At 32.9% G+C, this 72089-nt stretch overlaps 4 protein-coding genes and 3 long non-coding RNA genes across 10 annotated transcripts; 4 read left to right on the top strand and 3 right to left on the bottom strand.

The window, feature by feature from the left end:
* The first annotated feature begins 3153 nt into the window (after positions 1 to 3153).
* On the top strand, positions 3154 to 8553 carry LOC107900661 (uncharacterized). Its single transcript, XR_001684993.2, has 3 exons — positions 3154 to 3390; positions 5242 to 5323; positions 7532 to 8553. It is a non-coding gene; the product is annotated as an uncharacterized lncRNA (long non-coding RNA).
* A 1389-nt stretch (positions 8554 to 9942) lies between these two features.
* LOC107900663 (bifunctional pinoresinol-lariciresinol reductase 2) lies at positions 9943 to 11444 on the top strand. The gene is made up of 4 exons (XM_016826331.2): positions 9943 to 10434; positions 10521 to 10761; positions 10881 to 11084; positions 11159 to 11444. The coding sequence occupies exons 1-4, from the start codon at positions 10102 to 10104 to the stop codon at positions 11320 to 11322; spliced, it is 942 nt and encodes a 313-aa protein (XP_016681820.1). The 5' UTR covers positions 9943 to 10101; the 3' UTR covers positions 11323 to 11444.
* A 21113-nt stretch (positions 11445 to 32557) lies between these two features.
* On the top strand, positions 32558 to 39593 carry LOC107900665 (protein LOW PSII ACCUMULATION 3, chloroplastic). 2 transcript variants are annotated; one of them, XM_041098439.1, is made up of 9 exons: positions 32558 to 32726; positions 32957 to 33151; positions 33294 to 33341; positions 33441 to 33480; positions 33561 to 33661; positions 33778 to 33967; positions 34048 to 34146; positions 39026 to 39143; positions 39237 to 39593. In XM_041098439.1, exons 1-9 carry the CDS (start codon positions 32676 to 32678, stop codon positions 39355 to 39357), a joined length of 963 nt encoding a protein of 320 aa, XP_040954373.1. In that variant the 5' UTR covers positions 32558 to 32675; the 3' UTR covers positions 39358 to 39593. The 2 variants fall into 2 exon arrangements, with proteins under 2 accessions (XP_040954373.1, XP_040954374.1); XM_041098440.1 differs by lacking the exon at positions 33294 to 33341.
* LOC107900664 (protein ENHANCED DISEASE RESISTANCE 2) lies at positions 39483 to 50489 on the bottom strand. Of its 2 annotated transcripts, XM_016826333.2 has the most exons (22): positions 49553 to 50489; positions 49057 to 49131; positions 48510 to 48563; positions 47838 to 47903; positions 47533 to 47636; positions 46405 to 46475; positions 46204 to 46320; positions 46001 to 46041; positions 45803 to 45903; positions 45587 to 45682; positions 44706 to 44770; positions 44537 to 44608; positions 44306 to 44461; positions 43709 to 43941; positions 43587 to 43626; positions 43294 to 43448; positions 43082 to 43183; positions 42288 to 42332; positions 42069 to 42209; positions 40692 to 40787; positions 40430 to 40531; positions 39483 to 40113 (listed from the first exon to the last, which is right to left on the bottom strand). In XM_016826333.2, exons 1-22 carry the CDS (start codon positions 49688 to 49690, stop codon positions 40006 to 40008), a joined length of 2178 nt encoding a protein of 725 aa, XP_016681822.2. In that variant the 5' UTR covers positions 49691 to 50489; the 3' UTR covers positions 39483 to 40005. The 2 variants fall into 2 exon arrangements, 1 of the variants encoding a protein (XP_016681822.2); XR_001684995.2 differs by lacking the exon at positions 39483 to 40113 and having other exon boundaries at positions 40427 to 40531; positions 42069 to 42186.
* Positions 50490 to 51935: 1446 nt separating this feature from the next.
* Positions 51936 to 56045, top strand: LOC107900667 (uncharacterized). The gene is made up of 3 exons (XR_001684997.2): positions 51936 to 52908; positions 53141 to 53513; positions 53614 to 56045. It is a non-coding gene; the product is annotated as an uncharacterized lncRNA (long non-coding RNA).
* Positions 53448 to 58518, bottom strand: LOC107900666 (uncharacterized). Its single transcript, XR_001684996.2, has 5 exons — positions 58431 to 58518; positions 57874 to 57959; positions 54082 to 57530; positions 53833 to 53953; positions 53448 to 53747 (listed from the first exon to the last, which is right to left on the bottom strand). It is a non-coding gene; the product is annotated as an uncharacterized lncRNA (long non-coding RNA).
* Positions 58519 to 60436: 1918 nt separating this feature from the next.
* Positions 60437 to 63718, bottom strand: LOC107900669 (uncharacterized). Of its 2 annotated transcripts, XR_001684999.2 has the most exons (5): positions 63004 to 63718; positions 61835 to 61887; positions 61590 to 61760; positions 61163 to 61509; positions 60437 to 60804 (listed from the first exon to the last, which is right to left on the bottom strand). XR_001684999.2 is itself a non-coding variant. In XM_016826336.2 (4 exons), the coding sequence occupies exons 1-4, from the start codon at positions 63421 to 63423 to the stop codon at positions 61260 to 61262; spliced, it is 894 nt and encodes a 297-aa protein (XP_016681825.1). In that variant the 5' UTR covers positions 63424 to 63718; the 3' UTR covers positions 61151 to 61259. The 2 variants fall into 2 exon arrangements, 1 of the variants encoding a protein (XP_016681825.1); XM_016826336.2 differs by lacking the exon at positions 60437 to 60804 and having other exon boundaries at positions 61151 to 61509.
* Between the last annotated feature and the right edge of the window lie 8371 nt (positions 63719 to 72089).

Raw genomic sequence — 72089 nt, 5'->3', positions numbered from 1 at the left:
ACGTCATGACGACAAGTTCGCCATGTCACGACGTGACAACCCCAACATCACGACAACAATTCAAAATTTTTTATAAACTTTACAATTTGGTCTTTAATCAATTGCGGATGTTTTAATGAGCTCTTTAACTCATAATTAGTTATGTCGTAAATTCAATTATTACTAAAATGAGTTAATGATCTACATTAATTAATAATATGATAAATTGATCTGAAATTTCCAATAGTTGCTCTGGCAACAAATGTGACATCTTGGTGTCTTAACCCGGTGATTGGGTCGGGTATGGAGGTGTTACATTCAATTAGACTAAGGACATGTTTAGGTTTATCTACTAATAAAAGTTGTCTTTATCTCCAGGTTTTAGCATTTTTATCCGGGACAAACTTGGGTAAAATTTTATGCTTATTTTTCGGGTCGGGTTGGGCTTGGGCTTAGTAAACGAGCGTAAAATTTTGGTTCGGTCTGACCCGACTCATGGACACCTCTAGCTACAATATCATCAGAATCGAATGGCCACAATTTGTTACGAGGCTTATAGGACCCATCATTGTCAAATCCTAGCTCAAAATTGGCACTGCAAAACCATTTGACCCCTCTTCAAATAGACAATACTTAAAAACCTTCCAAAGGGTAATATCTTAAGGTTAACTACAAAGTACCCCTTTTGCAGATCGTTAAATTGCGTCTCAACATCCTTGTAACCTTCCAACAGAGGCCTGAAATTGCATGGTTTGAAGTGAGGAAAAGTTCATTTAATTGGGAAGTCAAAACTATCCCCAAAGTTTAATTTCGTTAATATGTACTTGAAACAATCTAAGCTTATGTAGCTAACCCTCCCATACAACAAGTTCTCCATGTAAAGTTCAAATAAAAATATGATATGGTTAACCTGATTTAGTTGGGCCATTGAAAGAGATTCTGGAAGACTCTCAGTTGGGGCTACTCCTCTTGTTTAGTACAGTGGAACCCTATGATGATCCACCAGAAAACTCCGGCTAGAGTTACCTTAGTACAACACCATAATAGTTTAAAACTTCACCAATGAAAGGATGGATGGGGAAGTGGAACCTTGCCTCCAATACATAAAGAGGCAGGGAAAAGCTTGGCCTTTTGTCGTGATACTTGGTTCCACTCACAATGCTTAGAGAGTTAGCTTCTGTGGGGATGCTAAACTTGAACTTATAATGATCCACCGACAACATACAGAAATGGAATAACCACTTAATCTCTATATTGGCGGCGATGCAGTCAAAAGTGCCACCCATCACGGGGTTTCTCTCCTATATTGGAGGCTTCCTAATTCTCTTGGAAATGACTTTGGAGGTGCTGACCTCCCTACCTCGGTTGTCCTCAACCATCAAAATCGAGAGAACAAAAAAGAAATTAGAATTGAAACTGAAAAGGTTTTAAAGATAGGATCTTACCCTTAAAAGCTCTAAGCTTGAACAGATGAAGACAAAGAAAGAATAATGAAGGAAGGTAGTAGAAAAGAAGAGAAAATTTGAAGAAAATGAACACTTGGGAAATTCTAGGAATGTAAAGAAATTGAAAAATTGAAAATACTTAGAAGATTTTGAAGCAAATAACTTGCAACAGTTTAAGAAAGGGACTATTCAAAGAGTCCTCTATAGAATAGTGTGTTTGAAAACCCAAAAGCCCTAATGATTCACGGTTATTCCTAATAGGACATGTGTACCACGAAAGGACACAAAGTCTACCCAACCATTGTCTTTGTTTCTGAAATCATAGATATAACACTTTATCATTAATGAAAGCATTCCAGAACCTTCAGTCCTTTCCTTGAAGTATTCTCAACATGTACAAACCAGACAACTCTTCATCCGCCACTCCATCCGTCATCCATCTTACATAGGTGACCCTTTATTGGTATAGTTATTTGGAAGGTCTCGAACCTACCTCTTGACAAGGACACATGGTAGAACAAAAGGCGGCCTATAAATGACCCTCTGCTAGGAACGACTTGTGAGAGTAACCCTCCACTTGGCACCCTTTGTAGTGGTCCTCTGTCCAAAACTGTCACTAAGTGACCTTTGCAAATCCTATTTGAGATACCTCAAAGACAGCTAGCTATATACCCTTCATGAGGACCACTGAGACACAACAACCTCTTATAGCCTTAGCAAGGAAAATGTTAAAGCAGGACCATGCAGTATCACATATCGCGAACTGACCTGTAATGACTTTGTGGCCTACCCTCCATATTTTTGATTACATGACACAATATGACAAGGAGATACCCCTATATATATTCTAGAGCACAAGATATAAAGTATCTCTCATTCTTCCACAAGTATAACCTAAGTAGTTTCCTTTAGTCTTCTTTTAGTTCTTCTTATTTCCTCCTTTCCGCCTCTTATTTCGACACTCTGCCTATTACAAGAAAACTAGCCATCCTATCTCCACAATCATCTCTTCCTTTGTTGAAATCTTGTATCAAAAAGTTTTATGGTATTGATTGAACATGTTGAGCTATCAATTCTTAGTTCAATTGGTCAATCCAAACATCTTCTGACAATCATGCTTTCAGTATGTTTGTTCCAAAAAAAAATTCTTTTAGCATATGATAATCATATTGATTTTGGCTATTCTAAAGTTCAAATAGATTCCAAATGAGAAAAACTCTATAATTTAAAAAAAAATCAAACTCGTTATGATACAATTCAATCCTTATTTGCTTTACTTTTCTGATCCACATTCTGTGCATTGAAGTTAAATGAAGTATGGGCGTCCTTTGCTTTACTTTTTTGATACATTTTGTGCATTGAAATTAAATGAATGATGGGTTTCTAGACAGAGTGACACCTCCAACTATAATGGCTACGTGCATAATTCAAACCCCATTAAATGATTTTGTGGAAGGTTCTAAATTTATCATTATATTTTTTTCATACATATAAATTGTTCTTATAGTTGGAACAACAAACATAATCTCCATATATATGATGCTGGAAATTAATTTTGACCTTATTTCACAAAACTCACTACTCTTTCAATAGTAACACCATGTTTGCTTCAATGGAATTGCTATGCAGTTATGTCCAAATTCTGAGGGGACCACCATTCCATTGTTTGGTTCAAATCATCCCACATAATTGTTAAAAATGCTGAATGGTTATTCCTGCTCCATTCGTTAAAAACACTGAATGGGTATTCAGCACTCAGCCCTTGTAATGGTTATTCAGTAGATATAAGGAATCACTTAAAAAAAATTTGTTCCCAGTGTACCCTTCAAAAAATAACAAATTTAAAAGCTTATAATTGACAAAAACCTGGGAGGTTATTCTTTCACCATTTTCTTCCCAATGTTCACTTTTCATCTTCCTATCAAATTGAGAGAAAGAAAGCTCAGAACATCGAATTTGTCTCCAAGTAAGCATCAATTTTCTTGGGTGAGATTCAAGCTTCTTGAAAACTAAACAATATGAGTATTTGATACTCGAGTTTGTTTTGAATTTTTGAGTTGTTTTTTTTAAAGCTATTTAAAAACTTGAAAACTGAAAATTATCAATCTTTGATGTTTGCATTTGATCTGGATTTCTGAAATTTCTTTCTCAATTGAAATTTTAACTTTCTTTTACTATTTTTTGGTTTTGTTTTTCCTTTGTTCTTTTTTAGTTTTTACCCGCAAAATGTCTTTCTTTGCTTTTATAACAACAAAGAAGATAGAAAACAAAAAGAGGAAAAAAATCTGTATATTTAAATTTCTTGTTTTTTTTCCTTTACATTTTATGCAATTTCTGCACAAAACAATCTGTAAGTTTAAATTTCTTATGCAAAGTTTTCCCTTTTCTTTAATTAGAAAGTTTACTAATTGGCTAGTAATAGTATCCTCTTTTTTATGAATTACTTATTTATTTGGTTGCTTGTGTGGGATTTTTTAGGCATTCACAAAAGGTTTTTCTTGTTTTGTTTTTTTGTTTTTTGTTCTTCAAGTGTGGGGATGATGTTGGGTTTCATTTCAAGTGGTTAATTATCTTTTTCTCTTTTGATGGATAATAGATTAAGGCCAGCCAAATTTTCCTTCTTGATGGTTGTTTACAGCTTTGATTGGTTTCTTGATTTCAATGAAACTAAAATTTGAAGCTAATTTTATATTGTTTAGCATCATATTATTTTAGCTTTTTTAAGGAGGAAGATAAAGGGGGTAAGGTCATTTTTAGATATAAAGAGAGACAAAAGATGGCAAAAGAGATTCATGGATTAGAAGAACCAATTTTTCTCATACAGTTTATCATAGGTTGGATCTGAGGGACTTGTGATAATGGTTATTTATGTTAAAATGAAAATGATACAGATTCATGTGTTGGAAGAGTGGAGGGATTTTGGCTTTGTAAGGATTGTCTGGTTGCTAGAATGACATTTCTCATTTTGGATGTCCTTTTAATAAGATCTTTCATTTTTATTTATATAATAAGATCTATTTTAACTTTATAATCATTTGCTCTTTCCATTCATTTAATTATTTACTTCAACTTTCAAAACAAACATTGCATTTATAGCATGCCTTTATGAAGTGATATTAACCTTTTCTATGTTTCTTTGCCAATTTCATATAGTGGAATCACACATCCCACATTATCAGAGAACTGATATCATTTGCTTAAAAAATCAGCCCACACCAAGAAAATATCTACATGATCCAAGTACACCAACAAAAGAACCACTTTAATAATTAGGGTTTTAATTCTGCTATCGTTTTTAGTTTGTTGTGCTTTCTGCACCTCCAAATGTATATGACTTCTGTTATTAAATTATTCTTTCTTTCAGTGACCAACTTGGTTATGGCTTCATAATAGGCTTAAGACTTTATCCTTTGCAGTCTGGAGGGATTAATAACTTGTGTAGTTTTTCTCTCAATATATTTAGCCTTCGTGTCAATGTCGTATTTTGTATTGCTTTTTTAGTTGTTCTTTCTGTGTTATGTTTGTGTCATACAATCGTATTGTATCAAACATTACCAAGTATAGCATCTAATAGTTGCATAAGCAGTGTCTGTGTATGTTTATTATACAAAATTGGCCTTAAGTTGTTGATTATTTGTTAATTATTCATGCCAATTTAAAGTTGATTTGGCAAAGGCAATCTTGATGGCTCGTTGCTATGCACAAGCTAATAATGTTTCTTATTTTTATCCATCTAATGTATGTAAAAAGAATCAATTCTTCTTTTTAATCTTTTTAATGGTGCAAGATTCTAGTTGAAACTCACATAACTAAACAGGCTGTTGCAGATACAGAGTTTGAATGGAGATGCGTGGAAGAACAAGTATCTACTTCAACAAGCAGTTGCCCGCTCGATAATTGTTAGTATATTTAAAGTTGATATAAGCTTTCACAATTACTTTCCCTTCTGATTAGAATTCATTACTAATTTCCCTGAAGTTAAAAAACAACAAGACAATAAGTTTCCAACAAAAGGTTGTTCTGGTCTAAGCTAATAAAGGAGGACTCAATATTGTCAGCTTGGCTTTTGAATTTACTTCTTCAAGACAGACCAGAAAAATTGAGGTGTGTAGGATTCAAACAACTTAAAGTGCCTCACTGGTCTACTTCTTCCTGGTTATCATTGTAACGACCCGATAGTCACAGGTGTCGAAAAATGCATTTCTGAGACTTTATTACCGTAAATCAGACTCATAAATATTTATTAAAAATATTTATTAAAAATATTTAAGAAGTTAGTTGTGTAGTTAATTAGGTTTTGGTTAGGTGAATTTGCATGAATTAAGAGTAATTAGGTATAACGACTAAATTGCATGAAGGGTGAAAGTTGAATTATAGATTAAAGAAAAAATTAAAAGTAATAAAGAAGCAATTTTGCCATGGTTTATAAATGAGGCGACACAAGGGTGAAATTATTATAAAATTTTAAGTTAAAATATATATTATAATATGTTGCTTAATATTTAAGTATATATATTATATTATAATAATAAAACAAATAAATAAAAGAAAAAACAAAGAAATAGAAATAGAAAACCAAAACGAAGCAGAAGGAAAAAGAAAGGAAAAAAGAAAGAAAGAAAAGGGAGAAAGAAGGAGACGAAGGGTTTTAGGGTTTTAAAGTTTCCAAGTTTAATTGGTTAGTCAAATTAGTCCCTTTTTCTTGTAATTTTTATGTTTTTGGAATTTCAGTGTTAAATACTATCCGACTCATATCGAAATTTTAAAAATTATTGAGTTTTTAAGTGTTGTCGATGTTGAATAATTTTAGTATTAGGAATTAAATTGATAGATTTAAAAGTTAGAAATGAGAAAAGATTAAATTGTAGAATAAATTGTAAATTTTGAGTAATAGGAATTAAATTGTGAAAATATTGAAATTTAGGAATTTAAGTGAAAATAGTGAGTTAAATTTAGTTTAAATTGAAATTTGTATGAAAATATAGGATTAATTGTAAAGAAATAAAGTTAGTCTCGGTTTAGGGACTAAATTGAAAATTAGGCAAATATTATGAAAAAAATTGAAATATGCAATATGGAATTGAATTGTGTTGTATTGATAAATTTTAATTATTTTAATGTCGAAGCTAACGTCGTACTGAAATCCTCGACTAAAAAGGGGAAAGATAAAGTCGACGGGGAATAGCTCAGAATTTCTAGTTTGTATTTCTATAATCCGAACTTAGTTGTTAATTTGTTATAATTCAATTTAATGCATACGATAAGTGTTGAGGTGAGTATTTGATACTTTGATATTGAATTGAATTAAAGTTGATTGAATGAATTGAAGTGATATATTATGAATGTATTGATTATTTGAATTGAAATGAATATATATATGAGTAAATGTGCTAATGTGAAATTTGGATATTTGTTTTATATGGAAAGTGAATTGAAACCCTATTAAATGTATCAGGCTGAGTCGAATATAGATGGCATGCGATAGGATTAGAAGAGTTTAGGGATTTCTTCGACTTCGAGTCGATGAAGCACTGGGTGCCAATTTACTTTGGTTTAACGATGAGACACTGGGTGTCAATTTACTACTTCGGATTTATTCAATGAAATACTGAGTGTCAATTTACTACTTCGAATTATCCGATGAAGTACTGGGTGCCAAATTGGTGTGTTGGTTGGATCCGTGTATCTATCCGAGTCCGAGTCGTGTTAATAGGGGTAATTAATTGAAATGGAACTATGGTTGATATCAGATGATATTGCATGTGAAATGAAAATGGGATAATGAATTGAAATATGGATTGAGACACATGAATTATGTATTCATGAATTGGATATAGAATGAACAATGTTGTTGTTTAAATGATATGTGTATTATATTGTGAAAAGCTATTATATAGCAAATGATGAAAATTGAGTATGGTATAAATGATGTATTTATGAATTGAATACTGAATGACTAATGTCATTGTATGAATAAATGTGGTTTTTAATATTCAATTGTACTTATAATTAAGATGTGCATATTATATTATCTTGTCTTTAAATATTCAGATTATAGAAATACCACTGAGTTTTACTCAGTGTACGGTTTTGTTTTCCGTGCGCAGGTTAATTTCTTAATTTTGATCGGCGATTTAGCATCCAACAACGATCCCGAACTCAAATGTGGTGATGTTTATCTTTTGTGTCGGTATGTACCTAGGGTGTTTAAATGTTAGTTATTTTGTGGATGAAATGTATATGAGGTTATAAGTATAATGTTGGCTTAGTATATATATAACATGTGCTTGTGTTTGAAGCCATAGTATAGCATAGTAAATGGAATAAAAGCTTGGTATGTGCTTGTGAATTTAAGTTAATGTTTTAAGTATATATATGAGATAGGCCAAATTGATGAATTTTGGCATTTTTATAATTTGAATTTGAATGATGTTTTAATAATATATATTGATGATATAAATTTGGTACCAATTAGGGTACATTAGTTTGACACCTAAGATGATTATTTTGACATGATTTGAATGTGTTTGATTGGTTTTTGACATGAATATTATATGATACGAAATGCTTGAAATTTTTGTCTGTTTGATCGGTAAACTCCAGTAATGCTCAATAACCCGGTTCCGGTAAGGGATACGAGTTGGGGGTGTTACAAGCATCCATGTCAAAGAGAGTTTTGCAACAAACAAAACAGCTTCTCTTTGAATTGTGTTAGGGAGTTGGTGGAAAATAACCATGAAAAGGAACAGAAAAGGCAAAGATTTAAAGGATCTGGTGAGGAGATGTTAGATGTGAAAATATGAAGGGATGGGGAAAACAATGTGGAGATGAATCCAACATTAAGCAATTGTTGGAGCTGGATATAATTAATTCAACCCAGGAGTGGAAGAATGCTTTTTGAATCCCAGAAGAGGGATATGGGGATAGTAATTTGAAATGTCATTGTAGAAGAGATTACAAGTGAAGTTTGGGATTGGACAATGTTTGTTTAAATGTCACAATAAATATGACATTTCATTTCTAGTTCTGTTACTATTTCACTTTGAAAAGTTTTAGTATGATCATGAAATCATTACAAACATGTATATAGGGTTGGACATTGCTTAATGCTAGTTGGATATTTGGTGTATAGATGTTTTAATGTTACTGCTAAGTTTGTTTGGTGTATAGATGTTTGATATTTTTCATATATATAAACATGTGAATAATTATTGTTTTTGGATCAATATTTTGTAATTTTGGTAACTATGATTCCATGAGATTATGCTTTGTCCTTCATATTAGACATGTAGTGAGATGATGTAGTAGATTTGATAAAAGAATTTGTGTCAAATTTGATGGCTGGAATCACCCATATGACAAAATGTGTGTGGAATGAGAAGGTAGCATTTTTCGGGGACTGATTTGCATAGATTCCCCCTGCAAAATGTCAAAAGTACAATCTTCCGCTATAGATGAACCAAATTATATTAAGAATATTATTAAATTATATATTATTGTTTTTATTAAATTTTATTTAATAATAATTATATTAAAATATGATTAAATTATGTATTATTAAATATTAAATAATTCTATTAAATTTTAATAACAATAATCATCTATCTACAAAAATTCTGCTAAGTGTGTTCTGGTCATTTAAGTTTTTTTTCTTATGCTATTACAACTTCTATTTCATTTAACTAAACACAAGAATATTATTACAACTCTATTCCATTCCATTCAACCAAATAACTGAATTGTTGATTATATCTTTATTCCATTACAACTCTATTCCATTCCCTCAACTAAACATGATGTAAATATATAGATCTCTAATCAACCGAATAATCCAATAATATGTTTCATCATTCACCCATGCATTTTTATTTTAAATTTTAACTTTTTTTTTTCTCGACAATAGGTTAATATTATAAAATATAAAGAGGTAAAAATCATGTGGTATCAAAATAAATTTCATATCCCAACATGGAACAAGGTCATAAACATAAAAAAAAAAAACCATCATATTTTAAACAAGGAACATTGTCATTAATAGGCACCTAACCTGCAATAATTCTTCAAAACATGACAAAAAGATATCTGAAAATATTGATAGACTTTGTAGCTGACGTAGAAGGAAAAACATTACAGCTGATTTCAGCACAGATAGGACATATAAGAACGTCCAAGAATTATTGTGTTTTGTAGTTAAACTAATCTTGGATTTATTACGTAGGTCTTTATTAATGTTCTTCCATATGTAGTTCAACCTTCATGGCAAATGCAAATAAGAAATACTAATTTTCCTTATTCTTTTTCAGTCCCTCACAAAGAGATAACTTAATTTAGAAGAAAAGCGAGCCGTATCTTCTTAAAAGTTTCCAGTCTGATATAGTCCTCATCGGCTTACCAGCTGAAAACAGTCGATTCAACTATTTTATTCGAAAATGAAAAGGTTACCTCTTACCTGCTACGCCAAACTACAGCCTCATATATTTAGAGTATATTAATAAAACGAAGACATGAATGGATTGAAGCAAAAGCATAAATGTGAGAACCCAAAGTTAAAGGAAATTTAAAAGAAACAAAAACAAAAGAGTTTCACTATTGTATAAAAACCGTAAAGCAGATATCAGAGGAGTCATGCAAGAGATCAATAATTAGTGAGAAAAAGGAGAGAAGAAAGATCATAATCATGGCAATGAAAAGCAAAGTGCTCATCGTTGGGGGAACCGGTTACTTGGGGAAGAGGCTAGTTAAGGCAAGTTTAGCACAAGGCCATGAAACTTTCGTGCTGCACAGGGAGGAGATAGGTGTGGATATTGAGAAGGTGCAAATGCTGCTATCGTTTAAGCAGCAAGGGGCTCATCTTGTGATTGGTTCGTTTAACGACCACCAAAGCCTCGTGAAAGTGGTGAAATTAGTAGACGTGGTTATTTGTGCAATATCCGGTGTTCATATCCGTAGCCACCAAATACTGCTTCAACTCAAGCTTGTTGATGCCATCAAGGAGGCTGGGAATGTTAAGGTATTATACTATTATTAGCTAATTTTGATGTAATGAATGTGAACATTGATTCCTGACGTTTGGATTTGATGTAATGAATGTGACAGAGATTCCTGCCATCGGAATTTGGAACTGATCCTGCAAGGATGGAGAATGCAATGGAACCTGGAAGGGTTACATTTGACGACAAAATGGTGGTGAGAAGAGCAACTGAAGAAGCCGGAATTCCTTTCACATATATCTCTGCAAATTGCTTCGCTGGTTACTTCCTTGGTGGGCTGTGCCAACCAGGTTTTATCCTTCCTTCAAGGGAACAAGTTCGTTTGCTTGGAGATGGCAATCAAAAGGGTAAGCCAGTCCATGCATTTACAACTAATTTCTTCCTTTCTCGGTTTGGAGAATATTATAATTAAAGGCTGAAATTCACCATACAAACAATTCTTTTAACACATTGGGCATATATGCAGCAATTTATGTTGATGAAGATGATATAGCAACGTATAGCATCAAAACAATAGACGACCCTCGAACCCTAAACAAAACAGTGTATATAAGGCCACCCCAAAACATACTATCTCAAAGGGAAGTGGTCCAAATATGGGAGAAACTCATCGGGAAAGAGCTGCTTAAGTCTTCCATTTCAGAGCAAGAGTTTCTAGCAATTATGAAAGGTGATTATTGTGGGTATTGTTTAAACAATTAATTAATTAATAGTGAATATATAGTAATGAAATTTAATATGCAGAACAAGATTATGCAGAGCAAGTTGGATTAACACATTACTATCATGTGTGTTACGAGGGATGCCTTGCCAATTTTGAAATAGGTGATGGAGCCGAAGAAGCCACCAAGCTTTACCCTGAAGTCAAGTACACAACGGTTGAGGAGTATATGACCCGTTATTTATAAACTATAACCCTGCCCCTTCTTTATTTCTCATCCATAATAATAATGATATAAATTTCTGTATTTATATGTGTGTGTAAAATATTCCAATTTGGAGTGATATTTAAGCTGGAATATTGCTATCATGGCTCCTTTTTTATGATTTAATTTTTTTATCTTAAATTAAATCAGATTGTGCTTATAGGCCATCAACATTTTAATACATTATGTTTGCCAAAGGTAACTTAAAAAAAAAGAAAAAGAAAAAAGAAAAAATGCAGTAAGCTATATATATAAAAGAAAAACAAACCAAGAGTGCAGTAAGCTTGTCTATAATCTGTAGACCGATAATAAAAGTTATCCCAAACAATGAGATTTCTCAACTTCAATTGTTAGTGGACGAGTAAGCTTAGAAATAAATAAAGATGTGAAGGGTAATTGGGTCATTTAATTTTGATATATACAATATAAAGAGAAGAAAACTAAGGGCAAAATACCAAAAAACCCTATTTTTTTAAAATTTACCGAAATGGGCTCGGTATTTTATTATTTACCGGAATGGGCCATTTTTCCCAAAATTGCGTTCACGTCAGCGCGATGTCAAGGGACGTGTCAGCAAATTTCGTCCACGTCAGCACGCTTTGCTTACGTGGACACAAATCGCGCCTACGAGGACGTGATTTTCTAACACATCAGCAAAACGCGCTGACGTGGACGCGATTTGCTGACACGTCCCCTGACATCGCGCTGACGTGGACGCGATTTTGGGAAAAATGGCCCATTCCGGTAAATAATAAAATACCGGGCCCATTTCAATAAATTTTAAAAAAATAGGACTTTTATGTGTAATTTGCCCCTTTTTTGGTATTTTGCCCCTAATAATACATATTAATGTATTACTGTAATATGTAGCTCAAATTATGTATTGAAGTTAATATTCATAATATTGTAGCTCAAATTGTCAATCCATCTATACTATTGTACTAATAATATATATTAATGTAATATTGAAGAGTTAATTGATTAAAAAAATAAATGCAACAAGTACAAAAAAGATTCAAAATTATTACCAACAAGATTTGAACCAAGTAACTAAGGGAAAAGAGCAAGCATCTTAACTAACTAAGCTAAACTAATTAATTGACATATTATAAAAATACTGTTATTATCTTAATTATATTACTTACATTCTAATAATTTATCGGACCTATTTCATACACGTGTCAAATCAGAAAAATAATACAACAATTCTGTAAAAAAAATCCAGTGTTTACTTCAAATAAATAAGGAAAATAATGATTTGAATGTTTCAAAATTTAATTTTAAATCAAAAAAATCAAAATTTAGAGGCAAAAAAGGATCTTTTTCGATGAAAACTGAGCAAACTGCCTTCGGCTATTTGTCAACGCGTAGATCTCGAAAAGTTATTCGAAATAAAAAAAATCGTCTCAATCGGACAACCGAGCCAAAAGTTATGGCCTTTCAAAGTTTTCCAAGTTAAAAAACATAAACTGTTCATGAATTATTGCTTCCACGTCAGCAAATCGCGCTTTCGTGGACGCGATTTGTTGCCACGTAAGTAATCGCGCTGACGTGGAAGCGATTTGCTGACACATCCCCTGACATCGCGCTGACGTGAACGCGATTTTGGGGAAAATGGCCCATTCCGATAAATAATAAAATACCGGGCCTATTTCGATAAATTTTAAAAAAAATAGGGTTTTTATGTGTAATTTGCCCTCAAACAAAGTCGAAAAAAATGAAAACATGAGAAATATATGTAAATTTATGTCGTGTTTTATATAATAATTTCATAATATCTCATTTAGATTACGTTTCTTGCTAAGTTGATATAATCAGCCCAACAATTTCTGATTTTTAGTAGGCCTTTTAGTAAGGTTGGAATTCAGATAAAGTTTTAATAATCTATTAGAAAAGAAAAGAATAAATGAATCTTATAGGATTCTCAATAAATTCTTCGCTTTCTTCTGAAAAGATATAATTTTTTTATCTACTTTTTACGTTTCGTGAATAGCTAAGACATTAAGAAATATCGAGCAAGACACTTAAGTTATAAAATAATACTATCATGATAGGTTTTGAACTTAAGTCACATGAATTCTAAACCTTTGTTTTTCTAGAGAATAAATTTTAAAATTTTAACTTAACCATTTCAAATTTTTATAAATATATCTTTACATAGGTCTTTTTTCGCCTAAGCTTTAAGGTTCACTTGAAATTTGGGAGAGTTTAAGTAAAAATATTAGGCCTAAATAAAATATAAGCTAAACTTGAGCTTGAACATTCAAGATCCGAGCCAACTCGGTCTATTTTCTAGTTTTGTATACATATATTATATTATATTATATTATATTATGTTACCATTTCGTAACTTTTTATACTATTAATATTTTAATAATTTAACCATTGAATTATTAATATATTTGTACTTATAATGCTTAAAATTTTTTTTAATTGATTCGATATCTTTATCGATCTCTATAATTGTCTATATTAGATATTTAACGCTAAAAGTTTTTTTTTACATAAAACAAATTATTATTATTATTCAATTTATGTCAAAATTGGCATGCCTGGTCTACATGAATAGAGCATGAAATATGACTGTTGGGTTGTTAAAATATTAATAGTATAAAAAGCTATGGAATGATCTAAAACCATTTAAATTTTACATCGGTGTAAGTGAATCTCTTCCCAATTTATATATATAACAAAAAAACATATCTATAGTTATATATAATACTATATGTAAACATTAAAAAAGTGTTATCTATATATAAAATTGTAATAAAAGAAAAATATATATTATTAAAGTTTAAATTTTAAATATAATATACATTAAAAAATAATATGAGCGAACTTAAAATGAGATTAGGTTAGCCTTTTACTAATTTGAACGAAATTGGGCAAAATTTTAGACTTATATTTGAGGCCGGATCGAATTTGAACAAACATAAAATGTATTAATATCATGTTTAAGCCAAACTCAAACCCTACGTGGCCCAACCAAGAAACATGAAGCTATAAAACTAATATTATATAGGCATAATTGCAAAAAAAGCCCTCAACCTTTGGGGGCTTTTGGATATATGCCCCTAACCCTTTTTTTTCTAAAATTTTCCCTTCACGTAACGAATTTTTCAGACATCAACTCAGTTGAAACGGTAACCGTCAACTGACCGTTAGTCAACAGCCGGTCAAAAAAAATTGGTCTACGTGGTGTTCTAGTTGACTGATGATGTGGCTGACATTAAAATAAATAAGCTGACGTGGAAAAAATTAAACAAATTTAATAATCATAAAATAAAAAAAACCCTAAATTCTCAAAACCCCAAATTCGATACTTTTCCCTAACTTTTAAAATCCCCAAATCGTAAAATTCCCCAAATCTCTAACCTCTAAAATCTTTATTGAACCCTTAAAATCTTCAAATCCCTAAATCTTAAAATCCCTAAATCGTTAGCATTCCAGAATATTCTTGAAATCCTAAAGCTTTTACAAATCAAATTGTTGAATCCCTAAAACTATTAGGAACGAAATCATGAAATCCCTTAGAACCAAATCGTGAAATCCTTAATCTTTCCGGAAATTTTTATTTTTCTTTCTTGTTGTTTGAAATCATGGATTCACGTAGTTCAAATAGTCAGTCTAGAGGTTGGGTAATGCATGGTTCGAATGGTTCAAAGAAAAAATCGTCATATGCAAATGTTGTTACTTCATCACGGAAGGAGTATGCCTACGATGGACCAGCAGTAAAATGTCATTGCAATAAGTTAGCTCTAAGAGATGCCTCATGGAGTGATTTAAAACCGGGGAGGAGATTTTATGGTTGTTCAAATTTTTGGGTAAGTGAAGAGTTTTTATTTGTAAATTGAGCTTGAGCTCAATTTTGATGATTTCATAAATCTTGGTATTTGTTTTATTTTCATTTTGGATTATTTCAATTTGGCTGAATTGGGATTTGTTTGTAGGACGATGGCTGTGATTTCTTCAAGTGGTACGATGGGAAAATGTGTGACCGTGCAACTGAGTTACTGCGTCAATTGCGTGATAGTGAACGAAATCTTTTGAAGGATAATTTAGCACTTAGAAAGAATGCTATGGATTTGGTTAATTTTGATGGTAACCATAATGTGGTAGTAATGCTGCTGGCATTGAGGTTGAAGGAGGTAGATGAATTTGTGGTGTTGAAGGAGAAGTAGCACTAAGGAAGAAAATGTTGACCATGAAGCAAAAAGTTAAAGTTATCAAGAAAGAAAAGTCAATGTATAAGATATTATTTTCTTGCTTTATGTTATGTATTGTATGCATCGTCATAGGTTTCTTTTTTAGCAGTAGTGGTAAGAGGCATATGCAACTAGCAGTTGCAAATGTTGAATGACAAATATTGGTTGTTTTTTTTTTATGTAATTTAACATTATGTTTAGAAGTAATGACCAATATTTGTTGTTTATGCCTAATTTAATTTAGCTTAATAAATAATGCAGTGACAATAAACATAAGACTAAAAGTACAAATTTGATCATTTATGCATATGATTTCCCCATTGCAATTTAGATAAATGTACTTTACAAAAGCATATGATTAGTCTATACACCATTTACCCTATACACCATCAATGTTATACCAGCCAAAAACCAAAATGTGAGTGAGCTATACATGAACCAAAAAAAAAACCAACACATTGGTTTTCAAATCAACAAAATAACATTCCATAATGGTGTATTCCAAAACCAAAAATGTTGTAGGCTCAAAATGTGACTACTATTTTCTGTTCCAAAACCAGAATGTTGTAGGCAAAATATCTTTCACCGTACTTTTTAGATCACGAGCTGTCGCGAGATGGTCCTGTGAAATAGAAAATAGATACAAATAGATAAATGAATTATGGCACAAGTTCAAAACCAAGTTATCATAGTGAATCACAAGACAAACAACAAAAGTCATTCAAAACAAAATAACGATGATTTACTCATGTTTCCCGCAATTGATTCTTGTGTTCCTAGGTGGTCGAGAGGAGCATTTTGCTTGTTATTTCGCGACTTGCGTGTTGAATAAGATTGTCCGCTACCATCTTGGCATGAAGTTCTCGTCATGCTCCTTGTGATTCTACTAGACTACAAGAGCATTTTATATTAATATTAACAATATATAAAATAACTCATATCAATAGTAAAAGGAAGAAACTTACACAAAATGTTTGTTTTCCCTTATATTTATCTAAGGTAGTTAACCTTTTAATGGAAGATTTCCTCTTTTGTTTAGGTGGTTGTGCATCTTGCTACAAAAAATGGATTATAATTATTGGTTAGACAAAATAAAATAAAAATTTTACTTAATATATTTAACCGAAGAATAACATTGTACCTGTTTTGAATTTGTGCAAGACTGCTTGTTATGGCCATGTTGGCCATATTGAGTACATGTCATGAGTAGACCTTTCCTATTCAAGTGACCAGGCTTCAATTTTTTTGGTTTATCTTTGGCCATCCTCCTATTTTTTTTGGGCCTCCCACGCATCTTCCTTTTAATAGGAGGTAGTACTGTTGAATACCAGATTTTTCCTAATCATGTAGCCCATTTATGGGTTGTATTGGAAAAGGGTAAGCTTTCTTGTAGGTATCAATGTGATAATATTCATGCAAATATTCATCTGGTTGAAGCCTTAAGTGATTCATGGCGGCACATGCATGGGAACATGGAATCCCACTAATTTGCCAACTTCTACAACTACATATCCTTTGACTTAGGTCCACTATATACTGATAACTTCCTATCCTCAACTCACATCCATTTTTACCATTCCATATCAGTTGCCACCCTACACAGTCCTTCTTGTTGGCATCAAACTTAGCTTTCACTAATGGACCATAATTTTACTTCCATCCATTACATAGCTTCCTTTTTTTATACTATCCTAGTCATCATCTTAGTCCTAATATCCTCAAGCATTCTGATAATGCTTTTGAACTTAGCTTCAACAATGCTTGAATTGAATGCTTCACACAAATTGTTGTTAACTATATCTGATTTACAAGTAGTCCCCAAAAATACCCTAGTCTATATCTTTGGAGACTTTTTCATCAAATTATTATAAGCATCCTTATCTTTCTTCTCCAGTGTTGAAAATAGATCGTCCCACTCCCTCTCAGTTGTGCACTTCACAATCTGCCAAAAATCACACTCATAAGATTTCCCTAACTTCCTCCCTGACCAATTTGTAAACACGTGCCTCACACAATTCTTATGCTCCACCCTTGGTAGTATGTCAGAAATTGCAATCTCAAGGCCCTAATCTAAATTAATGAACGAGATAGATTGTTAGAAAATTTTAGTTAAATACAAATAACAGATTAAAAAATAATACCAAACTTAAAATTGCATATTTACTAACCTTTTTTTGTTCACTGATAATTGTGTACCCATACCCATCTTCCAAGCCCAAATAAATTGATAGGAGACTGAGAAACTAGGCCATGAATTAGTGCGCTCCACTTCAACCACAGCCCATGCAATAGGGAACATTTGGTTGTTTGCGTCTCTTTCAACAGTTGTGAGAAATTCATTCTTAAATGGGCATTTTAGGAAGCAACTATCTAGCCCAATGAGTGGCCTACACCTCGCTTTCTAGCCTCTCTTTAGCACATCAAAGCATACATAATACCTCTTAAAATGAGTAAGGGAGTCTGCTATCACCCTTTGAACAACCATTTTTATTGTGCTTCCTGTCATCTTTGACCTTAACTCATGAGCATAGTCCCATAGCAAGCCAAATTTCTCCTTATGATTCCCAACCATTTTTCCTTCACTATTTTTTTACTCTATAACAACAGTTAATGGTCACATTTACATGCATCTCAGAAGCACATCTTCTTTGAAATTCCCTCAGCTTCATCTTAGGGTGATCCTTGATAGTTGCTTTAAAATGTTGGGCAATCATAGCAGCAGTCACCATTTTGTTCTTAAAATTAAAGGAACCATGGTGCTCATCTTGAAACGTCTTTATTTGCAAGCATTTCGCAACAGGATTGTAGCTAGCCCTAGTTCTCCATGGACAGTTAGGGGAAGCAATGTACCTCACAACAACCCTTTTCGGTTCATTCTTAATAAACTTTAGTTGTCTTCTACACTATTTAGAGTACTTTCAAATTACACTCTTAAACTGTTTTCCATCCTTAAACAGCATTCCCAGACTAAATTTTAACTTATTATTGTATAAGGGAAACTTGCTCCTCCTTCTCTCACCATATTCATGCTCTTCATCTTCATCGAACCCAACCAAACTTCCATGTTCATATGAGTCTCATACCTCAGTTTCATTCCCATCCTCCTCTTCTCCACTACGTGCAGCAGTAACATTATCTAGTTTATCTGATGTTGCAAATCATTAGTATATTCATCAGCAACATTATCCACTCCATCTGATGTTACAAAATCACCAGCATATTCATCAACATCAACTTCACTATCATTATCCTCTCCAACAGTAGACCCTAAACTAATATGTCCACCACTTTCCATACCAATATCCTCATCTACCTCAATATCAGTAGCAGACACATCCTCCCCATCACCTTGTACCTCTCCTACTTCACCCTCCTCACCAGATTCTACCTTTTCCAGATCACCTTCACCCTCAGATTCTACCCCTTCATCATCACCCTCCCCATCAACTTCCACCCCTTTAACATCACCCTCCTCAGTAGTCAACAGAAAATTTTCATCTACAATTATAGGGTTATCAACCTCATGTTCAACATATAACTCAATCTCCTTAAACTTGACCCAAAAGTCTAACATAGCTATAGTGGAAGTGTTATCATAAATCACCCTTAAATTATTTTCTAACCCTACTGTACCAGGCTCATGAAAATATATTAACATGACAGTGTTAAACCCTAACCCAATTTTCACTATTTTACATAATTCAAATTAAGATATTGTGTCTGGGTCCTCTTTAAGCCTAATCACTTCCCCACCTACATATCTAACATATGGGTCCTTTACAAAGTGCCCACCCACATGCAAAATAATATAATATTCATCATCTGATAATATCTACAAAAAACAGTAACACATTGTAAGCAAAAAAACATTAAAAAAACAAACAAAACAGTAACAAAAGTCTACAATTTTAACATCTTTTCTGAGCAAAAACAAATTTCTTTGAATAAACAGAAAATTTTCTAAGAAAAAAACATTAAAAAAACTCACTGCCTACATCGGGACCACTTCTTTGAATACAATACAAAATAGTAACACATAACTACAATTTTAACATCTTTTTGCTTGGATAACAGAAATCAACATCATCGGGACCACTGTCGCATCACAAATCAACAAAACAAACCCTACATTGTGGCACTGAAATTTCAATAATAAATCACAATTAACCATCTACAATTTTGACAACAATTTTATCAACAAAATCGGGACCACTATAGCATCAAAAATCGACAAAACAAACACTACATTGTGGCACTGAAATTGCAATAATGAATCACAAATAACCAACAAATCAAACCAAAAATGGAATTTATTTTCTCAACAAACCAAATAAGAAAGCACATACCTTTCGTTTTTGGGTTATAGAAACTGCTCACGATTATTGAAGCTTTTTAGTTCCTAATAGTTTTAGGGATTCAGTGATTTTATTCGTAAAAGTTTTAGGGATTTCAAGAATATTTTGAAATGCTAACGATTTAGGGATTTGAAGATTTAGGGATTTGAATATTTTAAGGATTCAATGAAGATTTTAAAGATTCAATGAAGATTTCTGAGGTTAGGGATTTGGGGAATTTCACGATTTGGGGATTTTAAAAGTTGGGAAAAAAGTATCAAATTTAGTGGTTTAGGGATTTAGGGTTTTTTTCTAATGATTATTAAATTTGTTTAATTCTTTTGCTATATCGGCTTATTTATTTTAATGTCAGCAACGTCATCAGTCAACTGGAATGCCACGTAGACTAATTTTTTTATCGGCTGTTGACTAATGGCTAGGTGACGATTACCATTTCAACTGGGTTGATGTTTAAAAAATCTGTTACGTGAAGGGTCGATTTCAAAAAAAAAAGGTTAGAGGTATATATCCAAATCCCCCAAAGGTTGAGGGCTTTTTTTGCAACTATGCCTATTATATATTTATATAAATTTTGTCAATCTTTTTTCAAATTTATAAGTTAAAAATATATCTCTATGTGTTGGTGAATTTGTGTTATATTAACTTTATCATATTCTAATTAATTTTCTTATTTCATTTTATGTTATATAGCTATGTATTAAATTTTATCAAATTTAATTAAAACTTTTAAATTTGTGTCATATATCATCATATTTTTAGCGTAAAACTTTCATTTATAAAAAATAGATAAATCATCAATAAAATTCGAGAATTACGATAACCCAAATCAACATGCTTTCCTGATACATCCATTCGTATAATCCCTAAAATTCAACGATAAAGCTAAGAGAAGCATTAGAAGTCAAAATGGAAGAAATTGCGTAGGGAACAACATCCGAATAAAACTAGTTTGCATAAAACAGAGTTACTCTAAAAAGAAAGTGATCTTTCTTGTTATCCCATTTTGTCCAAAGAAAGAATAGACATTGAAACAAATCTTTCAACATTAAGCAACCACTAATCATAATACTAAACTCATAATTATTAACAGAAGAAGAGATCAACACGTTAACAACATCAAGGCAATCCGATTCAATTATTATCCTATCAAATTGTTGTGCCTTCAACCAAGGGAGTACTTCTTGTATTGAGAAAATTTCAACTAAGCATTGATCATAGGTAGTAGAAACATGACCCGGAAGGCTTTTATGAATTCACCTGTTGCGTTATGAATGACGATCACAAAACTTGTAGTATTCGACCATTGGTAGACGAAGGCATCAATATTGCACTTCAACCACTCAGCAGTGGTCGTACCCAATTCAAGACAGTAGCAACAGTGGAAGGACGATATTGGACCTAATGAAAAACAACTTTCGCATCCTACCAATCTCGAAGAAACGTGACAACAAACTTGTTGAACGATGGCCAGCAATGCAGCAGCAAAAATGTTTTGGAGCTTTGCCATATCAAATTTTTTGTTTCTTGTTTGCAACTAGTCTAGTTCACTTTGTAATCAGTCTTGTTGATGCACAAAGACTAGTTAGCTGATTAGTTTGATAATGTACTAATGTTTAGGTGTTGATTTTATCTGATAAGTTAACTTGTTAATGTGTACAAGTTAAGTTTTGTAATTTTCAATGTTGTTAGTGAGAGTAGTTATGTATTTGGTAACTGCTTGTAACTTGAGAACATTGTTTTAATGAAAATCAGTAATAGAGATCATTTGATCATCTTATTTAGTTTCTTTTCTTTTCTTTTCCCTTTTTCTTGTTGCTAATAACCTCAACAAATGGTATCAAGAGCCTGTCATCTTTGAGGGCTTTTGTTGTTTGTTGTTTTTTCTTTGTTGTGTGTTTGAAAAGAAAGAATCATAAATTGTTTTTTGTTGTTACAAAACATGATTTTTTTCACCTCCATCACCACCTGTTTTTGCTGGTGAAAACTACTACATATGGGTAGTGAAAATGAAAACCTATTTGCAAGCTCATGATTTGTGGAATTTGGTTGAAGTTGAAATAGAGCCACCTCTATTGAGAGTTAATCCAACCATAGCTCAAATCAGACAGCACAGTGAAGACCATGCTAAGAAATACAAAGCTATGTCTTGTTTGCAAAATGGATTTTTTGATGTGATTTTCACTCGGATAATGGCTTGTAACACTCCTAAACAGGCTTAGGATATGCTGAAAGAGGATTTTCAAGGGTCTAATAAAATAAGGCAGCAACGTTGATCAACTTGATTAGGGACTTTAAAATTTTGAAGATGAAAGAGTCTGGATTTATTAATAACTACTCTGATAGGATAATGGCCACAGTAAAAAACATTAGGCTACTTGGAGATGACTTCAATGACAGGAGAATCGTTGAGAAGGTTATTACAACTCTTCCAGAAAAGTACGAGTCAAAGATCTCCTCATTGGAGGACTCGAAAGATTTATCAACTATCTCACTATTAGAGTTGATAAATGATCTTTATGCACAAGAGTAGAGAAGGGCCAACAGGTTGTAGGAGTATCCTGAAGGATCTTTTTAAGCCAAAAGCAAAGAAGGCTCAAGCTCAAGCTACAAGGGAAAGAAACCTTGGTTAGATAAAAGGGAGAAACCAAAGAAGGATGCTAGAAAGAAGAAGTTCCCACCATGCACTCATTACAAGAAGTCTATACACTTGGAAAGATACTGTTGGTACATGCCTGACATCCAGTGAAAGATTTGCAAGCAACTTGGTCACATAGAGAAGGTTTGTAAAAAAAAGAAAAGACACAACCATAGCAGCAAAACCAAGCTCAAGCCGTTGAGGACATTCAGGTTCAGGAGGAGCATGTTTTCACTGCTTATTGTTTTGTAACCTCAAGAAAGGTTAAAAAGGATTGGTTGATTGACAATGGCTGCACTTATTATATGGCATCTGATTGACAATGGCTGCACTCATTATATGGCATCTGATGAAGGAATGTTCAGAAAGCTTGACACTAGTTTTGTCTCTAAAGCTAGAATTAGGAATGGAAACTTCATTGAGGCCAAAGGTAGAGGCAAGGTTGTGATCAACACACACTCAGGTAATAAGACAATCTCAAATGTCCTTTTTGTACATGATATTGACCAAAATTTGCTTAGTGTTGGCCAGTTGATAAAAAGGGTTATTCTCTTAATTTTATGAACAAATCCTGTATGATTAAGGACTCATTTGGTCAAAAGCTAGTAAGAATAGCTATGACTGATAGCTGTTTTATTTTGGATGTAAATCAATTAGATGTGAAAGCTTATGCTAGTTTAGTTGATGAATCATGCTTTTGGAATAAAAAGGTTAGGGCATGTAAATTACAGATCACTTAGTTTGCTGCATAAGTTGGATCTGGTTGAAGACATGTCTAAGGTTGATGTTAAGGATGAGGTTTGTGAGGTCTATCAGCTTAGGAAGCAGGTCAGATTGCCATTTCCAGTTAACAAGGCATAGAAAGCTTAAGACAAGCTTCAATTGGTCCATACTGACATTTGTGGACCTATGAAAACCTCTTCTCTAAGTGACAGAAGATACTTTGTACTGTTTATAGATGATTGTATAAGTTTTTGTTGGGTAAATTTCTTGAAACAAAAATCAGAGGTAGTTGATTTCTTTTGCAAGTTCAAAGCCTTAGCTAAGAATCAAGCAAATTGTAAGCTTAAGGCCTTGAGATCAGACAATGGCACTAAGTACTAGTCAAAAAGGTTTCATAATCTATGTGAAGAAGCTAAAATTTAGTATCAACTGGCAACAATTTATACACCTCAACAGAATGGTGTTTGTAAAAGGAAGAATTAAATAGTGCTTGATATGACTAGATGTCTGCTGTTCGAGAGCAAATTGCCAAACAACTTTTAGGCCGAGGTAGTGAATACCTCAGTGTATTTACTCAACAAACTGCCAACAAATGCTGTCAATAGAAAAACACATTTTAAAGCTTGGTTGGACAGAAGCCATCTGTTTCATGTTTGGCTTCATTTACTATGCACTTGTCCCAACCAAGAAGTGAAGTAAGCTTGAAAGAAAGTTAATGTCAAGAATCTTTGTTGGTTATAGTTGCACAAAAAAATGGTATAATGTTTTGAATCATTCCACCAAGAAGATTATTGTGAGTAGAGATGTGAAATTCAATAAATGTAGTGGATAGAGATGGGATGGTACTGATGCAAACTTGCTCAAATAAGACCAGCAAGATAGTGATCTGTAGCCAGTTGAAGATGAAGCTCACATTGAGGAAGGGTTCGATGATATGCTTGTCAGAGGTACAGGAACTATCACTAACATTTATCAAAGGTGTGATATGGCTATGCTAGAGCCTTCAATCTTTGATGAAGCTGCTAAAGAAGACTATTGGAAAGAAGCAATGCAAGCAGAAATTGAGATGATACACAAGAATGACACATGGAAACTGGTTGATAGGCTAGTCTAGAAAAGAATTATTGGTGTAAAATGGGTATTCAGAACCAACACAATGCTAATGGGTCACTAAATAAGCACAAAGCAAGACTTGTTGTGAAAGGGTACAACCAACAATATAGTCTTGACTTTTCAAAAACCTTTGCACCAGTTGCAAGGTTAGTGTAAAGGCTTAATTTTCAGTGGTGTCGAAAATAGTGGTTCGAGACCACTAAATCCGACTAGTGAGTTAAAAAATTTTATTATTTAGTGTTTGTGAACAAATTATTATTTTAGTAAGGCTTATGAATTAGTAATTTGTGCTTTAGAAATATTTATCAAACTAATTGGTTTCTAAATTGAAGTATCGAGACCTCGATTTTATAAAATAGGCCGTAAATATTTTTATAATACTTACAGAGTGCCATTGAGTTAGTATTAAAGTCTCGTTAGAAAATTTTAACGTTTTGATAGTTAATTTAGTAAAAAGGACTAAATTGCAAAAGGTGCAAAACTAGCTAATTGATGAAATAGTGATTAAATAGTTTAAAAGATAAATATGAAAGGACTTAAAGTGTAAACATGCCTAATTGAAAAGGCTGAAATGGCTTAAGTAGAAAAGAAAAACAAAAATCAAGTGAGTAAAGGGCAAATTGGTCATTTAGGAAAAATTAATGCAAATAAAATAGAGTAAGTAGCATAATCTACATGTTTCTTCCCTTAATTGTTGTCCCAAAATGACATAGAAGGGTTTCTAATAGCTGGTTTTTCATAATTTTTATTCATGTAAGTTCAATTTTTGTTTATTTCTTGAAATTTTTGTGTTTTTGAGATTTTTACAACTATGTCCAACTATCTATTTTATTAGTTTTTGGTTCTATGGGTAATTTTGAAAGTTACCATTGATGAGTGCTGGATGTTTAAGATGAATGAACATGGATTTGAAGTTTTAATTTTTTTTATACGATGATTTTATCAAGTAATTTCAACAGAAATTGATTTTAGGAGTGAAAGAGATTAAATATTAGGGTTTGGTATTAAAGTTTGTTTATCAAAGGTTGTGTAGCAACTTATAATATTTAGATAATGTGTTAATTGAGAAAAATTAGCTCTTTTGATGAGTTAATTGGTAAGGGACTAAATTGAAAAAACTATAAAAGTTGGTGTAATTATGTAATTTCAAAATTTGAAGGGTATAAATAGTGAAGTGGACTGAAATTGAAATATATGCTAATGAATGAAAAAAATTACATTTTAGATCATGAGCTCATAGATTAACGAGAAAAAGGGAAATTAACCGAATAGCCCTTGAACTACTACCAATTTTACAATTCAATCCAGGTAAGTTTGTATGGTTAAAATTTCATGATTATTTATTAATTTATGAATGATATAATGTATTTATTCATATTCTGATTATTGAAATTAAAACTTATTGTTAAAGCATGAAATTGAAATGAATGCTTAAAAGAAGTAAAACTAAGGATAGAGTACAATCATTTTATAGCAAAGGATGAACAGACGGATAAGACCATGGTTGGACCATGATAGTACCTATAAGTAAGACTATAGCTAAACTATGTCATTTTAATGAAAAGACCATAACTAGGTTATGGCACTTTGAACGTAAGACCATGGTTAGACCATGACAGTATTTATAAGTAAGACCATAGCTAAGTTATGGCATTCTGATGATAAGACCATAACTGGGTTATGGCACTAAGAATGTAAGACCATGGCTGGGCCATGGTAATGCATGTGTAAGGTCATAGTTGAACTATGGCATAAAGAAAATGATGTACTCATATCTGTAAGTCGTTCATCGATTCAGTAAGAATTGGTAAAAGACCTATGTGAATGAATTGAAAGATATATTGATTATTAAAGATATTGATCTAAAGGAACTGTGCTCATTGAGTTATGTTGTATTTGACAGGGAAAATGTATGATTTATTTACAATTTAGTTTATTATATTAAGTTCAGTAAGATCAATGTTTAATCTATTGAACTTACTAAGCTTCATTAAGCTTACTCGTGTTGTTTCATGTTCTTGTAGATTAACGTGTGATCAGGAGATTGGATCAACACATCAAGCCACACTATCCAGTTTAATCCGGTAGTTTTTAAAATGTAATTTTTGGTTTACGTAGCATGTATAGTGTTGGTTTGGCAATGAAATAGTTTGAATTGTGGTTATGAATATTAAATGTTTGTATGTGTGTAATTAGTAGTAGAATTTGATAAATCAATGAAATGAGTTAAATGGGTAAGTATAAGTAATTGATGTATATGTAATGTTTTATGATGTTTAGAACATGTATTGGTTGGTTTTGATTGCATGGTTGGGATATATTAGTGTATTTAAATGTTGTGTGTAGGTTGATGTCAAAAAGGATGAGAAAAGTGGCCTTAAAATGACCTATTTTCGTCCACACGAGCGTGTGCCTCAGCCGTATATGACATACGGCCATGCACATAGGTGTGTAGTCTGGCCGTGTGTCCCCTGCACCTTGAAATTTCAAAATAGAATGCCCAGGTATTTGCATACGGCCTAGCACATGGGTGTGTGGCTTGACCATGTGACCCCTGCACCTTTCACACGGGCATGTGGTTGGCCGTGTGACCCAAGTCAGAGAGTTACATGGGTAAGACATGGGCTGGGACATGGGCTGGGACATGGCCGTGTGTCCCACATGGAATGCCCATACGACCTAAGACATGGGCGTGTCTCCTGGCCATGTGAGCTACACGGCCTGGCCATACAGGCGTGTGTCCCTTGCATCTAGGAAAAATTTTGAAATTTCACAAAAATTATTTGAGTTTTCGGTTTATTCCTGATTTGTTTCTAATACCTATTTTAGGCCTTAAGGGCCTATTTAAAGAGACTATATAATAAAATATAATTAATTTCATATATGAATAGTAAATGACATGAATTAATTGTAATTGTTCTGTAAACTCCAGTAATGCTTTGTAACTTATTCTGGCGACGGATATGGGTTTGGGGTGTTACAGTTAGACACTATAAGGCTTTTATTTGCCTTAGCTACTAAAAAGTAATGGAAAGTGCACCAATTAGATGTTAAATCTGCTTTTCTTGAATGGTTTTCTCAAGGAGGAAGTTTTCATTGAACAACCAAAAGGGTTCAAAGTGATTGGTGAAGAGCACAAAGTTTACAGGCTCATGAAGGCCTTGTATAGCCTAAAATAGGATCCAAGGGCCTGGTATAACAGAATCGATGCCTATTTGTTAAGGCCTTGGGTTTGAAAAGAGCATCAGTGAACCTACTCTTTATGTGAAGAAATCTGAGAATGAGACCTTGCTGATTGTATCATTGTATATGGATGATTTACTAGTAATTGGTAGTAGAAATGAGTTGATAGATGAGTTCAAGAAGCAGATGCAAGATATGTTTGAGATGACTAACTTAGGGGAGATGACTTACTTTCTTGGTATGGAGATAAATCAGACTCAACATGCCATCTTTATAGGTCAGCAAGCATTTGCTTTGAAAATTTTGAACAAACTCTGCATGACAAATTGCAAACCTGTTAACACTCTAGTGGCACAAGATGAGAAACTCTCCAGCAAAAATAATCATGAAAAAGTGGATGAGAAAAGGTATAGAAGTCTTGTAGGTTGCCTGCTCTATTTGACAGCTACAAGGCCTGACATTATGTTTCTAGTCAACCTTTTATCTAGGTTCATGCACTACTGTAATGTTGCTCATGTCAAAGCAGCTAAGAGGGTCCTAAGATATGTCAAAGGTGTTGGAACGCCGACACCCCCACGGCGCAACAAAAATTAATACATCCGGCGATCCAAACCATGGATCCATGTGTAAGGAACGAATCAGGGTGAAATAAGGTTTCAAAACTACTGAATCTTTATACTGAGTAGACAGTGACGCCTCGACAACAAGTATTCTGATCTACTATCGAACCAAGCCACAGCCTTAGTGACTCCGGCCTCTACGTAATCCACCCAGTTGACAATGAATGGAAGAAATCCCCAAAACTATTTTGGAGAAAAAAATTTGCTTGACGGCTGCTAGACTTTTTTAAGCAAAGGAAAAACGAGATTTTTAATTTTAAGGTTTTTTTTAAACATGCACACCTAACCCTCTTATAATTGGTATATATATAATGAATCATAATTCATTAAATATTTATTCAAACATAATAATCATAATTGAAATTAAAAAAATATAACAATGTTTTAAACCGAAAATTATAATTACATTAATTGTAATAATGATTTTGGTAAACTATATTTATTTGAATTTATATACGAACCAAATTCATATATTAATAGAACTATGTTCTCATTATGTGTACAATAACCTTGTACATATGATATGTTCGATATTTGATTACCCAATTAAATTAATTCTATAATTAATTTAATTCATGTGACAACCAAACACAATACCAACAATGTTTTATTCCGCTCATTTCAACCATAGGGTGTGACCCTATAAGTTCTTGTAACGTTAGCAGTAATACTAGAAATATTCTAATGTTACAAACAATGAGTGGCATCTAACAATGCATCATTGCTACCTAAGTTACAAGAAATCATGATTCGACATAACATTTTGCGATTAACCTTTCATGCATTAATCCTTAAGTCCTTTATCTTTTGATTGGACACAAGTCATGAAATAGTCACACTTGCATAGTACAAATAAGTATGACTATGATATACAAATAAGTATGACATCTCATATCAGCTTATTTGAGTACGGCCATTCATTTCTAGTCTCACTCAATCAAGTGGCCTAAAATATTACTCTTATTATGTAGGAGAAACTTATCCTATATTGATCAACCATATCCCTCTACATAGATCGTGGTATATCCAACATCAGCCTTTATAGAAAAACCAGTTACGGTGTACGTTTGACTGTATCAAAATATACAACTCACTATGTTGGGATAATGATGATCTCAAGTCTGAGGATCATATACATATTAATCACTATGAGTAATGTTGTGACAATTGCACAATAATCCAAGAAACATACTCATAACGGGTCAGTCCAATATTTTGTTCTCTAACATACATATTCATGCATTGATTTTGATTCTCCATATCAATGGCAACTCTTTATCATCAAATCAACTACATGTTAGTCTTAATGCATTATTGTTGTCCTAGCCAACAATAATACTTGATTTAGGACCTTTTAAGAATAATCATATTATTCTCAGGATATTATTATAAAACAATTTATTTATACACACAAAAAAAAACTGAAATAATAATGGTAACGCCTTCTATTAATAAACATGATAAATCAAGTATGTTATTACAACCATCTCATGATTGATCTTTGGGCATACTCTAACAAAAGGAATTCGTAACTTTGGGGTAAGGTTTGTGAGAACTAAAGAACTCAAGCTATTGGGATACTTAGATAGTGGCTGGCCAGGCTCTGTTGATAAGTCAAGAGGCTCTATTGGGATACTTAGATGTGAGAACTCAAGAGGGTCCTAAGATATGTCAGGAGTACTATTTTTTTGGAGTTCAAAGAAGCAACAAATGGTGGCTCAATCAACAGCAGAAGTAGAGTATATTGCAGCTGTTACAGCTATTAATCAGGTCATTTGGCTAAGGAAGCTTTTATGTGATTTGAATGAGAGCCAAGATGAAGCAACTAAAATCAAAGTGGATAATCAGCCAGCTACTGCCATAGCAAAAAATCCTGTGTTTCATGGCAAAACGAAACACTTTAAAATCATATATCACTTTGTTATGGAAGTTGAACAACTAAAGGAAGTCAACTTGATCCATTGCAAATCAGAAGATCAGTTTGCTGACATTTTAACCAAGCCTTTTGGGACTACAAGGTTCGAGAATTTGAGAAGAAATATTGGTGTTTGCTGCATAGAAGCCAAGAAGGAGTGTTGAATAATGGCTAGCAATGCAGCATTAAAGATGTTTTGGAGCTTTGCCATATCAACTATTTTGTTTCTTGTTTGCAACTAGTCTAGTTCACTTTGTAATCAGTCTTGTTGATGCACAAAGACTAGTTAGCTGATTAGCTTGATAATGTAGTAATGTTTAGGTGTTGATTTATCTGATAAGTTAGTTCAATGTTGTTAGTGAGAGTAGTTATGTATTTGGTAACTGTTTGTAACTTAAGAACATTGTTTTAATGAAAATCTGTAATAGAGATCATTTGATCATCTTCTTTAGTTTCTTTTCTTTCATTTTTCCTTTCTTTTGTTGTTGATAACCACAATAGAACTCAACAATCTTCGATGGAGGGTGTTCCTGATTCTTCCAAACTAATAGGTTCCTATAGAACCATAAACTCCAAGACCACCAGAATATGGTTTCATTGCAGACTACCAGCAAATGAAAAAACAGAGGCAATGAAATCCTTCACAGACATCTTATACAATTGTCTTTAGTGATGCACTCTTTCTCTTTCAATCGGCCTTTGATATAAAATTGCAAACACACCTTCACAAGAAATCCTTCACCTTTAGTGGCAGCTTAGCATTCCAAATCGTTTGCCAAGAAAAATCCACAACATGTACCGCAAGAGCATAACAGGGCTTAACATCAAACACCCTATTTTTACTATAGTGCCAAATTTGCTAATCATGTTGGCCGTAAAGGCTGATCCTGGGTGCATCGTAAGGCGATAAAAGACCCTCAACAAGGGTAACATTCCAAGCCTTAACTTTCTCCGTGAGTAAATCACTAACTCGTAAACATTTCATATCCGATAAAGGCTCTGAATCAATAAAAAAATTATTATCATGGGAACCTATGAAATGTCGCCCATCACCCAATCTCTATCATACTCCTTTAAAAAGCAGATGCTTTGTAATAAAAAAAAATACTCCTCCATAAATAAGGGATTATTCAAGGAAATCAAAATGTCAAAAATATCTACCTTTCAAGATTCTACGGAAAATATCATCGTATTATTTTTATTATAATTATATTTAAAAATAAATTATATATTATATAATTTTTGACTCACTAATAATAATTATGCAACGTTGTCTTTTTTATTATTAGTTTTTTATTTTTTATTTAATTATTTTTATATTATGATCATATCACATATTCATATTATGGCTAACATTATCGACTCTAATTCACCACATCTAGATAACTGATAAATTATTAGTGAATCATATTAAAATTACTCAATGATAAATTAATTAATTAATTTTAAATATTATAAATCTAAATGTAACTATTATATTCTAAAATGTTATTTTGAATATTTTCACAATGAAATGGAGGCATTTATCTAGTTCTAATAAAAAAAGATAAATTGTACAATTAATCGCTTAAGTATTAGCGTGTTTCTATTTTGGTCATTGAACTACAAAAGTCTTCAATTTTGTCATTAACAATATATTTTGTTTCTCTTTTAATCACATCCCATTAAATTGTTAATGGAAATGGTGAGATGACCTTTTTTTACTTAATATAATAACATATTTAGTCTTCAACATTTGCCTATTCTATTAAATTAACTTTAATTTTAAATAATTCAATAAATTTAGCTAACAATTTAATTTTCAAATATTTATAAATTTAACCCTTAACATTTAAAAAAGGGATAAACTACACCCAAAGTCACTAAACTATTAGTAAATTTACATTTTTATTACTCAATTTTAAAAATTGAAAAAATAATCACTAAATTATTGGAAAGTCTTCATTTAAGTTGTTGGGCTGTTAAAATTACTGATGTATGGTCTTTTCTGTTTGCATCGTCTGCACTAATCGAAAGCTCTCTTTTTCCTTTTCTTCTACAATTTAGTTTTTTTTTCATGAAACAGTTTTATACGTCACGAATCTACGAACCAAAATCCAAACAGTTTTCTTTTTCAATCTCTAACATTGACCATCAAATCAATTTGAATCTAAGATATATTCTTTTACTCATTGATGAATATTGATCCATTTAACCAATCATCGAATCTTTGCTTGGAGCTCGCTAACTAGATTTAAAAAAACAAGACACTTAACAGCTTAATGACTTGAATAAAAACTTTTGAATAGTTCAATGAATTAAATGAAAACTTTTCAATAATCATTTTATAATTTTTTAAAATTGAGTGACCAAAACGTTAATTTGTTAATAGTTTAAGTAGTTTGAACTTAAAAAAAAAACAAATTAAATAAACTTTAAACGAGTACTTGCATTAAAAGAGGATAATGCAAGAAGTAGAAAAACAATACTGAGTGGTGCACAACACGGCACGTCATACAGAATGCAGTGTGGCGATGAGAAAATAAAATAGAATGTTGTTCGTCTAACAACGAACATAACGGTCTTTGTAGTTCGAAACCAAAAGAGATGCTGCTATCCAATCCTGGTTTTGCAGTGTCTTCAACCCCACATCGGATGGTAAACGACTCGCTTCTTCATCTCTTTTTTTATGTTTCTTCGAATATTAATGTTCAATGCCCCCACACCACTCGAATTAACTCACTACCTACGAAAAGCTGTAACACTCTCTTTGATTGGTTATTGATTTAGAGAAATATCCCATTTCTTGATGTATATAGATGAATACCTCTCAAATCATGTGGACTTTTTTGCGTAATGGTTAATTAGTTTGAACCACCAATTTGTAGGTTTTTCAGTCCAGAAGCCATTGGACTGAAGCAGAAGCCAACGCAAATGCGGTTATAAAAGGGAAAATTGGTTTGCACCAAATAGTAGGTTCTAGAAGGAATCTCAAGTTTATAAGTCGTTCAGTTTCTGAGGGGGAAGCCTTGACTGAATATGATACTCCATTCCCCAATGATTACATTGACCTTCTTAAACAAGTAAGCCTTGGGTATCTTATTTTAATACTGTATCTTACATATATATATAATAATCTGTCATGCAATTTCTAAGATAATTTCTTGCAACTATCGCTGCTGTAAAATCTTATTATTCCTTTGGAATATGAGTGTCAAATAACAGGCAAAAAGGGCAACAGAATTGGCTTTGAAGGATGGCAAACAGTTGATGGTGAAATAGATAGCACTGTGTAATAATTGGAGAGTTTAAAGGCAAATTACATGTTTCAGTCTCAATATATAGTTCGTGACATACAAATATCTATTGCAGGAGATTGAATTCCCAACAGCTGGACTTGGATCTGTACCAGGTTCTTCTCTCCCCTTCCCATGTGTCTTTTCTCTTTTATTTTTGAACTTATATATATTATATGTTAACTACACATACAAGGTGACTGTGAAGGAGGAAATGAAATGACTGGAAGTATGCAGTTGATTCGTGAATTTTGTGACATTTTGGTAGCTCCAGAGAAAGTTACACGAACCAGAATAGTAAGTGCCAATAGCAAAGTGTATTTAATATGAAGAGGGAGGCACAAAACAACTGTAAGGCCTAACTTATTGCTTATATAATTCATAATAATTTATGTCTGCTGTTAAGTTTTCAGTTTTTCCCAGAGGCAAATGAAGTTAAATTTGCAAGACAAGTGTTTGAAGGAGCTTCTTTCAAATTAGATTATCTAACAAAACCATCCTTCTTCGAGGATTTCGGTTTTGGTGAGAAAGTGAAAATGGCAGACAGGGTAAAGCCAGAGGATGAACTGTTCCTTGTTGGTTATCCTTATTTTAACGTCAATGGTAGCTTATCGAACACCCTGAATTGTTTTCGATGTGTACTCCATGATGCTTTTACGTAAGGTATGCAATCCATTATGCAGAAATGATTGTGGTGGAAGAGCTTTACAAGGAAGCTGTAATGAACACCAACAGGAAAATGATTATATTCAATGGAGAACTCGACTGTATCAGATCTGGATGTATCCTTTCTGATACGGGGTTACGCGCGGACCAAGATCGAGTTGCCAAGTCACGAGAAACTCCTACGAAAACCCTAAACAATTAGATCTGAAACGAAACAGAAAATTAAAAGATTAGATTTTTGAATTTTCAGATCTGAAATAAAATCCCCAAATCAGCAAAGAATCAAATTGAGAATAGAAATAAGTGTTAGGGTTCTTGAAACCCTCAAGGAGATTGTGATTCTGCCCAATTGAACACCAAGATAGTTTTCCCCAAATTTCGACAATCTAATTTCACCCAAAAAGAGTATGGAAAAACCCTAAAAATTGGGGATTTCTGGGCTGATTCCTTAAGATAGAAAAATGCTGAAAACACAATAAGAACAGAAAATAGATTAGATAATGATTCAGCACAAGTAGAAATAAAGAAAGAATTGACAGTAAGAAATTAAAAGATAAGTCCTAAGAAGCCTTGAAATCTCGAAAGATCTCACAACTCCCTTCAAACGGCTCTAATCTCCCCTCCAAAGAATATCAATGGCAAGAAGAAGGTTGAAGATGGCTCCCACAATCACAAGATTGTTAAAACAACTTCTAAAGAAAACTCAAGAGAGAAATCTTGGAGAAAACTCAAAGAAAATTCTGCTCTCAACAAATCTGAAATTTTAATAATAATGATAAGTGTTTAACAAGGTGGACAGTCATGCCTTTAAATAGGCCTTATAACTAGTCCTAATCTAATTAGAAAACTAAAATAAAAAAACTCCTAATTATTTTAATATGGAAATTCGGTCAAAGGTCATTTTATCTGGGACTCTTGGACTGAATATTGACATAAAAATTTAAACTAAGTAAATAAATAAATAAAAATAAAAATAAAACTTTACAACTTGGGCCACTTTGACAATTTGGCCTGATTTTCAACTAAGTATGGATGGATTTCTTGATTGGGCTGGGAATTTGCTTATTGGGCCTCGCCTTCAAGAATTTGGGCTTTTGTGACTCGTATCATTCCCCCCTTCCTCAAAAAGATTCGTCCTCGAATCTGAAAAATCAAATGAACTCGACTTTCCTCTATCGAACGGGACTAATGGCAATTGAGTCCACTGAAAAGAATAGCCATGAGATAGTAAATAGCAACGGAAACAAGCTTGTAGTCCAATCATAAGCATAACAGAACAGGTATAACGCATGTGAATGGACAGATTCAGATTACCATGCAAACAATCTAATTTACTCACCACTGCCTCGTCAAATATTTGAAACAAAGATGGACATGTTTTAAGGCATTCAGTCGTCTCACATTGTTCCCACAAACCATGAATAAATTGCGAGTAATAAATCAAATGGTAAACATAATCGTCACAAGTAGGTATTTGAAAAGATTCACATGGTTCACAGAGTTGCATAATCATACCATGCATTAATCGACGGTCTATAGATTCACTCACACATGCATTATCAAAAACAAGAATCTTTTTATCAACCATCAAAACAGATAGATCATCAATAAATAAAATAGGACAGTCAAGCACGTTTCGATCTAAGTGTTCATCAACACGATCTTTATCACTATCCGAGGAGTACAAAAGTGTTTCAAAGGTTTCAAGCATCTTACCTCGATAAGCAGAAGAATAAGGGTCGATTTTACCTTTTTCATTTAAAACAAACCTTCGCTCATCGGGGGCATAGTGTAGTCGAATCTCCGTTGTTGAGTTAACCTTTGTCAAATGGAACTCAAACTTCATGTACAACCACATAAACTGTTTAAGGCACGAATATAAATTGAAAACAAATTTGGAAAATTTCGTTACCTTATTCTCCAAAACAGATTTGGACAAATTCGAGGATTTTACACAAGGTAAATCAAGAGAATAACAAATCACGCTTCTTTTCGTAATGACTTTATCAACCACAATCGAAGAGTAACAATTAATCGGATCAAAATGAGGGGATCTTTTAAGAACTAAGTCACCAAAAGTTTTATTAATAATTTTCAAATCTGCACTGGACTCGGTTTCTAAAATTTCCGTACCTTGCTTACCTTCGGGATCATGTAGTGTGATTTCATCTTTGCCTAAGTTGATCGTATGAAAGCGTCTTTCATTTGAGAGGTATTGAAGTTGAAAGTTATCTTTCGATCTTTCAGGAACCTGAAAAGTAGCAACACAAGAAAAATTCATATCTTGGTTAGTGGAAACATTCCTCACTAGCATTTCCTCGTCTTTTTCTTTTGTTTCTTCTTCTAACTCATTTTCTCTTCTTTCTTCAACTTCTTTTTCAATTTTCTTTTCTGTTTCACATTCCTTTTCACTCTCAATCTCTTTTTGCTCTTTTTCATTCTCTTTTTCTTTTTCCTCACTTGTTTTAACAGAATTTTTCAGTTTGATTTGGTCCTCATGGACTTGTTCCAGAGTGAGCGGCACTAAGGTGAGTTTCTTTCCTTGATGCTTGAAAGAATACCTATTGGTACGACCATCGTGAGTGACTTTTCGATCCAGTTGCCACGGTTCTCCTAGCAACAAATGGCAGGCTTGAATAGGCATTACGTCGCACACAACTTCGTCTTGATACTTACCGATAGAAAATGCGATGCGCACTTGTTGAGTGACCCTAAATTGGCCTTCGTTGCTAAGCCCTTGTAGTTGATAAGGTTGTGGATGCTTGGTAGTGGTTAAGCAAAGCTTTTCCACCATCGTCGTGCTGGCTATGTTCGAGCAACTTTCACCATCAATAATAACTCTACAAAGCTTACCTTGTACATGGCAGCGAGTATGAAAGAGATGTTCTCGTTGCTGCTCGCTCTTTGGTTTTGCCAAAGATGATTGTCCACGATCATGAAAATCATCATCCATTCTAGTGACACGTCGAGGGCCGCGCCTCTGGGGTTGGTTATCCCTATCTTCTTTGATTGGATTTCGATATTGAGGTTCTTGATTCAATTGCACCTCATTGATGGTAGCAGTCAAAGCTCGAAGAGCAGCAGCCTGTTCATCCAACTATTGTTGGAATTTTTTAAATATGTCACTATTATTATCACCTGTAGACATTATTTTTTAAAACCTGCAAAACACTCAACACTCAAAAATAAAAGTTATCAAACCTCACCGTTAATCACTCAAAAATAAAAAATCAAATTCTCAATGAGGTCGAATTCAATCTTGTGAGTTCTTTATCAGAGTTTATATCAACCAATTAGAGAGTGTGAACCAAACTACCAAAGAATCCTAATTTGCACTAGGATGCCAAAAACTGACGAGACACCAATTGATTCGTGTTGCACCTAGGAAGAAGTTGTGCACACGTTTAAATCCTACTAACACAAGAAACAAGAAGGTGTTAGATAACGTAAAGGAAGAATAAAGGTAAACAAATGAAAACCTACAGCTAAGAATCAATAAAAATTGCTGAAAACAGAAAACCCGAAAAACTGCGGAGTAACTTGACAACTTCGTTCGAGGTGTTCCCGATCTCCAAAAAGCACAAAATTAAATCTGGAATGTCTTCAAATATTGAATTTTTGATCTGAAAAATTTGGGCACCAAATTCAACCCGCTGAATATTTTTTTAATTTTTTATTGGATTTCGTCTTTTTTCAATTTTTTGACTTTTTCGACTAATTTTTTTGCGGGAAATATTTTTGTATATTCAATAACAGTGCCAAAAATATGTATGTAAAATTTCAGATCAATCAGAAAACATTTACCCACTCAAATGAATTTTTTTCAAAAAATTTTCTGGGTAAAACTGCTGTTTGTAATTTAAAAAATAGAGATCAGTTTAGAAATCAACCAAGAACACCCAAAACGCCCAAAATCTGATACCAAATGATACGGGGTTACGCGCGGACCAAGATCGAGTTGCCAAGTCACGAGAAACTCCTACGAAAACCCTAAACAATTAGATCTGAAACGAAACAGAAAATTAAAAGATTAGATTTTTGAATTTTCAGATCTGAAATAAAATCCCCAAATCAGCAAAGAATCAAATTGAGAATAGAAATAAGTGTTAGGGTTCTTGAAACCCTCAAGGAGATTGTGATTCTGCCCAATTGAACACCAAGATAGTTTTCCCCAAATTTCGACAATCTAATTTCACCCAAAAAGAGTATGGAAAAACCCTAAAAATTGGGGATTTCTGGGCTGATTCCTTAAAATAGAAAAAGGCTGAAACACAATAAGAACAGAAAATAGATTAGATAATGATTCAGCACAAGTAGAAATAAAGAAAGAATTGACAATAAGAAATTAAAAGATAAGTCCTAAGAAGCCTTGAAATCTCGAAAGATCTCACAACTCCCTTCAAACGGCTCTAATCTCCCCTCCAAAGAATATCAATGGCAAGAAGAAGGTTGAAGATGGCTCCCACAATCACAAGATTGTTAAAACAACTTCTAAAGAAAACTCAAGAGAGAAATCTTGGAGAAAACTCAAAGAAAATTCTGCTCTCAACAAATCTGAAATTTTAATAATAATGATAAGTGTTTAACAAGGTGGACAGTCATGCCTTTAAATAGGCCTTATAACTAGTCCTAATCTAATTAGAAAACTAAAATAAAAAAACTCCTAATTATTTTAATATGGAAATTCGGTCAAAGGTCATTTTATCTGGGACTCTTGGACTGAATATTGACATAAAAATTTAAACTAAGTAAATAAATAAATAAAAATAAAAATAAAACTTTACAACTTGGGCCACTTTGACAATTTGGCCTGATTTTCAACTAAGTATGGATGGATTTCTTGATTGGGCTGGGAATTTGCTTATTGGGCCTCGCATTCAAGAATTTGGGCTTTTGTGACTCGTATCACTTTCCTTGGCAATTCATCCATAGTTTTTCAATCATTTAGATTTCAAATGATAGCTTAAATTGTTGTCCTTGAATGAATGAGCTAAGATTATCCATCTTTTTTCTATCCTAAGCTGGCAGCACTGACCAAATCCCTCCTGCCCATGATGGAGACTGTATATTACATACATAACTTCAAGGGACGAAATGGAGGGACACTTTTCAGGTTTGCTTCATAACCTTTTTTTTTTCTTGCTGACTGAATTGTCTTGAGCTTTTTCACGGCTAAATGGAACAACTGGTGCTTCTCTTCAATTAGGTGCTATCCAGGTCCTTGGAGAGTGCTTAGAAGGATGGGGAATAAGTACTTTTGTGTGCACCAGCAGGAGAAAATGCCATCCCTCAAGGAAGTTGCTTTGGATATTCTCCCTGCTGCTTGAGATTTGGGAATTTCATGCTTACCATGTGGCATCAATTACACCCTCCACCAGCTATTACCACCAGATTCCATCACTACACGTATCCCTCCAGCAAGCATAGCATGATGTAAATATGACAGTGAAAATGTTCAATAAATTAATTTCTTTTCTGGAAGAGGAAAACAGTTGAAAACTTCATTTTGGGAAATAACAGCAGCCTCATCTAGCCTCCCTACTGGCTACTGGTTATTAATAAACATCATTCGTTCAGGTAATAAGTTACCCTCTTCTCTCTTTCTTCTTCAGCACATATGATACTACTACATTCCCATATGGCCATAATCTTTAAAAGAAAAGAGTTGGAAGAAGGGTAAAACTGATATTTGCTTGATATATATTACATTAAATGATGACTAACAATCCCATCATCCTTTCTTATCCTCTTCATCATCTTCCATTTTGTTCCGAAGATATTTTTGGATTTATTTTTTCCTTAACAAATAGCCCACCAGAGAGAATAAACAAGCTTCCTGACGTCAGAATTCCATTTTCCTTTCACTACTTTGGAAAAAAGTATGACATCTTCCTGTAACTGTTAATGACAGAATGCCAAAGAGATTAATATATCAGAACAGACGATTCGTATAAAATCAGCTGTGGTCAAAATAATCATGATGGATCCACATCAAGCTTTGGAACTATGGCCGACGATAGCTCTATATGTGAAGCACGAACTGCACCAATTAACCGTTCTGGCAGCTCATCCGTTGTGTTTGCCTAAGGGGGGGAAAGAAGAGAACATGCAACTACTTTTAAACCAGCATATATATAAACCAAGTGAACCATAAATCACAAATGTGAGTTAATGCCTCATGCCTAATTTCTAGCTACAATAAGCAATGGCCCTAGACAGCCCTTTGACATGCCATTAATAATGAATACAATGTGTACTGCAACAGTGATTGCTTCAGCTTGTGCTGTTTCCTATTAAATCTCTTTGCTTGCAAAGCCAGCATATATTCTGGCAATCAATAATAAAGCAACAAATTTTCTGATAAAGATTTTTGAGACAACTGATGTTTTAGAACCATACCTGTACAAGGAAAGCCATGTCAACTACCAATGTCCTAATTACACCAGTGACAAGCCCCAAAACTCCATTAGCAACGGTAGAAGAGCCTATGTCAATATCAACCTACAGTGAGAAAGAAACAAGAAAACCCATATCAGTAACAAACACTAACAAGTCCACTAATTATCATGTTGTCGCCTTTTTTGTATTAAGAAGAAGAGGGAAAAAAAGACATTTATTTAATGCTACATTGAAGTACTAAAAATTTCTTAAGGATGCTTACTTCTAAGTACTTGGGACCACGGATATAATTGCAATCAACTGCTTTACCCAACAAACAAGGGGTGCTACCAACACTCTGCCGCACAATCCATGATCCCTGCAAGATTCGATGTGAACGATTTGAGAACAAGTTTCAAAGGAGAAAAGAGAGAAATAGAATTAAGGCAATGCCTAACGCTCACATTTTTTCTTCAGAAAAACTTAACCTCACTGGAGAGAATCCCACCATTTAATCCATAAACAATTCCCACGTTCACATTTATGATAGGGCAAAGGCATTAAAGCAAATAGGAATGACGCAACTTTGGACAATTTTAAAAACCAAAGGCAGGTTTGGTCAACTAAAGAGAACTTTGCCCCGGCCAAAACTAAAGAACAAACAAAAACCAAAAAACTCAATTTGGCTTAAAATTGAAATTGGAAAAGTAAAATCAGAATGGGACTTCAGGTAATGATACAGTACTTAACCCGGATATATCCTCAAATAAACAAACAAAATAATTTATAAAATGTTATTTCAAATGGAAGTATTAGCAGGACCACTTTTTAAAGATACGGAACCTGTATAAGCAACGGTCTACTTCAAAAGACAATAATATGCCAAACTGTAATTTAAGGCAGCTATGCTGGAAACACACTGACCGATTTTTAATACACGCTTTCAAGTATGATACACAGGCAAATCCGATGTTGTTGGGTTGAAACTTTTATAAAGCAAAAGCACATATAATATGACCAACGAACCTTGTTATGTCTTTTAATGCATACATATTCATGCTTGCAAACATAAAAGGAAATAAAAAAGCTTGAGAACAAATTGAGAACATGAATAGGAACCGATGCATATTTATGGATTCATGGCATTCAATAATGCCAGGTCGGGGAACATGAAATTGATTTTAACATGCATCAGTGCCAAAGGTATTTATGTGGATTCCACTTGCTAAATAAATTGTGAGAATAAAATGCACACACTATGTATGAATTAGTTATAATAATATATTTCAAAGATAGAAGATGTTCTTCGAATTCACAAATTCAATACTAAATAGACATTCAATAACTCCTTAAATTTGAAAAACAATTATGAAGGTTATATTTGAATGCAATTTCTACACATTTTACACTATTCTTACGATCCAAATTTATTATTTAAAATTCAAGTTCTCAAATAGATTCTTAGTGTTCATGAAGTACAGAAGCTTTTTTGAATAAAGTACTAATTGTTTCTAAGATGACAAAGTCCGGTGTGGCACCCTAATAGACAAACGTCAATGAAAGACAAGAATTGTAGAGGCACAATTAGAATGAAGACTGCTTCCACCTGTCTCAATCACCATGATTTTAACATTTATCTGAACACAATGAAGAAAAATACCTTTGGCACTGATGGAATAAGCTTCAGCCTGCTATTGCGGAATTCATCATCACCATCAACAAATCGCTGCAAAAGAGATCCAGGTACTAATTCCCTCGTCACAAAATAGAATACCATACTATAGTGTGTCGAACCAGGAACCTGAAACAAGATCAACATTATCCACTCAACATTACCATTAGTCTAAGATACAATACCACCTGCATTTTGAAGGCTTACTTGAAAATTAAAGATCAAAGAGAAAAACCCCTTTTCTGAAGCAACCTACAAAGACAGAAACAACGAGGAATCAAAGACCCATAAAATACACTCCATATTGGATTTCCTACATCAATAATGTTTATAGCGACAAAACAAGAACTGAAGAAGTGAGGCTTAGGCTCTCACAAGCAACTAAGGTGAACCGTCAGTTTAGATTTAACACAACCAAATAAAGAAACTTGGTCAGGGACAAACATGGTTTTGTAAGTTCAATGTGATTCCCTACTCATTCCCTATTTCCTCTAGAAAAAGGTATCATGTTCATAGTAGATAACTGGTTCAAGTTTATCCTTATCATTTCCATCAAAAAAGGCATCCTGTTTAGCTTGTACAGAATCTGTCATGTATAATTTATCTATTCAAGAATGCGGATGTGTTTATATGTTGTGGATTTTATTCCCAATATGCTAATAGAGTGGGTGGCCAAAGGAACGATTTTGCAACCTAACCAATTGACCTAACAAGTAATTTTTGATATGCCACTGGCATACCCGAATACAATTTGAATAACTACTATGCAAGTTGTGGAGTTACTACAGCAAGGTATGCAACTCAAAAAATAAAAAGTAAACCAATCAGTTCCAGTGCAACCAGATTCCATATGTAATAATATGCTCAACATGATTCCTAGTAAAGGCTTGAACGACATTGCAGAACTGACAAATCATGCATATCAAATGGAGCAGGAATCACTTAATATACCGACCAGATACAAACACAGGCAGACAACATTAAATAGGTAACAGACTCACTTGTGCAGCACAACCTTGACGCCTGGCAACATGATCCATTCTTTTTGAGTCTTTGAACCAATCAACAGCAACAAGATCCATTAAATGCTTTCCTGCAGGAATCTTCATTGCATTTTTTTTTGGGGGGGGGGGAGATAACATAACAAAGACCTTAACATATCAATTTGGATGTAAAAATAGTAATCAGAAAAAACAAACACAAGAATGCGAACCTTTGTTTTGTTGTAACAAAAATGCTTGCTACGAACTCTGAAATTGTTACCATCTGATATTCTCCAACAGTCACGAGAGTTATCACGGTCATCACGTCGTAGATTACCAGAAAAGCATGACAAATCAATTTTCTCAATTGGTTCTTCTTCCAGGGCTTTCATTCATAAAAAATTTAATTAATTAATTATTAAATAAATAAGTTGTATACTTGAGATGAGAAGTCAGTCTATAAGTTTAAAATTTTTTATCTAATCACATCAAAATGAAACAATGTAACATTATTAGGACCCACCTGTTCTTTTGACATGATAGTCACTTCTAGTAGGATATGGCTGAAATTTTGAGGGAAATAAGAACCCGTAGTTAGGAACAAGTCAAAAAGAAATTATATAAATGATTGTGGTAATACAAAACCTCTTGTTCTGCCTCAAGCATTTGTTCTTCGTCCTCATCAGAGTATTCATCCATCAACAAAGAGTTTCGGCTTGCAGCATTCATTTGATAAAGAGAGGGGGCAGGGGGAACAGATAACTCATCTATCTTTCGAGTTTTCTTTAAGGAAACTGAAGATGAAGCCATATTGACCATAACTGGGATTCTAGGAGGGGCACCTCTTTCATCTGTTTGGGCAAACCATTCACGCAATCCTATCATAAGAGGTAAACAACAATCTTAAAGGGGTAGATGGACGGAGACTAAAACAAACATAATTGGAGTGAAATTTTCTTAAAATCTCCTCACACCCCTCACACGATTTCTTTTTTCTTCTTCAAGCTGTTTATTTGGACGGGAGTGGGAGATCAAGATGCAAAACAGACTGGTATCACAATAAAAAACAAGATCTTTTCCTTTTTCTTGACATTAGAATTAACAAGAATAAAATGAAGTAAACCATGGAAACAAAAAAGCATCCTGTATTTCAATGGATGTCAAATTGCCAGAACACTACGAATTTTTTAACAGGCAATTTTTATAAAAAAAAAAGAAAAAAAGAAAAAAAAAAGAACTCACCAGCAACACTATTTAACATCTGAAGAAGACAGTGTTGCTGAAATGCCGAAATACAACCCACACCCCATCCTTTTAAATCAATCTGCATGAGATGCTGCACCTGCGTTCTGGACTTCCCGTTTCGAGATTTCAGGGGTGAAATGTTGAACCCTCCACCTGAGAAAATTAGAAACAAATCAAATACTCATCTCTCTAGTCTCAGCACAACCAGTTTATTCGCAAAGAACTTACTCTCAACATGAGCCCGCACATATCCTGGTTGTGGACCGCAATTCTCATGCTCCCTAGAACGAAATAATACAACTGCACAATAACAAAAACAAGATAAGGAAAGGGAGATTTCAGAAGCTAGACAAATAAGCATGCAGTTCAATATGTAAGTAAATCTAAATAGACTTACCATAACTTCCATCATCATTTCGGCGCCAATAACGCACATAGCAAAGGTCACGGGGCCAGACAAACCTGCAAAAAATGGAGCCATAAACTAAAAAAGTTGCCATACTTAGTGAAGGAAGAAGAAATAAAAATTCCTTTTGGAAACTGAAGCATAATATTTAGAAACATTTTACAAGGTTGCATAAGTAATCCTCAATGAAGTGAACAAAGTTGTAATAGACCTTGGACAAGACCAATAGAAGGTTCACTCCAATAACAGTAAATTTTCAAAACTTCCTTCTCTGTCATCTAGAAACAACCATTTATGTACATACATATATGCAAGTACCATGCATGGTTTATATGAAGAATAAATTTTAGATGGAAAGATCATTAAGTCTTCACCAATCTTATTGACTGCTCATACTAGATTACTAAGCCAATACTTCTGCAAAGTACCAAAGCTACAGGGGCAACACCCCTAATGCAAAAATCTTCAGTTCTTGTAAACACAACAGCACATCCTTGTCTCTCTTCACTCAATCCTTTTTCTTACTTCAGTTCTTGCTTGCTCGGTTGTTCTTCTTTCTTTTCATTGTATTTCATTGATGCAGTGAAGTTTCATCTTTTCCGATTTCTTCTGATGCTTATACGCATCCAACACTACTAGACTTAACCAGTCCATTTTGGGGATTTTCTGAATACATTGAATAGATAAAATATATTGGCAACAATCAAGGTTAGTATCACAACAAAGAAATATGCCAAAAGGAAGTCCTTTTGTGTACTCCTAACAAGTTTGGTTCCAAAACAGAACAATATGCTGCCACTGCTTCAAAAGACAAATTATCAATAAAATGAAAGCATAAAAATAAACAATTTAAATTGGAGAGAAAATATTACATGCTGAACCAGTCCAACTGAAGCCTGTGATAAAGTATAGCTGTATGCCCATCTACCTCCTCAACTAAACTACCGTACTGAAAACTACAATCCCACCTGCGGAAATTAGATACTATAAATATGAAAAATGGCAAGTTCACAAAATATCTAAAAATAAGAAGTCCCATGAATTCTTTTGATAAACAAAGCTTTGCATTTTTGTCTCAAGAAACCTACTCAAATCGAGTTCCATCCATGCTCATTACAAGACCAAATATTTCCTCACACGTAGCTTCCACAACACCTACAGCCCTCATAGCCTTACTACAGCTCCTTGGCTACATAAAGAAAATGTAAGTGATTCTTAACACCTAAAACATCTTTATACACGGAAAAAAATAAAATATATATAAATACAAGGCATGAGGCTCGTACAAGGTAATCGACTTCAAGAAGCTCTTCAAAAATGCGAAGTCCTGTCATATCAAAGAAAAGGATCGGATTCAGCAGGATCCATCAACACCTCTGCAGTATTGAGATAATTAAAATACCCTTCCACCACAAATTTCTTTTTGAGATATCTGTACCTGGATTTAACTTTAAAGCCAATAAAATGGAATAATCAATAAAAAACTAACCGTTCTGGCATTGAAGGAGGCGCCAATGTTTTCTAGAAAATGCTTGGGAATTGGCATTTTGATTTGATAATTCTGAGTCAAATTCCTGTGTCCAGTCCAATATTGAATCTGGAGGACCTGGCATTTTCATAGAAATGTTGAGTTTCTGAAAATTGACCAAAATAGTGAAAAGTAGAAGAGAAAAGGAAATCAATTGAGAACCATTTCCAATTGTTGTTCTCCTAAGCAAAGTTTTTGGAGGAGCTTCATCTTCATCCTCCTGGGCACTGAACCTTAAGGGAAAAAAATTAAGAAATCAAAAGTTTGGCCAATGACCAGTAATCACTTCTCTTATTGTTAACCAAAAACTGAAACTTGGAGAATAAAACCATCTTCAGTATTTTCGCCTTAGATGGATCTGATCTGTGTGGGTGAGACTCCATTTATTTATGAAAAGTTGGATAAAAAATTATCTATGGAAGAAGTGAAAGGAGATGAGTGGCTGTTTTATTCAACAAGGCTGTTCAGACACCACATTATTAGGAAGAGAGAATAATTCATGGATAAAATTGATGGAACTTAAGTATAATATGGGGTTGATGATCAAATGGGTGTTTGGTTAGATGAACTTAAAATTTTATTAAGTAAAAGTTTTTTGAGCTTATGAAAAGATTATTGGAAAAAATTTGTTCTAAATATCCAATACATTATATTACTATAAAATATTCATATTTTAAATAAATTTTATCCATTTGAAAGAACTTTAGCACATATTAGTTTTCATTCAAAAAATAACAAAATTACTTAATATATATGTATATTTATATATTTATTATTTTTTAAGTCTCATATCCATGTTGTGTTGTTTTCTGACTTTGGAAATTGATGTGTCAACATGTCTGTGCCATGGTGTACCCATGTACAATATCCGTTTATGATACAGGATATGTTTAACCACTTTATAATCATCTATGTCCAGCAGATTACTTAAAAGGCCTGAGATGATATTTAAAATAAGAAAACGTATTTACCTGTTCCAACTTCCAACCATGAAATATTTTATAATTTATCTATGCTTCTACGAGTCGCAAATAAAACTTGGGACAATTTAAGATGTGTGAAATCCAATAAAACATAATACCTGTTTTTATCACAACTAATTACTCTGATCTTCCCCCATTCATTTATGACAGTTACTCTCTACCCAGAGGATTTGATCCAAAGACTTCAAGGCACTGAGGTAGCTGGCCTATAGCCAGCCTGTCTCACCACTAAAATAATAAACATTCACTTCTATCGACATGCCTAGCCAATGGCAAATAGAAAAATAATGATAAAATTGCTACTTACTGACTTTCATAATCTGATGAAGAAGCATTCCTCCCATTATCCATTCCAGATTTATATTCAAAAGAAACGTATTTGTTGCCATTGGCCATTTGTGAATCTTGATGCTGAATAAGAAAACAAAATGTGACTAGCCAATTTTAATAGTCTGGGTAACAGATTAATACGTAGACACAGTGTATTTAGTTCACCACAAAAATTGTGACCCTATACCATTCAACAGAAGTTGGTGAAAGAGAATCAACTTCAAACACCAGTCTAGAACATGGAAGGAAAGCAGAAATTAAGTTAAAGAGTCAGAGATGCACCTGATCAATCGCAGACTCTATTTTTTCCTTCCAGATTAGGGCTTCCTGGATGTTGAATGCTGCCATCTAAAAAGAAGAATGCAGGCATGGATTTATTTTAGGTCCCCAAAATTCAAAGGCATAAGATTTTGCAACTGGATGTACGGGACACAACGATTGTGAAAAGAAACACATGGCTCAATGAGGCCAGTGTAAGATATGCTAGCACAATGGGAGAGTAACACTGGATAGCAGTATCACTTCAAAAGCAGATATCACTCTAGTTCCATCACGAAAAGTTTTCAGTGCTATGCAACAATTATATCCTTGCAATTGAGAGGCTAACTTAATTAGGAAAAACCAAACCATCAAGAACAATCAAAGTGGACTCCAAGTATAGTCTACATGGTAAAACCAAGTGCAAAACCAATCTATACTAATCTGACTTAAGTCCTTCAGCAAATAACAGTAGGAGCACTGTACATTTGTCAAAGTACAAGCAATAAGTAATTCACTGACAGCAAAGGGTCCATTCCTACAGCCTTCCTTCATAGTGGCAGCTAAGAGCATAAGAGAGAAGATGCCAAAACATGTTTCTCCAAATTGAATAACTAACCAGGCAAGCTTAGATTATTATGCATTAAGAATACACATTCATTTACTATTCCATAGAGTAAAACAAAAAGTACAAACCGTGATTCTGTTGTACTTCTCTTTCTTGTTGTAAACTGACAAAACATAAACCATCTGCAAAACATAGACCATAAATTAAAATGAAACATAAATGACAGTTCTATCGAAAGGAATACATTTCACTGTGTACCAGAGGATAAGTGCTACTTGAATATTACAGTGTGTAATTAGGATTACATGGACAGTCAATCATAAACTGATACAATAAGCAAGGGCCTGCATAGTCTCTTGACGAAAGAAAGAAAAGGAAACTGGAAGGAAGCAGTAAATGTATGAAATAAAATATAAACATTAAATCGGTGAATAAGGACACTCCCAAGTCACTGGATCACAAGAATAGAACACACAATAGTAATCATTGACAAGAGAATGGCTAGTCAGTTGTAACTTGACGATATGCTTATATATACACATGCAAATACATATATATTTTATATCTATTTATATATGGTGGTCAACAGTCTCAGCTCTCAGCTACCACCAGCAACATTTTGCACTGCCATTACCATTACATACATACAAATATACACAAGGAGACACAACTCACATGTCCATGTTGGGTCTTCAAACCTCGATCCTCCACTCTACAGTTTCCATCTATCAACAAGGTCTTGATAGGAACCTAAATTTAGAAAACATGGAAACTTTTAATCATTAACAGCAGTGGATTCATTTAGTAATGGAATGCATACACTGCAGAAAAGCAAACAGTCAAAAGAAACAGAAAGAATCCTTAAAGAAAAAGAAATAATACTTCTCTGTTTTTCTTTCCCTTAACTGTAAGAATCTACATATATCGAATACTTTTATCAACAAGATGCTCCTGATTTTATATAAAGAATTGCAGCATCGGCTGTTCCATTACTAAAATTAAAATTAAATCCACGGAACTGCATTTAATTTACCGTTCTAAAAGCTACTTTTCTCCCTTCTCCAGTCCAAAAAGAAGGCGAATTAAATCTAAGCGAACCATAAAATACTTCAAAAACATGTTTGATTTCCTAAGAAAAATTAACAACTTTCAAACAAAAATAATTAAAAACCTGACTATCTTGTGGCTTTCTCTTGTAGTAAGCTAGAAGCCGATTTTCGAGCACGAAATATCGCATGTGTATGAAGGATCGTCCGATCTTCCTTCGACCATATCTCACCATCCATCCTTCGTACACCACCTTCGACATTCCTGCCCTCTCAAAATCGACCACCACCAATAGAATTTCCAACTCCTAAGTCCTCTGATATCTCGTCGTCCCTCACTTTATCGTCAAAATCGCGAAAACGGTAATTCCTAATTCTCAAATTTGGAATTGGAAGAGTCTCAGGATTCAATTTCGACAGTGCAGTGAACCCGAGAACCGCAAAAAGAGAAATTTAATTTTGTATACTACGATGAAGCAATAACAAAAAAAAAGCGGCAATAAAAAACAGTTAAATGGAAAGAAGGAACAGCAGTAAGTAGGATCAAGTAAAGTCTTCAGAGGTGAATTGAACTCTATGAAGAAGAAGAAGACGACGACGACGAAGAAGACAATAGAGAGCGAATTTTGAAATCAGAAACAATGAACTGATAATATTTTATTTTAATTTTTTAATATAAATTATTTATATACATACAAAATATGCGAAAATAAAATTAATTTTTAAAAAAACAGGGAAGAGCCTAAGGAGATATCTAACGCGATGGTGCCGGCATCGACGATGGTTGGGAAATAATGAATACAACGATGTAATTCAAAGTGAGGCGACGGTGCAATTGAGGAGACGGACCACGTAAGTGTGGAAAGAAAGGGCGCACGGAACTAGGAAAACGCCACGTGGATGATTATGATTGGGTAAGTGGGGCAAGTATCTTTAGAACCTTGAAGCTTTGCCAAATCTGATAGTAAAGGCGGGGGGCCTGACTTCCATGTTTACTTTCAGTTTCTGGGCAGTATCTGACAATATAAATTCTCAGTTCAAGAAAATAGAAATATGCTTTGGTCCCTGCTGAAGCGGTTAATTACAAAGAAGTCTTATCTCCTAAGCATGATTATGTTATTTAGGTCAAATTCTGCTATTAATCCTTATGCTATTTGTAAATCTCCGCTTTAGTCCTTGTCAAAGGTGAAGCCAGAAAATTTTCCGTCGATATATTTTTATGTAGGTTAAAATGTAATTTCACAATTCTAATTTTTCATATCTTTATAGTTTTTAAATGATTAAATCATAATTTATCATTTTTAGGTCAAAATATAATTTTATCATTTACTAAATTAAAATCTTGTAAAACTTAAAGGGCCAAAGTTAATTTTTTTTAGGGGGTCGGGCCCTACCGTCCCTTGTCACCGCCTTGGTCCATGTAATCTAATTTAGTCAATTTTAGCCTTTATACTTTTTTTATTTTTGCAATTTCAGTCCTAACAACAATAATAGTTAAACTCATTAGGATCAAATTATGTTGTTAGCCTTGCACTATACATTAGTTGTGAATTTACTCCATATTCTTCAATTTGGTTATTTTTAGTTCATATATTTTTCAAATTTTAAAATTTTAATCTTGTCCAAAACAATAATTTTAAATCCATTAACTAAAATGATATAAATTTTTTGTGAATATTATGTGAAAATAATAAGGTGACATGATATTATACATGTGATAATATATTTATTGCATAAGATTTTTATAAAAAGTAATTTTGAACTCCAAATTAGAGTGTAAAAACAGAAGTCTATAACTTACACGTAGTAGATGTTATAATAACCAATAATTGAAATTTGACTTATAAATAAACTTCTTGAAACTAGACTTTTTTAATTCATATTAGTCTTAAATTTTGGTAATTTTTCTCAAATTTATCTCTAAATTTGGGTTAATTAAAGTGTGATGACCAGATATTTTAGAATTGAATCATATCATCACTTAAAATTTTTTAATTTTTTAAAATTATAATTTTACAATAAATTTTTATATTTATATTATTTTTAGATTATATATATTTATAATTTACATGGAAGTACCACATTATCAAATTTTTTAAAAAAAATTCCCAATCCCGAAACTAAAGGATGGAAATTGAAAAAAAAGAAACTAAATTTAAAGATTAGATATTAGTTTAGCCCTAGGAATTTGAATAGACAATATGATGATGCAGCCGCTATCCAAGAACATGTGCTAAACTTGTCATTTTATATAAAGACTCTTTTATTTATTTTCTAGATGAATTTTATATATGGTAGAATTAGGTAGCTTTGTCAAAAAAATTCCTAATAATACTAATAAATAAAGAAAAGTTAAATGGTCCAACATGGCTGAAACACGAGGGAGGGGTGGGTTGCTCTAGTTGTGGTTGAATGAATGAAAATTTAATACAAACATTTAATTCAAATCAACTGTTTGCGAATGAGAAAGGAGAGTTTAAGAAAGGAATAAGATGACCAAATAGTTGATGAAATATTTTTTTTTAAAGGAAACTGGGCTTTGATTAAAAACGAAACTAGTACAGAAAACAGTCCAAAAACAAAGAAAAAAAATAAATCCAAAAAAAAACCCTAAAAACCCAAACAAAAGTCCAGATTAAACAGCCCCAAACAAAAGGCAAAAACAGCAATGCCAAATCCTAATTTTGAGTTGTCATCTAAACCTTCTAGAAAGAAAACAAAAAGCTGAAGGGACGCCACTGATGTCGACAGATCAGAAAATCTTCTCCGGTAACCGTTAAGAGATCGTCGAACCACTACCTACCACACCCAAGAGGCTTGATTAACGAACGAGAACCTGTACCCCAACAGAGACGATCAAACTCTTCCCCAACCCCGCGGATTCCACAAACTCTTGAGCTCCTCCCACCTCCAATCCCCACCCCCGAATCAGATCCTTGTAAAAAGATACTCCATCTCCCACACTCATCCGATCGGAAGGCACAACTATCATTATCCACTATTGTCGAAGCAAAGAGAGGCACCCCTCCCGCCTATTAAGCATGATCCCCTCCCGGGAGACTCGCAGCTACCAATAGATGGGCCACCTGATTTGTAGCTCGGGGAACATGCACGAATCAACACCAACGAAACTACACAGCCATTGCATTGATACCTTTGATGTAAGGCCCAAGGGCCGACATATCATGATAAGGAGATAGGATCTTGCGGATCGCCATGAGAGAATCACCTTCAAAAATAGCCTCATGCAACCCCAGCCCCAGAACCAGTCGAATCCATGATAGCAAGCCAGGGCCTCTGCAGCAAAAGACGAAGGTACGTGACCACTGATTGTGGACCCATCACCATGCCCAAATGATCCCTAATGACAATACCCGCACAGGAAGTCTTTGCAGACGCATGGAAAACAACATCAAAGTTCACTTTTACACACATGTTAGATTCGGAGACCGCCACCGCTCAACACCGATCAGTCAACCAGGTAACTTCTCATTTACCGCGTCATATTCCAATAGATAGACCTGTACCCTACGAACAATTAAATGCATTTGGATAATATCATTGTCATGAATCTGTCAATTCCGCGCATGCCATATAAACCGCAAAGTACACACCATTTCCCAAATAACCTCACCAGTAGACACAGTGAAAACATACAGTAGCCAATCATGAAATGAGACATCCGATAATTCATTTGGCCACGTAATGTGTAGGACTCCCAAATATCCAAAATCGAAGGGCAATTGCGAAAAATATGTTCCAGAGTCTCGGCAGAGACACAAGGGCACATAGTGGATGCCCGCAATCTTCTGTTATATAGGTTATAGTAGTTAGGAATAAAATTGTTGAAAATTCGCCATACTATAGTTTTGATTTTTGTCGGAAGTTACAACTACCATAATTTGTTGTAAAATAGTTTATAAGAGTCTGTAGTCTCAAAATAGTTCGAAGAATAAGGAGTCTATAACCACTACAGACATAGAATTTTCCTGAAGGCTCAACCCCCCAACTAAGAAGTCTTCATGGGCATCCTGAGCAAGGGGAATACATAACACCCTATTTGCAATGGCTCAGCCCAGGACACTGGTAAGTCTTTGCTCGTCCTATTGCCTTGAATAATGACTAATGAACTCCGAAAAAAGTAAATATGGGGAACTAACCCCAGTTTGTTGCAAACATCTATCAGGCAAGCTCGAAATCCAAACATCATCCAAGATCCATATATTGGATCCTGTTCCCGCGCGCCAACAAAGGCCCATATGCAACAACCCCTTCGTAGACCAGATACTCTTCCATAGGTAAGAAGGGTAAGCTCTCAAACTAGCATGCATAAAATCACGTGGGTAATATTTTGCTTTTATGGCACAAGCTAACAAAGAAAATAGGTTTTTAATCAAACACAAACCTTGTTTTTCCAACAGAGCAATATTAAACTTTTCCAAATCCTGGAATCCCAAGCCACCATCGGGCTTCAAAGCGCATAGTTTAGGCCAAGCACACCAATACATACCGCCTTGACCTCCATTCTGTTTTCACCAAAATTGACTAATTATTTTTTCCAAATTAGTGCAAAAAGATGCAAGTAATAGAAAACAAGACATAGTAAAAGTAGGGATAGCTTGTAAGATGCTCTTGATAAAAACTTCCTTCCCACCTTTAGACAACGTCTTGACACACCAATTTTTGATTTAGGAGCGCATACAGTCTTTCAACCCTTGAAAAACTTATTGTTTAACACACCCTACCATATTAGGCAATCTCAAATACCTCTCAAGCTCAGTATAGATTCGGACCCCTAAACAAGTAAAAATAGAAGCTGCAAGAAACTCTTCAACATTGGAGTTGAGATAAATAACGAACTTGTCAAAATTGAGACACTGCCCTAAGGATCACCCATACATGGAAAGAATTTGTTTTAATACTAATGCACCCCCAATCGTGGCCTCCTCAAAAAGTATACAATCATTTGCGAATAGCAAGTGCGAAATCAGTGAGCCTCCACGACTAATTTGAGCCCCATGAACCATATTATCACGTAGCGCTTATTGCATAAGGGAGGACAACCTTTCACAGCAGATAAGAAAAAGGTATAGACTAAGTGGGTCTCCCTCCCGACGTCCCCGCCCTAGGGAAAACTGACGGCCTACCTCCCCATTCATGGTCACTGAGTAAGTAATAAAGTGATCACAATGAAGAAGAAGATTCACCCGGCGGTTGGAAAACCCCATTTTCAACATCATTTGCTTCAAAAAATCCCATTCCACCCTATCGTAAGCCTTATTCATATTCAACGTTAAGGCAAAGTGACCTTTTGTCCCATTACTTTTTCATCAAAACACATTAAAGATTTCATAGGCCAAAATAATGTTATTCGTAATCAGCCTCCTAGGAATGAATGCTTATTCGTAATCAACCTCCTAGTAATGAATGCACTTTAAGCCTCATCAACACACAAGTGCAAAACTGATTGAAATATATTGACCAGGACTTTTGACTTGATTTTATACGAGACAACACATAAACTAATAGATCGAAACTGTTGTCTGCAGGTTGGATTCAAAACTTTCGAAATCAGAACAATGTGAGTAATATTAATTGCCGCAAAAGACATGCCCTGTTTAAGATGCCATGACAATATTGACCAACATCAACACCAATGATATGCCAGTATTTTTTATAAAACAAAATAGGAAGCCCATCCGATTCTGAGGCCTTCGTTGGAGCCATAGATTTCAAAGCAAAAAGAATATTCGCACTCATAAACTAAGCCATAAACGCAACATTCATATTAACAGTAATACAATGAGCAACCCTCGCCAAGACACGACTTGGATCACCCAACCGACCATCCTCCTAAATTAAATAACCAACTCTATTATCCCTCTTTCTCTGGGTGCAGGATTTATGAAAAAACCCTGTATTTCGATCCCCTCAACTTCAACCAATTAACTCGAGCCCTTTGTTCCCAATACAACTCTTTCTTGTTAACCTCTAAATTCAACTCAATTTTTGTGCTCAAAAGCTCGAGTAAAGTCTCATCATCTTTGTCTACCATGTTAACATTTGTTAAATGAGAGCGCATGCGACGTAGATCACCATTCCGACTAGTGCACAAACTTGCGGCCCTTTATTTCAATCTTTAACAAAACAATGATAGTCGATGGGGAACTGCATCCACATTGCTCTCCCAGAGACAACGAATTTCCAGTTCACGAGACTCCTCCAAAATCCACCAAGCCTCAAACCGAAATACTTTACACTATAGCATAATGAGTACACAGTATTAATCAACAAAGGGCAGTGATTCGAAATGGAATTAGGCAAATGCTTGAGTGAAAAAGTCAGAAAAAGATCCCATCACGCTGAATTGGCAACCTCCTATCCAACCTCTTCTGGATGTTGTTATGAACAAAGTTCCCCCGTTCTCATGTAAACCAAGGACTAACAAACTCGATTGTCATGGGCATTGTTGCCAATGTAGGAGGACATAGGTTCGAGTGCGCTGAAGCGCATTATCCTCCTATTTATTGGTTAGGGGCTATGGATAATTTTAGGCATTGTGTCAAAAAGGAGCAAATATGATCAAAATCTATAATAAGCATATATCATTAATAATGATACTTGCAATTTAGTTTTTGTACTATTATTAAATCACTTATCTAATTTAATTTTACTTAATAGTTCGACTCGACAATCATTTATCTGACATGTAATTATTTAATTCTAATTTATGATAAAATCAATTTAATTAAAACCGACCTTGAATCGAATTTTTCAACACTAACGAAAATTAGATCGTTACAGAGTATCAACACTTTAGTGGAGTGCCTTTGACCTAAACAATGGTATCTATATATAGAGAAAAATGTACTAGTCTCAGTTGAACAAAGGGTAAATAAATCATATTATTTTAATAAAAAAACACACATATTCTCTCATGGGAATACATAGGGCAATTGCACCCATCTTTAGAATTTGGGGTAGCTGTCCCTTATTACTGAGATGAGCCTTTAGGCCTGTCTTTCATATTAGGTATTAATTATATATGTTATCTAGTTTTTAATTCAATTTATATAATTTATCAATCTAATAATAATTTTTTTCTTAAAAATATTATTTAATTTAATTAATTTTCTAATTAATTTATTTTTTCAATCCAATTCTAATTCCATTAAAGTCATGAAGACTTTGTCGTACTATAGTCTGTGAGTAAATGAATTTAATTAGCTTGTTCACTAAAACGCAGTGACTAATTAATTTAATTTTCACTTCAAACTTTAATTATTTAATTTCAAACAATTAAATAATAATTCGAAGAAATTAATTTATTCTTTAAGTCATCTTAGTACGGGATTCGGATGATGTTCCCGTTTGTTTCTCCCAAAAATATACTCATTAAGAATTTTAATCATATAAATTATAACCCATAATTCTTTTTATACAATTTTTAATTTTTTTTCTAAAGTCAGAACAGGGGATTCTGAGATCATTCTGACCTTATCTCAAAAAATTCAAATATCTCATAATATGAGATTCTTTTGCTTACACCATTTCTTCTATGTGAAACTAGACTCAATAAGATTTAGTTTCAAGTTTTATTCAACCTCTAATATGATTCCCACAATTTTTGGTGATTTTTCAAATTTATACAATTGATGCTATCCAAAACTGTTTTATTGCAAATTTTACTCTTTCATGATTTCTTTATATTAACATTTATTTCGACACACATAACACCAAAGCATATCCATAACTAGCTATTCCAATAGCTAATAATTATCATGTATTTACATGTCATTCATTGGCCAATTTCACCTATACATCAACAACAAAGACTTAAACATATCATGTCTCAATTTAATTTTCCCTAAAAGCCTCACACAATCATCAATCAAATTTACTACATATTTATACCTCATAAGTATAGACCTACAATCACAAGGTCATCACAAGATCATTCTCATAAGTATGACTTACTCATTTACATTCTTGCCAAAATGTCCAATATACATCGAGTTCATTACTCATGAATTTTTCGTAAATACCTGTATCCTTTCAACATGACTATACCTTGTCTTTTCTTTAACATAATCTTTGGATTACCTGTTGAACCACTTGGAATAGTAAGGATACTCAAGAAAACTCATACATAATGTATCGTACCAATGTCATGTCACAAACATGGTCTTACATGGAAATCTCGTATCGATGCCAATAGCCCCAGCTATGGTCTTACACGAAATCTCAAATCGATGCCAATAGCCCAGCTATGGTCTTACACAAAATCTCAAATTGATGTCATATCCCATATATGGTCTTATACGGGATCTCAAATCGATATTGGAACATCATCAACCGAATTCACAAAGCAATTATACAATTCATGCTATATGAAAACATTAAATACATAATAATGTGATGTTGCATTATTTACACACGAACTTACCTCGGTAGCTTAATCGGTGAAAAGGACTTATTCGTCATATTTTTTGTTTTTCCCCCTTTCTAAGTCTGAATCTCGTCTTCCTTGATCTATAACAAAACATTTGAATTATTTATTCATCATGCTATTCAAATTAGCTCAATTTCACATTTTTGGTAAAATTACATTTTTACCCCTAAAGTTTGTCATATTTACACTTTTTCCCCTAGGCTCGTAAAATGAATTTCTTTCAATTTCTTTACTACCCATGCTTAATTGAACCTTTTTCATGCGTATAGCAGCCCACATATTTCACTTATTCACTCTTTTACCACATAATTTATCACATTTCTCAATTTAGTCCTAAATCGACATTTTTATCAAAAATTATTTTACAAATGTTGTTTATCTAACAAGAAGGATGCATTTCCTATCATCAATTATCAAAATACACATATATTAATCAATGGAAAAATTTTCAAACTTTAACAGTTTTGGAAACGAAGGTACGGAATAGCTAAATCGAATTACCACGACTTCAAAAACGTAGAAATCATAAAAAAATAGGATAAAAACCGTACCTAAATGGGCTACAGAAGCTTGGCTGAATGTTTGCTCATCCGTGGCTGCCCATTTTCTTCATAAACGGTTGAAGAAGAAAGAAAAAAAAACGATAGCTTTTAAATTTTGTCTTATTATACCTTTATTAACTTAATTACCAATTTGCCCTTTTCTTTTCAAACTAATTTTAAAAAATACCAAACAAATATCTTCCACTAACTTATTAATGGGCTAATTTCACATAAGGACTTCCACTAAAAATTCTATAGCTATTTAATACTTATAGTTTCTAGAACTCAAGTTTTGCACTTATTATGATTTAGTCCTTTTGACTAAATTGAGTGCCCAAATGTCAAAATTTTTGTACGAAATTTTCACAGAATAATCCCATAATATTGTAGACCATAAAAATATAATAAAAATAAAACTTTTCTTGTTAGATTTGTGGTCCCGAAACCACAGTTTCAACTAGACCCAAAATCGAGCTGTTACAGAATGAGTTACAGGACAGATCGATTGAATATATATAATTAAGGCTCAAATAATTAGAATTAAGTTCCAGCTCTTTGTCTATTAATTACAACATTATTTAGTCATAGAGTCATCCTACTAAAGTACCATGACTGAGTTCTCCCTTATTATATACAATTACGAAAGCTATTTATTAAATGCTTGTTCAATAACTTTGCCATATGTGTGTTACTAGAGTTGTCCATGGGTTGGGACGTGTTCATGCTAGGTCGAGTAATAAATTTAGGCCCATTTTTTAGGCTCCAGCCCAACCCGAAAAATGAGCCTAAAATTTTTCTAAGCCCGGCCCAGATAAAAATGCTAAAAATTGAGCTCAGCCTAGCTTGCCCGTATTAAAAATTTTATATTATTTTTATATAAAAATAAATTTAAAAATATAATATATAAAATACACTAAAAACATAAAAAAATAAATGTTTCCCAACAATTGTAAATATATATATACTTAAATACCACTAAAATAAGTGTAATTTAGCAAGCAAATACCTCTACATTAGTAACAAAATTAATAATAAAATAAGAGTCATACAATATCCAAACAATAAAAATAATATAATACCAATATAATAGTGAAATGATAGCAAAATAATGAAAAAATAGTAAAAAATAGTACCAATTTTTTTCAAATTCGGGCTGGGTCGAGCCCAGGCAAAAAAAACTTACTGAGGCCCAACCGTTTAGAAATGGGCATTATTTTTATCCAAGCCTATTTTTTTGGGGCCTATATTTTTACTCAGACCCTCCCAATTTTTAGGTGTGGCCTGACCCATGGACAAGTCTATGTGTTACCCTTATCGAATATCTTAAATCTCTTTGGGTTAAATCTGTTTACCCAATGTGGTCCTACTTTGTCACATGGTAATCATTACATCTTCTTCAAAAAAAATCAATTACTAATAAATAATAATTAAATCATTCGTTATAGACAAATGACTCATGACCATGTTACTTTTTCATCTATTATGTAACGTCGATGAGAGAATAGTATTTACCTTTTATTGGACTGTGGATTCCACTATTGTAAGGGAATCTATGTCATGCTGAAGTTGTATACCCAACTTACCAACTTCCAAATCTATTACCAATTGAGTTCAGGCTTTTAATACATCAAAGTATGTAAGTCATGCGCATAGAGTCCGTTACTTACTAAAAATTGAGATAAGTTACACAATGAATGCCATAAGCGAATAAATCAATAAAAAAATCTAGAATTTATTATGTTTAGGTTTTGTCCAATGTATTGCCAGTCTATACAATCACATTTATGTCTCTATCTCTAGGAGCCATTCACTCCGATGCTCAAGACAAAATGCCTCTCTAATTGGACTTGATAGACGACATAATTGTCTTCTAATGAACTATTTAGATTATCTACTAATATAAGTTATCTTATTGTATTACTATCTAACCACATAATACAACTTAATATTAGTTAAATATTAAATAATTAGTGAATTAATATTTGCTTACATTTTACTTTGTATGCAAAAATAAATTTTAATGAGAATGATAGAAAGAATTTTATTAAATCAATATGTTTGAAAATTTTCAAATACATTTAACGATATTACTACAATAAGAGCACTAGATCCCAATAAAATATTAAGTTATTTATCACAAAGATTGTTGTTTTGTTCTCACAAAATATCTTTATTGCTCCATTTGTTATTGTTGAAGATCTATTAACACCATTCTTAGCCAAATAGCTTAACAAGTAGCTGAAGTTGTAGCGACGTACTCAGCTTCTTAGGTTGATAATGTTGTTGTAGCTTGCTTCTTATAACTCCACGTGATGACTTTGCTAAGGCATTTCGTATGTCATCCAACGGACTTGCAGAATTGTTGTCTATGAAACCAAGAAATCTGAAATCGGAGGGTTTTAAGTACCAAATGTCATAACTCCAAGGTTACTAACCACTAACACAGCAAAAATAAAAAATAAAAAAGTGGTTTTGAATCAATCTTTCTACAATTGATAATTATGTGTATATATATATGGAGACTTGAGGTTGAGAGAGACTATATTGGTGATATATGTGTGCGTCTGCGTGTGTATATATAACACATGCAAATGTGATCTTTGTGCATATTCTTTTTCTTTTTTTTTAATACCTAGGGGTGGGTGAAAATGCTGCCGCCGGAGGTTGATACACATTTTCGAGAGAAATCAAGCAATATTAATGACCTGGAAATAAAATATGGAAAAGTATACGAAGACAACCTTTTGAAAGCTTTTTTCATTGAAGTGATATTTTCTTTGCAAAGAACAACAATGTGCGCTATTTCCATATTGATGTGTCTCTCAACCCAGTCCTTGTTTATGACTGAAAGGTGGAGTTAATAAGATTAAGGAAATTAGACTGTTTGATCATAAGAACACGACGCCTTCTCCCAATCCAAGAAGTCAACCATGGTGGATCACCCGAGACAACTCGATACCCTGCATTTGCGTACAACGTGCGAGCACCCAAGTCATCTTCGTAAGCCCGAAGGACAAGATACTTGAAACCCCATAAAACCGACAGCATCTCACAAGCTTTCAACAAACAACTGCCGATCTTCCTCCTCCTGTTAATTTATAACCATAATAATTACAGCCCACGCAGTACTATGGCTAAGAAACAAACAAACATATATATGGTACGTACCGAAAGCGTTTGGAAACAGCGAGTCCCGAAACATAAAGGTATTCGTCAGCCCCCTGAAGGTGTTGAAGAACAGCCTCGTCTCTCAACGCCGTCACATCCACCACGCCTACTAGCTCTGTTTTCGATTCAGAATTAGCATCCGAGGGAGACTCCGCCACTAAACATGCATACCTATTCAATATATATACTTAATTAATTAAATTAACATCCATGTAATAATATGAAATTTTATTTTTTTTATATACCTGTTTGGAGGTGAGTTCCTAAGTTTGTACATGAGCCCTGCCAGTACTTCCGCCTGTTAATCAACAACAAGTGCATTGAATCTCTTAATTTGTTCTTCTTTCTGTTTTTTTTTTTCTTTTCGTATTTAGCAGTAAAAATCATACAAATCCTAACTACTTTCCCCATTATGTATTCCATTGCGTTATCGTAGCATATGTACTTTGGGATTTTCATGCAGTTGGGTACTCCTGTTTAATAATTCAGAGATATTGAGATTATTTATTAGCTACCTAATTAATTAATTGAAGGTTAATATTCAGGGCCAAGCCAAAATGTCTTTTAGGGGCGCAGATATTTGTGTTTGACTTATATTTCTATGATTTTTAAAAATTAACATTTTAAAAAGATCATATTTTAATTTAAATTTTATAAATTTCAAAATTTAAAACAACAATTTCCCATTATAAGGGCCTTGACCCCTCTCTTCCTCCGGTTAATATTTGATTCATTGATATTGTTTATATATGGATAAATTATTAGTTGTTAAATTTTTTCTTTAATTTGTCTAGTGAGCTCCAAACAACAATTTGATAAATGTTATGATGGATCAATACCCATTGACAAGTAAAAAAACATATATTATATCTAAATTGATATAATAATCAATGTCACAAATTGGAGAAGAAAACTGTTTGAATTTTAATTTATAGATTTGTGAAAACTATTTCATGTAAAAAGTTGTAAAAGAAAAATAGAATGAAAGCTTTCCATTGAATGACTTAAATGAAAATTATCGAATAATCAATAACTATTTTGTAATTTTTTTTTTAAGATAGTGAAGAAAACGTTAGTAATTCAGTCACAATTTACCCTCTATATATACTGATATGTTGTATAAGCTAACTAATTGATTACGGGTTAATATGGTATATAAATTTGTTCACTATCAATTGAAAATCTAGTTTTAAAATTTTTATGATATGTGATTATCTTAGCTCACAGAACTACACAAATACAACCCATCAATTAAACCATATAGCTAATTTTACTCCAAAATACAAATTATGCCAAAATTTTAGTCAAGACAGTGGGTGAATCGAAGTATATGGCCCCGGGAAAATAAACAAAAAGGAAATCGCAAAGAAAAAGAAATATGTAGGAACAAGAATGGAAGGAAAATGAAGAAAACCTGGAAGAACTGAAAGAATAAATCATCAAAGAAGGCCATTGGTTGGTGGAATGCTTCTGCCTGAATTTCTGCAACCTTCTTAATCTCGGGTTGATCCTCCTCCAATCTCCTTACTTTCCATCCATACTCGCTTGCCAAATACAAAGGCTCCTGCTCCTCTTTCTCTTCCCATCTTCCATTATTATCTTCCTCCGCATTTCCAGCCAGCTCCACACCCGGCTTTGCTGCTGCTGATGAAGAAGAAGAAGTGCAGCACTGCACCACACACCCATTCCCGCTTGCCCTTCTCTTGCCATAGATTTTCCACCTTCCTTGACGATGATTGCTGAGTTTAATGGAAGCGTAGGCTTGGTGGTGCAGGCGAGCCTCAGTCCACACACTTGTTGACGTAAAAGAGTGGTGCCTCAGTAAGTGAGCCATAATACATCACACTGTTTTTCTGAGTGGAAACTTTCATGATGGAATTGGACTTTGTGAGCATTGTCTTACAACCACTATTTTCTCTGTCTCCTACATAATTATTTTATTTATTAACCCTAATTTATTAATCGAATTTTTTTTAAGAAAAAACTTGAGTGTCAGAGTTGTGGTTCAAATCAATTGTATTTATTGTTACCATTTTAATTTTTATTTTTTCAAATCTTCCGTTTATTTCGTGGCTGAGAGAATGGAAAAGGAAAAAAATCTAACAGTACATTTTTTCTATATAATGATACAGATGTATATTTCGTGCGTTGAGAAAAGGTTTTATATGTTCTTAATAATTAAAGAATAAATAGTAGGTAAAGGGATAAGGTGGGTACTGGGTAGCATGTACAAGGGGACCGAGTAGGCTTAGGACCATAAATAAACACTTCAGACGTGCTGAATTTTAAGCCTAACACGTGGAGATGGTTGAATTCAGGCCCGTTAATAGGTTGATATTAATAGCCCATGATCTTGACATGGGCTTCTAAACCGAAACACATCCGATTTAGGATTAAGATGTATGTCACAAATCTAGAGTTTAATCCAGCAATCCATCTGATTTTAGGTGGAGATTTCGCTTCAAATTGCTTAAGTTTGTCCAAGTAAGATATTGAAGTTAGAAAACTATTAAGTGAAACAAGTAGAAAATAAGATAGTGGAGAATCCTAAAGAATTCTGTAAGGCACCAAAACTAGAAACATATCATACTAAACAAGTAAAAAGTAAGAAGAAATTTTAGGTGGTATTTGGAAAGCCACTCAATAATTAGATTCGGTTGTAATTGCTTGTAATTACATATAGGTGAATCTAGGGGACTGGTAGGGGCTTTGACCCCCCTTAAAATGAAAAATTATTATTTAGGCCCTTTAAAAAGTTTTAAAATTATAAATTAGTAAATATAAAATTGTACTTTGGTCCCCCTAAAATTATAAAAATTTGATTTAATTCTTTAAAAATTATAAAGATATAAACTATAAAATAAAATAAAATTCCATTCGGCCCTCTTAAAAAATTATTTTGGTTTCGGCCCTGCACACAGGTGGCATGTTTAGATAACCATTATAATTGGTGGGTTCCATTGACTAGTCTGAATTGGGTGTAATTGGTACACCCCAACTAATTTTTAGAGGGAAAGGTGAGAATTTGAGTAATTACATGGGTAAATGCACTCAAATACATTTTTCTTATAACTTTCTAAATACTCATACATTATTTAACTTTAAAAAATTATTTTTTATACAAATTTAAGCTATAAAAATTATTATAAACATGAGTATGCGTGAGTGTTTGGGATGGTTGTGGTAAAAAAATTTCTAAAATTATATTATGAATTCGAAAATTATATTCTTTAAATCTTAAAAAAATTCAAAAGTTATGGCAAAAAAATATATTATAAAAAATAATTTACGAGTTATATAAGCGTTGCAATATACTTATTTATTAAAAAATTATTGGTAAATAATTTATTTACATGTCCATGTTATTTATCATAAAAAAATTATATAATTATTTATAAAAAGAGTGTTATAATTTTTTGCCATACCTTATTTATAAAAAATAACATTTTAAAGCTACGACCAAAATTATATTATTTACAATAAGTGCTATGAAACTTTTTGAAAGTTTATAAAATATTTGTTATAAAAGTTATATATTATAAATTTTATATTATTTATAATCTAGTTTACATATTATAAAAAGAGTTATAACTTAACATAAGCCTTTCTTCAAATTAATTTTATATAAATTTTTATATCAAAACTACGTATTGTTAGCAACATGAACCTAAAGATTATGTGGTAGATGCTAAACATGCATATACAAAATATTTTTTCAAAGCATATTATTTGAGAAAATAGAGTCAAACACAAACACTAGAGACAGCTCAGGAAATTTTTAATTTGAGACATTTAAAACTTCAAAATGTGGTTGAAAGGACATTTGTTGTTCTAAAAAATATATTTTCTATATTAACATCATCTCAATGTAGCATAAAAAAAAAGGTTAGATTGTACTAGCATGTTGCATATTCATAACTTTATTCGTAGGTGGAATTAAGATGATCCATACTTTCAAAAGTACATGGAAGAATGAGAATTTAATAATCTTAATTATACAAACTCAGATAACGATGATGATGATGAACTCGGTTAAGGAACAACAAACGATGATAAGAAGTACATGTTAAATGTTAAAGAGTGAATTGTTGGAAAAATCTGGTTAAGAAAATGATTTACAATTATAAGGAAAATTTAAAAAAATTCAAAACAAAGTTAGTTTGTGATATTTATAGCAATAAACTTTTATCAAAAAGTACATGTGTTTTGTACAAGATGGATTCGAGTCGATCTTGTTTTCAACCAAACGACTTTTTCCACTATCCTCGTACCTTGAATTGCGTCAAGTGTGGGCTCGAACAACACAAACCAAACACAAAACAAGAAATGATATTATTACTTTCAATAGGAAATTAATTCTCTTAATAAAAACTGAAGAATATTGTAATTCCTTGAAAATATAATTTATTCTAAGTAAATAAATTACTACTATTTTTTAGCTGAATAACGATAACTCAATAATTAAGAAGTGTGTGTATTAGGTTAACTGGTGCCATCTATTTATAGGGAGAGATAGAATAATTATAGTTGAAAAAGACTTAAACAAGTAATATTATTTTAATAAAAAAATGCACTCCTACTCTAAGTTAAGTAGGGGGGCGGCATACCCTAGTTAATAATACTAGTGTTGTCGCCCTTTTCATCTATCGTGAGGGGTTTTAGACCTCTTATAAATCGGGTCTAATTATATATGTTTCCTGGACATTTGACCTAACACTTTATAATTTAATCCAACCCAATATTTATTTTCTATTTACCAAAATAAATATAATTAATTAATTAATTAAATTAACTAAATCAATTTATCAATTAAATAATTTTCTTAACCTAATTCTAATTAAATCATGTCAACTTTAGGATAAAAGAATCTATAAGGAAATGTATTCAATTTGCTTATTCAACACACAATTATAATTCCATTTTCAAACATTAATTATTTAATTATAATTAATTAAATAATCATTTAAAAATCTTAAATTAATTCTCAAGTTATTTCTATACTTGGTGAGAAAACGTATTCATTTGTAAATGTGACCCATTTATCTAATTTCATCATTTCCATTCATTTCTATTCATTTGGTTCTACATGCAATTCATTTATAGTTTCAATGAGCTAGCAAAGGGACTGATTGGACATATATAATTAAGGCTCAAATAATTTATAATTAAGTTTCAACTTTTCGCCTATTAATTATGTTAGCTTTGATTTTTAATTGTTTTCATATAACAAACTTAATTATAAAATCACTTAATCAAATTTGCATAAATTATTTCAATCTTATTCAAATTTATATTCAAGTGTTACAAACTCAAAAACAAAGTTTCTAAATGACTTAAACTTTCTACAAAAGTTTTTGAGAACCCTCAAGTCCTTTGAAATGTTTCTAAGCCAATTTTTTAAAGGTTTCTGGTCTTGTCACCAGACACAAGCTTATCTGTCTCGAGATAAACCAAAATTGAAGCTAAAATTGCTTTAAAGGAACCTTGTATCAAGAAAAAAAGTCACTTTGTCTTGAGACCGACCAATATCAAAGCTAAGGTAAGCTACAATGGATCCCTGTCTCCAGTCAAAAGGCCTTTTATCTCGAGACAACCAAACATCGAAGCAAAGGTTTGCTTTAGGGGAGCCTTATCTCAAGACATATGATGAATTGTCTTAAGACATGGTGCAAAATGTCTCGAGATAATTTATTTATGTCTCAAGGCCTTTAGCTCCAACGATCATATTTTTGTTCTTACTGTCTTGAGACACAACTATTGTAGGCTGCATTAAATGCACGAAATAAATGCTCCTAATTGCTTGAAACTCGTGTCTCGAGACACAACTATTGTAGGCTGCATTAAATGCACGAAATAAATGCTCCTAATTGCTTGAAACTCCTTCCAACGACTCCAAACATCCATAATATAATGAAAAGGTATAAATTCCATTCAAGGATTCTCATGAAGACAAGAAACAAGTGCACAAAGATCAAGAGCTTAATTCCAAGCATTTCTCATTGTTATTCTCATTTTTTTTCTTGGACACATTTGTGGGTTAATTTGTTGTTCATTTTTTCAAGTGTTTTATTGATATCCATCAACCTTCTAGAGGTGATAATCCTTTCAAATCTTTATTCCTGATTTTTTTAAGGATTTACATAAGGTTTTGGGTAGAAAACCTTATTGGGAAATGACCCATCTTGCCTTGTGAAAACATAGAGATTGTAAAGATTAAACATTATCCTTAAAAGGTTGAACTAGTGAATTTGGAAAATCCTTAGTTTTGGCTGTTGGATCAGGTGCCCTAAGTGTAGTATTTTCGTTTATGCACACTTGTAATTTTTTTAACAGATTGATTAATAAAATAATTCATGTATTACATTAGTATACTTTGTATAATGTCATCATGTGGTTTTTTCATTTAAAGCAAGATAGAAGCAAATATTAGCTCATTGGTTGTCTAATGTTTAACTAATACTAAGCAGTATTACGTGTGTAATAGCCCGTTTTCAGTGAAATCGGAACAATGATTTTGGGACCACAAATCTGAGTCCAAAAGAGAATTTATTTTAATACTATTTTATGATCTAACGTATGATAGGAATATCTTATTAAATTTCGTTAAGAAAAAAATTACCAATTACATGTTTAATTAATAAGAGGACCAAATTGCATAAAATGCAAAAGTTGACTTCTAGTAGCTATAAGTATCAAATAGCTATGGAATTCAAAATTGGAGGTCCTTATAAGTAAATAGACCTTTAAGAGGAGTTAGTAGATAAGTCTGATGATTCATCCATGGAAATTTAAGGGAAAAAAGGACTAAATTAGAAAGTAAATAAATAAAAGATGATAAATAAAATACATATCTAATATCATCATTTTATATCATATTTCCCAAAATTAAATACATGGAAACCCTAGTTAAGAGAAGAGAACTCAAGTAAGATTACTTGGCTTAATTGAGTAAGTAATCTTGTCCCGTTTTTAGTAATTTTTATATTTCCGATATCGTACTAGCTTAATCAAGCTATCTCGGGGATTAATTTGTAAAGTTATCAAAGTATTAAAGATTTTCATGGATGAAATGCATGAATTATGAAATTTATGGTAGAAAATAAAATTTTGTTGATAGATAAACAACTTTTGTAAAGTGAATTTTGATGAAACTGTGATTTCGGGACTAAATTGTAAAGATGTCAAATTTATGGAAAATTTTTTTTCCAAATTTTATGAATTACATGTAAAAATCAGTTAGGCTTGGAATAAGGGTTAAATTGCATGAATTTTATTTTTTCGAGCCCAAGGACAAAATTGTCATTTATTAAAAGTATATGGGTAAAACGATAATTTTGCCTAAGATGTGAATTGAATTGAATTGAATATGAATATGAATATGAATTGTATTAAATTAAGTAAAATTTACTCGTATAGATCCAGATATACAAAATACAAAATTAGATCGAGGAAAAGAGAAAGTGTCAGATTAGTAGACAACAAATCAACGAACACTTGTCAAGGTAAGTTCGTGTAACTAAATTGTGTATATTTATATGTTTGAACTGGATGTTGTAAATGTGAATTGTATAAAAGCCATATGTATGAAATTGATCACATATCCAATAATACTTGTTAAATAATAAGTCTCATTTAGATAAATGAGATTCGAGGGATACAGAGTTCCCGAATTGGTTGTGGTCCTGCATATGTTGCGAACACATTATAGCACGAAAGAGCATCTCGTTATTAGCTCTTGTAAGCTGTAATGGCCTAAATTTTCAAGGGTGTCGAAATGGTGATTCGAGATTACTAAATTCGACAAATGAGTAGAAAATATTATTAATTTAGTGAGTATAAGTTAAATGTGAAGTTAGGAAAGTTTTTGAAATAGTGAATAGTGCATTAGAAATAAATATTAAAATAATTAGAATAAAAAATGAGGTATCGAGACCTCAGAGAATTTAAACCGAGCCATAAATATTTTTATAAATATTTATGGAGTGTTAAAATTTTAGTATTAAAGTTTCATTAAGAAATTTTAAAGTTTCGATAATTAATTGAACAAAAAGGACTAAATTGTAACAAATGTAAAATTATGGGAAATGATTAAATAGCTTAAATGATAAAAGAAAGAGGGCTTAAAAGGAAAATAGACCCAATTTCTATTTGGGCTGGACGGCAAAGGCATGAAATCAACAAGAAAATAAGGAGAATTAAGGGCAAAATTGGAATATTGCAAAATTTACTTAATAAAACTAGGATCAAAGTGGAATTATCTAGATTTCTCTTTATTTTTCTGCATTCTCATCAGCAAAAACACCATAGAAGGGTTTCCTTAAGCTTGTTGTCCATATTTTTACTGCAAGTAAGTTCAATTCTTGATTATTTCTTGAAATTTTTGTGTTTTTGTGACTTTTACAACTAGGCCCAGTTGTTGAATTTATTAGTTTTTGATTCTATGAAAGAAATAGAAAGTTGCTATGAATATGTGCTGGAAGTATATGATGATTTAGGATGCAATTAGAGCTTTAAATTGTTTATATGCTGATTTTATTGAAAGAATTGAATAGGAAGTGAATGTTTGTGACCTAACAGCAAAAGAGTTTGAAGTTAGGGTTTTATGTGAAAATTATGAATTTCAATAGTTGTGAAATAACTTATAATTTCTATTAAAGTACTAATTGTGAAATTTGGGGGGTTAATTGAGCAAGGACTGAATTGTATGAACTGTGAAATTTGGGGCAAAATGGAAATCAATATTTTGCACTAAAATAGTTTTGGACAGCAGCAGTAGTCTAACTTTGAAAAATCACCAAAAAATGTGAGAATCGAATTAGAGAATGAATAAAATATGAAATTAAAGCTTATTGAGTCTAGTTTCTCATAGAAGAAATGGTGTAAGCAATAGAATTGTAAATCATGAGATATAATAAATTTTGTGAGATAAGGTCAGAATGACTTCGGGTTCCCCTGTTCTAAATTTGGAAAATCATCAAAAATTGAAGAAAAATAATTAGGGGATTAAATTTATATATTTAAAATATTAAGAGAAACAAACGGGAACATCATCCGAATCTCGTACAAGGAGATAATTTATTTTTAGTGAAAAAGGGTCAGAACTATCAGACAGCAGAACATAGGTGAATTTAAAGAATAAATTGTACTTATTGGCTAAACCAAAAATTCTGAAAATTTTATGGTAAGAAGATATGTGAGTCTAGTTTCAGGGAAAATTATCATATCCTAATTTGGAGTTCTGTAACTCAAGATAAAAATAATATAGTGACTATGACACGAATGGACAACATTGAATTTACAGAAGTAAATAGTGAAATTATAGATAATGTTACTTATAAGCGGGTTATAAACATTAAGGATGTGAAATAAAGTAAATGTGAAGTCAATATTGATAAGTGAATAATTTTACAATGATAGATAGAGAACCAGAAGCAAGTCAAGGAAAAGAAAAAGAAGCTGATTAGTTCTTGAACTTTCACAAATTCTGTAAATTGACCCAGGTAAGTTCATATGGCTGAAATTTAATGATTAAATGTTAATTTCATGAATTATATAATGTATGATGAGATATATTTTTTGATGAAATGAGAATAAAATAAAAATGTGAAAACCAAATAAATGATCAAATTGAGCGGAACGTAAGATTTGAGTACTTTTGATCAGTGACAAGTGATAAGTGGTAGCTTTAGCTACACTTATCTGATCAGTGACAAGTGACAAGTGATAAGTGGTAGCTTTAGCTACACTTATCTGATCAATGACAAGTGATAAGTGGTAGCTTTAGCTACGCTTATCTGTTCAATGACAAGTGACAAGTGATAAGTGTGATCCGTGTAAGATCGTGGCAGGGCTATGGCTTCGGAAAGTGATAAGTGATTATACGTAAGACCATAATTATACTATGACAAAGTGCAAGTGAAGTACTCAATTTTCCGTAACCATTCCCTAATTTGATTAAGGATGGTAAGTGACAAATAGGCCCAAAAGAATTGTAGTAAATGGATAAGTAGTAGTGAGTTTGTACTAGGGGACTCACCAGTGATTATGGTTGACAGGTAAACTTAGTAATGGTGTATAATGTATAATAGTGTATGAATGTTTGGTAAGATTTATGTTTTATGCCTATGAACTTACTAAGTTTCTATAAGCTTACTTGAGTGTATTCAATGTCATTTGTAGATTGATGTGAAAATATACGGAGGATCGGATCAACACTGAGAATCACAGTATCCAGATTATCTCCGGTAGCTTTTGTAAATTTCCTTTTTGATTTATATGGCATGTATATAGTTTGATGATATTATGTAAATGCCAAAACTTGTTTAATGAATATGTATTAAAGTAAAGTGTGATGAATATGCTAAATAGTATAATTATAATAGAAGTATGATTTGGTATCAAATTGATTGAAATGGATTGGTTGGTTTGGATTGGTCTCGGTTTTAAAAATTACAGGGAAGATTGGATATTTATAAAGGGATTATATTGAGTTTATTAAAA

Source organism: Gossypium hirsutum, chromosome D08 (genome assembly GCF_007990345.1).
Source record: "Gossypium hirsutum isolate 1008001.06 chromosome D08, Gossypium_hirsutum_v2.1, whole genome shotgun sequence".
NCBI lineage: Eukaryota > Viridiplantae > Streptophyta > Magnoliopsida > Malvales > Malvaceae > Gossypium > Gossypium hirsutum.
This window is presented reverse-complemented; position numbering and strand designations above follow the sequence as displayed.

What these genes read in the sequence shown, in the direction of transcription:
- LOC107900663 (XM_016826331.2), top strand. Translation starts at nt 10,102, where the DNA reads ATGGCAATGAAAAGCAAAGTGCTCATCGTTGGGGGAACCGGTTACTTG. An exon ending in TGGAGATGGCAATCAAAAGG is followed by an intron (nt 10,762 to 10,880) that starts GTAAGCCAGTCC and finishes GCATATATGCAG; the next exon opens with CAATTTATGTTGATGAAGAT. An exon ending in GTTTCTAGCAATTATGAAAG is followed by an intron (nt 11,085 to 11,158) that starts GTGATTATTGTG and finishes TTTAATATGCAG; the next exon opens with AACAAGATTATGCAGAGCAA.
- LOC107900665 (XM_041098439.1), top strand. Translation starts at nt 32,676, where the DNA reads ATGCTGCTATCCAATCCTGGTTTTGCAGTGTCTTCAACCCCACATCGG. An exon ending in AAGTTACACGAACCAGAATA is followed by an intron (nt 33,662 to 33,777) that starts GTAAGTGCCAAT and finishes TTAAGTTTTCAG; the next exon opens with TTTTTCCCAGAGGCAAATGA. An exon ending in AATGGAGGGACACTTTTCAG is followed by an intron (nt 39,144 to 39,236) that starts GTTTGCTTCATA and finishes CTCTTCAATTAG; the next exon opens with GTGCTATCCAGGTCCTTGGA.
- LOC107900664 (XM_016826333.2), bottom strand. Translation starts at nt 49,690, where the DNA reads ATGTCGAAGGTGGTGTACGAAGGATGGATGGTGAGATATGGTCGAAGG. An exon ending in TGCTTGAGGCAGAACAAGAG is followed by an intron (nt 43,627 to 43,708) that starts GTTTTGTATTAC and finishes TCAAAATTTCAG; the next exon opens with CCATATCCTACTAGAAGTGA. An exon ending in ACATGGCTTTCCTTGTACAG is followed by an intron (nt 40,114 to 40,429) that starts GTATGGTTCTAA and finishes TCCCCCCCTTAG; the next exon opens with GCAAACACAACGGATGAGCT.
- LOC107900669 (XM_016826336.2), bottom strand. Translation starts at nt 63,423, where the DNA reads ATGGCTCACTTACTGAGGCACCACTCTTTTACGTCAACAAGTGTGTGG. An exon ending in AGGAACTCACCTCCAAACAG is followed by an intron (nt 61,761 to 61,834) that starts GTATATAAAAAA and finishes TATATTGAATAG; the next exon opens with GTATGCATGTTTAGTGGCGG. An exon ending in GCTGTTTCCAAACGCTTTCG is followed by an intron (nt 61,510 to 61,589) that starts GTACGTACCATA and finishes ATAAATTAACAG; the next exon opens with GAGGAGGAAGATCGGCAGTT.